Source organism: Lolium perenne, chromosome 4 (genome assembly GCF_019359855.2).
Source record: "Lolium perenne isolate Kyuss_39 chromosome 4, Kyuss_2.0, whole genome shotgun sequence".
NCBI classification, from domain to species: Eukaryota; Viridiplantae; Streptophyta; class Magnoliopsida; order Poales; family Poaceae; genus Lolium; species Lolium perenne.
In genome coordinates, this window is record NC_067247.2 from 250,630,679 (window position 1) to 250,702,767 (window position 72,089).

Sequence of the window (72,089 nt, forward strand, 5' to 3'; positions counted from 1 at the left end):
GTTGGGACTCGCCGTCGGACATACTTCTTAGCCGCGTCGAGCACAATTCGGAGATGATCCGTAACCTCACATACAAGATTGATGAGCTTCAGGAGCTTTTGAGAAGCTTGTCAAGAATTCACCATCACCACCGCCGAAGGAGTAATTCATCATCGGTATTGGCATCCCCTTGGTTTGTTCCAAGCTTGGGGGAGTGCCGCGGTATCACATCATCACTATATTTTACTTTTTACTATCAAGTAGTGTCATATCATGAGTAGGGAAGTTATCATATAAGATGGGTTGCAGTGTGGAAGTATCTCTCCTTAGTTGGTTGTCTATGTATCCCTTGGTGTGAGTTATCGTTATGGAATATTAATGAGAAGCCTTATCATTTACATATTGCACATCTTATTTTAGTTTGCAATCTCTATTATATGATTGATCTTGTTATTAGTATTGGTATCACTTTGGGAGCATTGAATAAATCTATTTGGTTTTGGCAAACTTAGCATTGGTCAATAGCAACAACACTTTGAGGTTTTAGTAGAAAAGAGGAATACATGTAGATATGTTGTTTCATTGTCTTTCTTTCTTGTTAGCTCCTTAGTTTATTATTCTGAAGTTAAAATTGTTTGTGCTTACAAGGAAGATGCATGATTATTTCTATCACATGTATATTTGTTTGTTTCCCTCAACTCTTATGCTTGCTAATTAACCTTGCTAGCCAAAAACCTGTACCGAGAGGGAATGCTTCTCGTGCATCCAAACCTTAACCCAAACCTATGCCATTTGTGTCCACCATAATTACCTATTACATGGTATTTTCTGCCATTTCAAGTAAATACTTCGTGTGCTACCTTTAAACAATTCAAAATTTATCATCTCTTATTTGTGTCAATGTTTTATGGATCATGAGGAAGTATATGGTGTTTTATCTTTCAATCTTGTTGGGCAACTTTCACCAATGGACTAGTGGCTTCATCCACTTATCCAATAATTTTGCAAAAAGAGCTCGCAATGGGGTTCCCAGCCCCGATTAATTACCTTCATGATTTTACAAATAGACACTCCTCCATGGTATGTGATTGTTGGACGGCACCCGAGGATTCGGCTAGCCATGGCTTGAGAAAGCAAAGGAGGGTAGGAGTGTCATCTAAATAAAACTAAAATAAAAAGGCACTCCTTCATGGTATGAGATTGTTGGCAGGCACCCGAGGATTCGGTCAGCCATGGTTTGTGAAAGTAAGGTTGGAAGGAGTGCCACTCAAAATGGAAATGTTTTAATGGGAGCCGCTCTTCGAGAGTTTGTCTGGCAAGGGGGTTAGAGTACCCGCTACCAGTCGTTGACAACAACAAACACTTCTCAAAATATTACTTTTATTCTCTTTATATGATTTCAAAACTGAAAAAGCTCTAGCACATGATTTAATCCCTGCTTCCCTCTGCGAAGGGCCTGTCTTTTACTTTATGTTGAGTCAGTAAACCTATTTCTCTCCATCTCTAGCAAGCATTTGAGTTGTTGTGATCAAACCATTTATATTGTGATCTATTTCATCATGTCTTTTACTCTTCCTTGTTTAGTACAAGTTTTATCTGAATGAATATAGCTTTGAAAGTTATCAATGATTATGAGGAGATTATTATGATTGAGTATGCAAGTTGTGCCATATAAACTTTAATATGAGAGCACTGCTCGATAGATAAGTATAATCTGTTAATTGTTCTCTGACCAAGAACGAAGTTTGCCATTACCAATTATGATTTGTTATGCACCTTTATTTGTGATTACCTTCTACTTGTTTCAAGTTGAATTATATGAGGAAGTTGTTCACTAGAATGTCTTGTGTGAATGAATATGATGCTTCTTGTCCGTATTTTATTTATCGACTCTTCACTCCATAAACATGTGGTCCTGTTTACCGAGTTCAGTTTCGCTTGGAGACAAGCGAAGTCTAAGCTTGGGGGGGTTGATACGTCCATTTTGCATCACTATTTTATATCATAATTTGCTGTTATTCATTGATATATTTCATATTTGGAGATGATACTTATGTTATTTCATCTATTTTGCATGTTTCATGATTATTGGAGGATCGCGCACCGGAGTCAGGATTCTGCTGGAAAAAGCGCCGTCAGAATGCAATATTTCGGAAGATCAACAATTGACGAAATTTATATGAAAAATCCTATTTTTCCAGAAGACGAAGGGAGCCAGAAGGAGGAGCCGAGGAGGGCCACCATGGGCCCACCTCATAGGCCGGCGCGGGCCCTGCCCTGGCCGCGCCGCCCTGTGAGGAGGGGGCCCACAGCCCCCTCTGGCCTCCTCTCCTTCGCGTACATCTTCGTCCCGAAAACCTAAGCTCCAGAGGATAGTCGCGAAGAGTCACAGCCGCCTCTGCGAGGCGGAAAACACCAGAGAGAAAAGAGCTCTCCGGCAGGCTGAGATCCGCCGGGGAAATTCCCTCCCGGAGGGGGAAATCGACGCCATCGTCACCGTCATCGAGCTGGACATCATCTCCATCACCATCACCATCATCTCCATCATCATCACCGCCGTCTCCACCGCTGCACCTCGTCACCGCTGTAACAATTTGGGTTGGATCTTGATTGTTTGATAGGGGAAACTCTCCCGGTATTGATTTCTACTTGTTATTGATGCTATTGAGTGAAACCATTGAACCAAGGTTTATGTTCAGATTGTTATTCATCATCATATCACCTCTGATCATGTTCCATATGATGTCTCATGAGTAGTTCGTTTAGTTCTTGAGGACATGGGTGAAGTCTAAATGTTAGTAGTGAATTATGGTTGAGTAATATTCAATGTTATGATATTTAAGTTGTGCTGTTATTCTTCTAGTGGTGTCATGTGAACGTCGACTACATGATACTTCACCTTTATGGGCCTAGGGGAATACATCTTGTATTCGTTTGCCAATTGCGGGGTTGCCGGAGTGACAGAAACCTAAACCCCCGTTGGTATATCGATGCAGGAGGGATAGCAGGATCTCAGAGTTTAAGGTTGTGGTTAGATTTATCTTAATTACTTTCTTGTAGTTGCGGATGCTTGCAAGGGGTATAATCACAAGTATGTATTAGTCCTAGGAAGGGCGGTGCATTAGCATAGGTTCACCCACACAACACTTATCAAAACAATGAAGATTAATCAGCTGTATGAAGCGAAAGCACTAGACTAAAAATCCCGTGTGTCCTCAAGAACGTTTGGTCATTATAAGTAAACAAACCGGCTTGTCCTTTGTGCTGAAAAGGATTGGGCCACTCGCTGCAATTGTTACTCTCGCATTTTACTTACTCGTACTTTATTCAACTGCTACATCAAAACCCCCTGAATACTGTCCGTGAGCATTTACAGTGATTCCTACATCGAAACTGCTTGTCAACACCTTCTGCTCCTTGTTGGGGTCGACATTCTTACTTATCAAAAATACTACGATACACCCCCTATACTTGTGGGTCATCACAATGATATGTCGAAAACCATTGAGTATTTTCAAAAGCTTCATGCAGAGAGTCCCCAATTCTACTTTGCTATGAAAGTAGATGAGAACAATGCAGTTAGAGCTCTTTTTTGGGTTGATGGAAGGACCCGTGAGGTATACAGGAAGTTCAAAGATTGTGTTTTTTTTGACACGACATTTTGCACGAACAGATATGATATGCCTTTTGCACCAATTGTTGGGATAAATAACCACATGCAAAGCATCATGCTCGGGTGTGCTTTGATCCCAGATGAAAACAAGGAAACCTTCAGGTGGGTATTTGAACAATGGATGGATGCTATGGGTCAAGATCATCCAACATGCATAATGATGGATCAAGACCAAGCAATTGCGGGGGCAATAGATGACGTGTTTCCCGGGATAGTGCACCGTTGTTGCCTGTGGCATGTGCTTCGTATTGCGAAGGACAAACTTGGAACTCTATTCCGTACACGGGAGGGTTTCGAGAAGGAGTTCTTTTATTGTATATATGGATCAGATACAATTGAAGAATTTGAGAATATGTGGCAGATAATGGTGTCGAAGCATTGCTTGGGAGATAATGAACACCTTATTACAATGTGGTGTTGTAGGGATACTTGGGCACCAGCCTACTTCAAGAAGAATTTCTTTCCTTTCACTGGTACAACCGGGAGATCGGAAGGTTTAAACTCTTTTTTCAAGAAGCTTGTGCATCCACATGATTCGGTTTGGCAATTTGTGAAGCAATATGAGTACATTCAGGAAACAAGGCTTGATCGAGAGGACAATGCCGGTTTCCTAGGGGAGGCCACTGAAGCAGCCGTATGGTCCAGGTATGTTACGCTTCGAGAAGATTGAGCTCTCTTATTAATAATAGTGTTTAATTAGAAAGCGTAAATAAGTATTTTTATTTTGTAATGCAGTTACAAGATTGAACAGCAAGCATCCATATTTTATACAAGAGCTGCATTTGCAAAATTCAGGGAATTGATGGAGATGACTACAGCTTATAGCATATACCCGATCGTAGGTGATGGGGTGTTGGGGGGATAACCCCCGGTATGCCAAAGGCATGCCAAACCGGATGGTTTGAGCCATCGAGATACCGGTTTAATATTCTTACCGGAAACAAAGGTAGGAGTTTGGGCTAAGTAAAGCTAAGCCGGCATCCCCAAGGGGGCATGCCGGAACCCGGTAAAGAAGTTACCGGAAAGAAGGGCCTGTCGGCAGGACTGGTCAAAGATTCTCTTCAGAGCAAGAAGACAAGGATGAGCTAAGCAAAGTGGCTTTAATCAGAGCCCTGGCGCCAAAGAGAGGGATGACGCTAAAAGAAGCCGGAGGACATCAGCAGTCCTGATTAAAGAGGACCCCGGCGTCATCTATGATTAAAGTAGCTTTGTAAAGTAGTTTGTCTAGTCAAAGATGCCATTAGGGTTTCTTGCACTGTAAGCCACCCTCTCCCCTATATAAGGAGAGGGGGCAGCCCTCCTTACAGGCACGCACGGAAGTAGCAAGGCACGAGGCACAAACCTGTAACCTGTGTGAATCAATGAAGATAGTGATCTAGAAGCGAGTTCTTCCTTGTGTCTTTCTTCTTCAACCTCTGACCTTGGCCAAGTTCTTGAGGAAACCATCCGGAAGTTCATCCCATCTGATCGCAAACCCTCCCCCGAATCCTCTAGCGTCCATTCGGCCCCAATCTAAGCCATCCTATGGCATCTGTCTGTTCACCACGACGACAGTTGGCGCCCACCGTGGGGATTGAAGTGGCGCTTGAAGGAGTTCACATTCGGGCGGGCGTCCTCGAGATCTCCGGCGAGCGTACGGTGTCCGCGCTCGTGCAGCGCATCTACGCCATGGACTTCATCAACGACAACGCGGGCTGCTTCGCCAACGGCGGCATCTTCCCCAAGAACGGCCGCATCATCGAGTTTGGCAGCCACCGCGTCTACTTCGGCACCGTCCCTGTGCGCCAGCGCCTCTCGCCGGTGCTGGTGGCACCGGACCCGCCAAGATGGCTCTGTGCTGGCCGCGCCGCCGGCAGCGTCGAGGTAATGATGACCGGCGTGGTTGGTGCAGGAAAAGAAGCTGTGGGTGAAGGTGCTGGTCGTGCGGCTTCGACCCGCGCGGCCAAGCCACCGCTGGAGCGCGGCGCAGGCGCAGCGGGAGCATCATCCGCGCCACCGGAAACACCGCTCCAAGCGGCGATGAACGTCCTCGCCACCCCCATCGCGCAGAACATCGACCCGGCAGCGGCTCAGGCGGAGCTGGAGGCGCAGCGCCAGAAGGTGCTCGAGAGCGGCAAGGACATCATCCGGGCGCAGCGCGAGCTGAACCTAACCCTACGTGAGTACAACGCTGCCCATGGCTTTGCTTCCGTTAGCGCGCATGCTGCAAGGATGCCGGAAAACCGGCTAAAAGCTCGCAACCTAGATCAGGATTTGCGCAAAGAAATTCATGCCGGCAAAAGTACCTCTGCATCTGTTAGCATCGTGGAAAAACCTAAGTACAGTAGCCCAGATAAAACTATAAAAGCTACTAAAGCTGCGGTAGAGTTGTGCGAGTCGCTCTCCGGAGATGCTTTGGCAAAATAGCAAGAGCGTGTTAGAGAGCTGCTGGAAACTATTGAGCAACAGAATGCTGAGCAGCTAGCTAAGCTAAACAAGGCCGCGGCCTCAAAATCCGCGCGTTCAACAAAGAATGCCGGAAGCAAGTCCCATGGGCAGGCATCGTCCCCTCATCCGGACAGAAGAAGAGAAAGAGAAATGAACGCGTAGCAGATGACTGTGTACGATCCGGTTCTTGCCGGAAAACAACAAGCCGGGCAACATGATGCCGGTAGAAAAAGCCAAGGGGCAGAACGAGGCTACGCCAGAGGAGGCTATGCCGGAAACAATCATGCCGGTAGATACGAGACCGGGCAAAATTATCGAGCTGCAAGGGCAGCGTATGATGAGGAGGAAATAGATCCCCCGAGGTACCGGCAGGCAAGGGCCGCGGTACCGGACTGTTATGATGAAGCTGATTCTGCAAGACCGGCAGCTTTCCGGAGCCCATTGGGAGAACGCCTGGGAGAGAGATACTTATCGGAACGGGATGCGAGGCACCGTCTGGACAGAGTCTACTTGTCAGAAATAATCGAGGAGGAAGGTCCTCCAGGCCCAAAGTGCTTTGGCCCAAGGATCATGAAAGAAAAACCACCAGTGCGCAACTTTATGTTGCCCCGTGACACAAAAACATACGATGGCACTACAAAGCCGGAAGACTGGCTCGCGGATTACGTGACCGCGGTATACGTCGCAGGCGGTGGAGGAACCGTAGCAGGAGGAGGAAATCGGCGTTGGGCCGTGAGGATCATACCGTCGTTTTTGGTTGGACCGGCAAGAATCTGGCTAAACAACTTGCCGGCAGGAAGCATAAATGGCTGGCTGGATTTTGAGGAGGCTTTTGTGAGCAATTTCAGCAGCACCTATCAAAGGCCAAACAGGCCGCAGCAACTCGCTCTGTGCGTACAGCGCGCGAACGAAACAGACCGGGATTATCTGGCCCGGTGGAACACTACAAGGAACTCCTGTGAAGGAGTAATCGAGGCACAGGCCATTGCTTGGTTTAGCAGTGGGTGCAGAAGAGGTTCACCGTTGTGGCAAAAGCTGCAGCGGAACATGCCGACAACGTTGGCAGAGATGATACGTGTGGCGGATAGCTATGCGTTGGGAGACCCAACGCAGCCGGCAGTGCAACCTGAGCCGGAACAGCTGCGTCACGAACAACACCGGGATAACCGGAATAACAAAAGAAGAGAAGATTTTCCGGATCGAAGGTACGGTCCGCAGCAAGTTGCTGCTGTGCAGGAAAACTCTGAGGCCAGCGGCAGTCAGAGGCAAAGAACCGGATCGCAGCCGTGGGCGGGTCCTAAGAAACAATGGGTGGAAAAGAAACCCTAGGTCCAGAAAAGAAATTGGCAAGAACCCGCAAAGTACACCATGGAAGCTGCCATGGATCAACCTTGCCGGTGGCACACACCAAATCCGGCACACCCGTCAAACCACCTGACGAAGGATTGTACCTGGACCAAGTACTTGATGCAAAAGGGAACGGTAAAAGATGCACAACCACCACAAGACATGCCGCGGCAACAACAGCTACCGCCACCACCGCCACTTACCGGGGCAAACGCCTTACCGGTGCAGCCAAACCGGCAGCAGTACCAGCAAGTTAACTGGGTGGAGCAAAATGATGATCAACCACCTCCATCGGCACCTTTAGGCCGGAATGTTTACGAGGGTCCGCATATGTGCTGTGTTGTCTTTGTCACTGAGCCAACAGACAGGCAAAGTGTACACCGCCGCTCCATGGAGGTCAATGCCGTGATGCCGGCAGTCCCCAAGTACATGCTGTGGTCAGATCAGGAAATTACCTGGTCATTTAAGGATCACCCTAAGATCATGCCGAATCCGGGTGGATACGCTCTTGTTGTGGACCCAATCATGAAGGGGCCGCAAACTCGAGTAAAATTCAGCAAGGTGCTGATAGATAACGGCAGCAGCATAAACATCATGTACAAGCACACCATGCATACGCTGGGCATAACAGAAAACATGCTTCAGCCCACGCGTACGACGTTTCACGGAATCGTTCCGGGCTTGTCCTGTGCCCCGATAGGAAAAGTTCGGGTGGACGTAGCATTTGGAGGACGTGATAATTGCCGGGTTGAAAATGTTGAGTTTGAGGTGGTGGATCTAGACAGTCCTTACCATGCGTTGTTGGGAAGACCAGCATTGGCAGCTTTCATGGCTACCACTCATACGGCTTACCTCAAGATGAAGATGCCAGCACCTCGTGGACCCTTGACTGTGGTGGGGAACTACAAAGTCTCACTGGAAACTGCATCTGCCGGATCAAACCTAGCGGAATCGCTGGTGATCGCGGAGGAAAAGAAAAGGATGCAAACAGCGGTTGCGCTGGCTCAGTCCTCACAGTTGAGCTTAGCGGCAATGAGTGGAAACTTGGGCTCACCGGCATTCAAGCCGACGAATGAAACAAAGGACATTGTGCTGGATCCGGCTTACCCAGAGCGCACCGTTCGCATCGGTGCCGGACTTGATCAAGCATAGGAAAGCGCGCTCGTCAGCTTCCTCCGTGAGAATCGGAATAACTTTGCCTGGTCAACTGATGATTTGGTAGGTGTTCCGAGGGAGCTGGCTGAGCACTCTTTAAACGTCCGGAAGGATGCCAAGCCGGTGCGACAACCCTTGCGCCGGTTCGCTGAAGATAGAAGGAAAATCATAGGAGAGGAGGTAACCAAACTGCTTGTTGCCGGATTCATTGTGGAGGTCACGCACACAGAGTGGCTGGCCAATCCGGTAATGGTCGAAAAGAAGAAAGATGAGAACCTGGAGGCTAAAGCTCCGAAGGTGTGGCGCATGTGCATCGACTACACCAACCTAAACAAGGCTTGCCCAAGAGACCCTTTTCCTTTACCACGGATCGATCAAGTGATTGATTCAACTGCTGGGTGTGAGTTGTTGTCCTTCCTGGATGCGTATTCCGGGTTCCACCAAATTCCCTTGAAAAAAGGAAGATCAAATAAAAACTGCGTTCATTACCCCGCACGGGGCTTATTGCTATGTCACTGTGCCTTTTGGTTTGCGCAACGCTGGTGCAACGTACCAGCGCTGTATGCAAAAATGCTTGTTTGATCAAGTCGGAAAGAATGTGCAAGTCTATGTAGATGACATTGTGATAAAAACTAAGGTAAAGAACACCTTAATCGATGACATCCGGCAAACATTCGATAACCTTAGACGGTTCCGGATGAAACTTAATCCGGCAAAATGCACCTTCGGTGTCCCTGCCGGCAAGCTGCTCGGTTTCCTGGTGTCAAGCCGGGGCATAGAAGTCAATCCGGTAAAAATCCGGGCAATAGAAATAATGACTGTCCCTCGAGAGCTAAAAGATGTGCAGAAGTTTACCGGAAGCTTGGCATCGCTAAGCCGGTTCGTAAGTAGGTTGGGAGAAAAAGCTCTGCCACTCTATGCTCTGATGAAAAAATCCGACAAGTTCGTCTGGACCCCTCAGGCAGACGCAGCGTTTAAAGAACTGAAAGCAATGCTGGCCACAGCACCCATACTGGCTTCACCTCTAGAAAGAGAGCCTATGCTATTATACATAGCGGCAACAAACCGGGTTGTGAGCGTAGTGGTTGTGGTTGAAAGAGAAGAGGAAGGAAAAACCGTCCAGAGGCCGGTATACTACCTGAGCGAGGTGCTCTCCCTCTCAAAACAAAATTACCCTCACTTCCAAAAGATGACTTATGGTGTGTACATGGCCGCCACAAAACTCAAGCACTACTTTGAAGAGCACCCCATGAAAGTGGTGAGTGAAGCACCGATCTCCGATATCATGTGCAACAAGGACGCTAGCGGAAGGATTGCAAAATGGGCAATCCAGATATCACCATATGTACCAGCATACGAAAGAAGGGATGCCATAAAATCACAGGCTTTGGCTAATTTCCTCGTTGACTGGGCGGAGATGCAATACAAACCGCCAGATCAGAGGATAGAATACTGGAAAATGCATTTTGATGGGTCCAAACTCAAAGTGGGCCTAGGTGCTGGTGTGGTGCTTACCTCGCCAAAAGGGGATCACCTCCGGTATGTTTTGCAAGTGCATTTCAGGGCATCGAATAATGTCGCTGAATACGAAGCTTTGATCCATGGGCTTAAGGTCGTAAAAGAAATCGGTGCACACCGGATCATTTGCTATGGAGATTCAGATCTTGTGGTACAGCAGTGTTCCGGGGATTGGGATGCGAAAGATGCCAACATGGCCTCATACCGGTTTCACGTGCAAAAGATTGCCGGATTCTTCGAAGGGTGTGAGTTTCACCATGTGCCACGCGCAGAAAATGAAGCCGCGGATGCCTTATCCAAGCTGGGCTCATCCAGGCAAGAAATTCCTCCCGGAATAGCTCTAGCTCACTTAAGAGCACCATCGATCAAACCAAGCCCGGAATCGGAATCAATTTTTGTACCGGAATCGCATGTAGTACCCATGGATATTGATGAGGGAAACCCGGGGACTGCACCGGTAAACCCGGGGACTGCACCGGTAAACTCGGGGACTGCTCCGGCAAGCTCGGGGACTGTTGTACCCATACCGGAAGAAATGATGCTGGTAGATAGCATGGAGATAGATGCACCGGTGTTTTTGGTTCGAGAGACACCGTCGTGGGTTAAAACTATTAAGGAATTCCTGATCAACGGCACCTTGCCGGATGACGAAAGTGAGTCAAGGAGAATACAAAGAAGGTCCAAAGCATTTACATTCATCAATGGTGAGGTGTACAAGAGAAGCGTTACCGGTGTCCTTCAAAGATGTGTGGAACCGGAAGAAGGGAAAGAAATGCTTGAGGAGATTCACCAAGGAGAATGTGGGCATCATGCTTCATCAAGGGCGCTAGTAGCAAAAGTATTCCGGCATGGGTTTTATTGGCCAACTGCTTTGGAAAACGCTGAGGATTTGGTAAGAAAATGCAACGGGTGCTAGAGGTACGCCAAGCAAAATCATACCCCAGCGTCCGGTTTAAAAACAATACCGTTAACATGGCCGTTTGCCGTTTGGTGCCTCGATATGGTTGGCCCATTCAAAGCTGCAAGGAGCAGCATGACTCACATCTTGGTAATGGTGGATAAATTCACCAAATGGCTAGAAGTGAAACCTATCGCAAAGTGTGATGGGCGCACAGCGGTGAAGTTCTTGAAAGATGTCATTTTGCGGTATGGATACCCGCACAGCATCATCACTGACAATGGAACCAACTTTGCTCAAGGTGAGTTCAAAAGGTTTTGTGAGGACAACAACATCCGGTTGGATTTGTGCTCAGTGGCACACCCACAAGGCAATGGCCAAGTGGAAAGAATGAATGCTTTGGTACTTTCCGGTATCAAACCAAGACTCATTGATGCTGTGGAAAAGTCACCGGGATGTTGGCTCGATGAGCTACCATCCGTACTGTGGAGTATAAGAACAACTCCAAACCGGTCTACCGGATACACTCCGTTCTTCATGGTTTATGGAGCAGAAGCGGTCATACCAACCGACATCATTCATGATTCACCAAGGGTACAACTCTATACTGAGCAAGAGGTCAAAGAGGCCAGAGAAAATGATGTCGACTTGCTAGAAGAAGCAAGAGAGCTAGCTTTGGCAAGAACAGCCATTTACCAGCAAAACCTCAGACGCTATCATAGCCGGAAGGTTAACCCGAGAGTTTTCCGGGAAGGAGATCTCGTGCTACGCCTAGTGCAGCGCACTGAAGGCCGGCATAAGCTTTTGCCACCATGGGAAGGTCCCTTCATTGTAAGCAAGGTGCTTCACAATGATGCATATTACTTGATCGATGCACAGGAGTGGAAGAAAGGAAAGGCGGACAGGTCCGGAGAGGAGAGCAAGCGTCCATGGAACGTAGCTCTGTTGCGTCCTTTCTACTCTTGAAGTTGTGGTGTAAGAAGTTCCTTTTTGTACCTTACATGCTATGAATAAAAGATGCCGGAACCTTGAATGAATCTCGGGGACTACCCCAATAAGGTTGCATGGAACTTGTTTATTTTTTCAGTTTACCGGTTGCTTATTGAACGTTTTTTCTTTCTGGTTTAGTAGTGTGCTAAATCCTACCGGAGTCTTCGACTTTGCTGCTGTCCGTAACCCGGCTTCATGGCAAGCAAGATAAACCGGTAGGAGATAAGCACATGAACTGCGAAGAGGGAGAGCGGGAAAGAACAATCCGGAAAATTTAACTAACCCCGGTTAAACCGGTTTTTTGCAAAATTTCGAAGTTATTTCTAAGTTCAAGAAAATGCTTGTTTGGTGAAAGAACCTTGTGCTCATACGCCAAAGAACGCCCAGAGAAGGCAGGCAGAGCCAAGGCAAAAGAACCAAGTGTGCATCGAATTGGATGCGGAAACAATTTGGAAATGTTTGCAGTGCAGGATAAAAGCAAAACCAAAGGCAAATATGCTAAGGCAAACATAAGATAATTAACACCGGTATAACATACCGGCATAGACTGTTGTGCCACAACCAAAAGCAAATTTAAAGTTTTACATCATAAACCCCGGCATACCGGGGTAGAATTTAACGGGCATTGTTTTGAGACAACCAGGACAAATGAACATATCACAGGCAAACATTTAATAGAAGATCATCAGGCAGCAGGGGCTTCCGGAGGAGCGTCGCCAGCACCAGCGTCGTCCAGAGGCTCCTCCTCGGCTTCATCCTCCTCCTCATCAAGATAATCTTTGACGTCAGGAGGGGGAGGGATGAAGGTGCGCATGTCGGCGTACTCCGCGATGTGGTACGCACGATCCTGCCGCTTAGCGGCGAGAATCGGGTCCAGATCGGTTTCCGCGCCTTCGCGCACTCCGGTAAGGGCATCCAGGTTAAGCTCCGGGTACCAGGAGCAAGCGACGCGGAGGGCAGAGTCTGCTCCAGCGCGGGCAGCAGAGCACTGCCACTCGCGGATCCTCCTGCCGGCGCCCTTGAGACGATCGCTGATGAGGGAGAAAGTATCCGGCACCTCCTCGCCAGGCCACAGAGTCCTGAAGAGCTGGGTAGCTACATCAGGAATGTCAGATAAATTGCGATCTATGGCGCGCATGTGAGACACCCGCGCGTTAAGCGCGACCAGATGGTCATAGGGCGTCCATGGCATGGCAAGATTCGCTTGGCCTTGGGCGGTGCGGCGCTCGTCAACCTTCTTGACAGCGTACTTCTGAGAGTCCGGAAAGAGGCCTGTGCAAAGAAAGAAAAAGGCTAAGGAAAGGAATCCGGAAGAAAATGCAACCGGAATGAAAGACGCAACCGGAATGAAAGATGCAACCGGAAGAAAAAAGGCTCGTATGCAGTAGTCAAAGAATGCAAAAGGAAAGGACTTACGGTAGGCAAGTGTATCAGTTTGCAGGATCAACTGGTTGCACTCCTTATGCTCCTCCTCCAGCCGCGCAGCTTTCTCCTCGGCACCCTTCCGGGCCTTGGCCAGCTCCTCCAGCTCAGCTCGCAATACCACGGTGGCATTGCTGGCATCTTCCAGAGCCTCATCCATCTTGGCCGCTGCATCAGCTTCAGCGGCTTTCAGGGCCTTGGCATGGTCAAGCCCCAGCTGGATGAGCTGGGACTTGAGCTCCTGGTAGCTGGTTTTCTGGGCGCTCAGCTCTTCCTGATGCCGCCGGATGAGCTGGTCCTTCTCCCCTGCAACCCGGAAAAGAAGATGTTAACAAGATTGTGCTGGTAAAGATGAAAAGAAAACCAAGTTAACAGGAGAAAAGAGAAAGTTGTACGTTGGGCGGCAGCGAGCTGCTCCTTGAGAGCCTCGATGGAAGCTTCCGGGATCACTGTTAAGCAAAGATTATAAGTGTTAGAAGGAAAAAAGGTTTCCGGTAAAAAGATGCCGGTGGTACAAAATTACCTTGGCACTTGTCGTGTGCCTCAGCGAGGTCCCGGTGTTCCCATAGGAGCTCCTCAAAGAGGGCCTTCCGAGCGTCAGCCGTGAGCTGTTCAAGAAAAAGAGATAAGTTAAGTTTTGCGCTAAGAACAGAGTTCTTAACCCGAAACTCGGGGACTGGCAGTGCCGGTTTCACGCTAAGTTTTTAAGTTAAAGTTTTGTGCTAAAACCTGCGCTTTCACCACAAAACTCGGGGACTGGCAGTGCCGGTTTCGCGCTAAGTTTTTAAGTTAAAGTTTTGTGCTAAAACCTGCGCTTTCACCACAAAACTCGGGGACTGGGAGGATAGATAAGAGAGAAACCGGCATGAAACTAAAGAAAAAATCCGGAAGCAAGGAAACCGGTAAAAGTTGAAAAGAGTCAGTAAAGCGTACCATCAAATTGTTCGTGGCATCGTACCACGCGCTGTCGAGCTCCTTCACGGCGCTGCGAAGCCGCATGAAGTGCTCCTCGGAGGACCGGTCCCCAACAGGGTCAGGCGCCGGCAGCCTGTCCTTGCCCAAACCGCGGGTCGCCGGAGTCATGTCCGCGGCGTTCCACTTTTGGGCGTAGGGCAGAAGGTGCCCCAGGTCCCGGCCTTTGCGCTGGAAATCAGTAATACGGCCAAGGAGGCCGGTGGCCTTCGTGGCGGTATCCTTGGCGGCCTTGGCGACGTGCAGCACCAGGGGCTGCTGGCCGCCGGAAGGGGCGCTGGAGGCCGTCGCCTTCCCCTTGATGAGCTTGGAGGCCTTGGGCGGCGGCGCAGTCGGAGCAGCCTTGGAGGGCTTGGTGCGAGGAGCATCTGGAGGTGGCATGAGAATGGTTCGTGGAGAAGGGGGAGCGCTAGGCGCGTCACCCAGGTTGGAGCCTTCCGGCGCGGAAGATTCCGGCGCGGAAGTTGTCGTCTTTTCAAGGACGGGAGGAGCCGAAGGCTCCGCCCGCCCGGCAGCTTCTTTTTCCTCTGCGCCGGATGATTGGCTAGAGCTACTAGATGCTTGGCCAGAGCTACTCGCTTCTTGGTGGCTACCGGAAGCTTGGCTAAAGCTACCGGATTCCAGATGGCCACCGGACTCTTGGCGGCTACCGGATTCCTGCTGGTTGCCGGAATCGGTGTCCATCGGATCTGAAGCCGTGGATTCGCCGGGAGATTGTCTACGACGCTTAACGGAAAGGGAAGAAGAAGATGCGGAGGAAGATTCCTCGTCAGACATTGGATGGGTAGGCGAAAAAACAGAAATCCCACACTTGAACCCCGCGTGAAGATCTACGAGTAAGAAGAAAACCAAAGAAAAAGAGGAAATAAGAACACCGTAGACCCAAGATCTGAAAAGCAAGCAGATGGCAAGCGAAGTAAGATTGGAACTAACCTTGAGCGGCGCAGTCGCTGAGGAAGACTTTCGCCGGCGAAGGAGAGGACCTGCGGTCGCCGACGAGCACCGTCGACGGCGAGGCGGAGAAGCTCACGAAGAAGCAAGAATGCAGCGCGCTCGAAGAAGGTGCTGCAGAAGATTCCCGCATGACGAGGTCCGGCGGAAGCACGGCGTAAGTTCGCCGGGCGACGGAGCTCAAGCAAGCAACGGCGGACGGAAAGCGGCGAAGGCGCAGAGGCGAGGAGCACTGTGCGCGAATGTTGGGGAATGCGAGAAGAGGAAGAAGAAGAGGCAGTTGTCCTTATAAAGGAGAGAGGAGGTGGGCCAAAAACCGCTGGGCCGCGGCGGTTCGCCTCGCGGCCCGCGACGGTTCGCACCATGGGCCGCCACGTGGCGAAGAGGTACACGCGAGAAAATGGGAGGCCGCACGGGAGCGCACACAGGATCCCAAGTGGCTAGTGGGATCCGAAGTGGTGCATTTAATGACCGCGCGGGAGTCGAAGCGAAGTGACAACTGACACTGGCGCGACAGTTAACAGTGCGCATGTCACTGACAGGCGCGGGGCCCAAAATATTCTCGACTTCGCCGAGGAAAGAGTAAATGCGAATGATGCCGGAGAAAAGAGATGCCGGAAGAGGCCTTGCAAAGAGAGAAAAGACAAGAAAGGGCAGAGATGCCGGATCCAAGCTCAGGCCGGAGAGATTAAACCGGTATCCTAAAAAGATGAAAACCTGGCATGGTCTGTAGGATAGAATCCTCCAGACTATACCAGCTTCGGGGACTAATGTTGGGGGGATAACCCCCGGTATGCCAAAGGCATGCCAAACCGGATGGTTTGAGCCATCGAGATACCGGTTTAATATTCTTACCGGAAACAAAGGTAGGAGTTTGGGCTAAGTAAAGCTAAGCCGGCATCCCCAAGGGGGCATGCCGGAACCCGGTAAAGAAGTTACCGGAAAGAAGGGCCTGTCGGCAGGACTGGTCAAAGATTCTCTTCAGAGCAAGAAGACAAGGATGAGCTAAGCAAAGTGGCTTTAATCAGAGCCCTGGCGCCAAAGAGAGGGATGACGCTAAAAGAAGCCGAAGGACATCAGCAGTCCTGATTAAAGAGGACCCCGGCGTCATCTATGATTAAAGTAGCTTTGTAAAGTAGTTTGTCTAGTCAAAGATGCCATTAGGGTTTCTTGCACTGTAAGCCACCCTCTCCCCTATATAAGGAGAGGGGGCAGCCCTCCTTACAGGCACGCACGGAAGTAGCAAGGCACGAGGCACAAACCTGTAACCTGTGTGAATCAATGAAGATAGTGATCTAGAAGCGAGTTCTTCCTTGTGTCTTTCTTCTTCAACCTCTGGCCTTGGCCAAGTTCTTGAGGAAACCATCCGGAAGTTCATCCCATCTGATCGCAAACCCTCCCCCGAATCCTCTAGCGTCCATTCGGCCCCAATCTAAGCCATCCTATGGCATCTGTCTGTTCACCACGACGACATGGGGTGCAGTATGAGCTTCACAGGAATGATCCTAGAGCAAAAAAGATTCGGAAAGTTATTTTTGACCCAGAAGAGAATTCTTACATGTGCACATGCAATAGGTTCAATGTGAATGGGATGTTGTGTCATCACATTCTGAAGGTAATGGTGCATACAAATGTGCAAGAAATACCTGAGAAGTACCTGCTCCATACATGGTCTGTGGCTGCTACTTTCTCTGAAGCTAGGTGTGATAGAGAGTTTACTGGTTATGACATAATCCCAGATACAAACACATTGAGGTACAACGCCCTATGCAAGATAATGAATAAGCTCGCAGCAAAAGCATGTTTTGGCTCAGGATCATACAAGATTGTTGAAGGTGGGGTGGAACATTTAACCACTTTGGTAGACAATTTCTGATTGTCTGGTGGACTCATGGAAGGAGAAACAGCTGAGGACCTAGAGGAAGCTAACAACAATTTGCAGAATCCGCCACGGTCTGCCAAAAAGGGTCGTCCGGCAGAGAAGGAAAAGAGGCGGAAGCCTGCGGTTGAGATTCGACAGGAGGAAGCAAAGAAGAATGGAACTAAAAGGAAGAAGTATGCATGCTCGAAGTGTCGGGAGGATGGTCACATCAGGAGGCATTGCCCTTATGATGCACTCGAAAGGAAGGAAAAAAGCTGAACGTGAAGAACGTTTGCGTCGTGAGACATAGCTCGCTTTGTGAAAATCTGCTTGTTATTCCAGATTTATGTTAGAATTTAAACTATTTTATTTGTCCATGGATTGTTGCCCATACTATGATTATGTCCCCAAAAATGTTGAATGTTAATTATACTGGTGTGCGCGAATGGAATGGTTATATAATTCGTATGTATGAAACACGTGAGTGTGGTGCTAGAAGCTTGATTAATTTCAATATGAAACACGTGAGTGTGGTGCTAGAAGCTTGATTAATTTGAAATACGTGAGTGTTTTGACAATTAGAAGCATTGGAACTGGTAGTTTGAAACTACATATGAACGCATCTACTTGATGTTCTCTGGCTAGTGTGTCATCAGTTGTAAACTCTTGTGTTCATATTATTTTTCCTGGAGCATCAAAAAATAGCATGTTATGATTCAACGAGACATGGTTGTTTCGAGAAAAGTCTGATTACAGGTACTTGTATATTGGAAGCACTACTGGGTATAGCGTCAACATTATATAATGCATTCTTATGGGTAGAAATTAGTTTTGTTTGTTTTGTATGTTTCGAGCAGACGACATGTAGTGGCAGAAGATAAATAATGCCTGAAAGCACATAAATGATATGTTGCGAATCAAAAAAATAAGAGTAAATGCCATGAATATTCCTGATCCATTCGACAATTTGTATGACATCATTCAGAGGTTGGCATGAAATTATTACAGTTCGGTGGCATAAGTAGATGATTGTCGTGAAAGACAGATCATAGTCTTAACAAGGAATAAGTGAAAAGAGCAAAAAAACATTCATCGATTGTAAACTTGAAGTGCTTCCATGAAATATCCGACAGGAAGCATTTGGATTTATTTCTTCTTGAGGACCCAAGTAGGATCAACTTTGTTCAAATCCGATTTGAGGATCATGTAGGCTATCACCATGCGAAGGTCAATAATGTCCTGCAATAAAAATTGAACAGTAAATTGATAGGTACGGAGAATGATGTACTGTACTGTTGGCATTAGCAGAATAAAATGAAGGCATCTTGCTTACTGAGTATGAACTAAAGCATGTCAAACAGCCGAAACATGTTTATTCAACACCTTGCAATGTATAAATTTGGGACAAACCTGGTTGAAAGGCTTCATTATCTTGCCGTCCCATTGTTTCATGAATACCATTACAAAGATTCCGCAGTCAAATCTTGTAATGGAAACATTGTAACAAGTGAGTGAGTGCAATGAATGGTGAGAAAATAAAAATTTATTTGGGTGTAAGTCTAGTACAAGGTGGTCTGCTGCCGTAGTTCCTGAGGATTGTTCCAAACGAACTGGCTGAAGTTCGTTTTAGGGAATGTGTTGGCAAAGGATGCAAGTGTGATAAAATTGTTGACCTACGAAGAGGCAAAAAAATGAGTGACCTTATCAAAGAAAATGCGGTGCTGCACAGGAAGCATTTTTAAGATGCAATCATATAAGATAGGAAACCCCATAGATGGTATGTGGTAGCATAGTAGTAATTGTGTAGAAGCATGGTTAGTACGTATTGTACGGTATGAAGCATGGTTCGTATGGATTGTACGGTGTGAAGCAAATTGTAAAAATGACACGATGTAGTACCCATCGTGCGTACCAGGAAATGTGCTCTGTCATAGACTCTTGCTTTCTTCCTAGGAATCATAGAGTCGAGTACATTGACTTGTTTGAGAAGTAGGTTGATGCACAGTAGGACCCAATGTTCATTGTCCACAATAACAAAGTACAGTTGTGAGGAAACCAAAAAGAATGAAGCTCGTTTCAGAAGCTTAATCAAGCTAAAAAATGTTAGAAACGCAAAACATTTTAGGATGACACAAAAGGATTGAGAATGAGCAGAAGGTACCATATCCTTTGATTTGAGTTGATGATCTTTGTGAACTTGTTGAAATTCTTTGAGGCAAGGTTGGGGGTCAAATTTATCCTCGCGGACGCCGAGCTTGGTCTAGAAGAGTGGAGATGGAATCAAATATCATAGGAAGTAAGGAGTAAAAAATAGAAGTACGAAAGGATCAACTTACAGTCAATGACTGTGAGAATGCAAATTTTGTGCACATAGGCTCGCTCGTTGTAGCGATGTTGGTCACCACGTTGAAGTGTCTAATGAAAAGCTCCATGACATTTTTGTCAATTTTACCACGAGATTTGAGAGCTTCGCGGAATTCTTCATATGTGACATGATATTCTCCAAAATCGACAAATGGTGGCCTGATGATGCAGGATGAAAAATATTATTTAAACTAAAAATCCAGACAAATGATATGTAATGTGGATGAAAAAGAGCAAGGGCTGAAATGTCACCTCTCTTCGTTGTCAACGGGCTTCCTTATGCACCTTCGGAGAATATATGTGTCATATGCTTCCTTTGATTTATCAGTATTCTTGAGCTTCTTGAGCTTCTTGTGATTTGCATCATTATTACGGTCTAGGAAAGCTCTCTTTTTCCTGTTTTTCTTGTCTTGAGTTTGGGTGCCAATAGTGCATGCAACTGTGAGTGCAGTTGGTATATTCCGTAGAATAATGCATGTACAAAGGAAGCATTTAGTTAGAGAACAGGAGCAAAGTATTTGAAATGAAGAAGCAAGCATGATTAGAAGCATCTGTTTTGCATTACAACAGCTAGTAGCACATAACTAAGCATGTTGTTTTGGAAAATATCATCTACAAAAATGGAGAGGAATGTATGGTGAAAAGAACCTAGTTTGTTTTTTTACAAAAGTTAACATAATGAACATAAGCATTGGGGTATTTAACATGTGCGGAAGCATTGGTTCATGAAGGAACTTGTAGTTCCAAAAATGGCAATATAGAATATGATGTGTAGAATCATGTATTATATTCTGGAATTTATTTTCTATTGTGACAACAGTGTGTATAGTTTGTAGAAGCTCGATTTTGCACTTATGAAAGGAAGTACATAGTTGGGTGGTTCTGACCTGAAGGTGAATATTGGCCACCTTCATTTGTTAGAGGTTGATTAGAATCTGGGAAGCATGGAGACGAATCATTGCCAGCATCAACAATTGGTGCTTCAGAAGCAACATTTGTGACTGCTTCAGAAGCAACATCAAGTGGTATTCCGGTTGCTGGCTCAGTACCGCTAGTGTTTCCATCGGCAGTAGGATGTGTCTCAACATTTGCAGTACCTAGTAAATAAGAATGGGACACAAATTAGTAAGATGACATGGATGGCATGGTTGCTATGGCCTGGATAGCATAGTAGGTAGCAACCCATACCTGATGTGGTCTTTGATGGTCCTCCGGTGGTAGTCGATCTGTTGGCAACGGCTCCAGGGGTAGCTTGATTGTTGGTTGCAAGATGTTGGGTCCAAGTTTCACCAGCTGGCAAAAGGTCGAAAGAAGGACACTCAATGTCATGGCCGGGGTGACGTGGTGCAGCTGTTTCAGGGATTTCTTGACCTTCTGTACGCGCATGGGTAGAAGCGGATGGTTCCTTCATATGTGATATTTTGGCTGCACTTTTCTCTACCTCAGCTGCAATCCTAGTGGCTTCCTCCCAAAATTGAGGACTTGGTGTTTGATTGGAGCAAAGAGGATCATAATTATCCACATCTTCATTGACTTGTCCAGGATTTTCATCTCTATGTGCTCCGATTATATGAGTGGATGATCTAGTCGGCGACTCCATAGGTGTGGACGCACAAGTCTGCGGAGACCCATGTGCTGGTGTTGTGCTATTGGTGAAAGCTGCATACACTTCAGAAGCGTACTCGGCCATGCGCTTGCCATGAAGTTTTGTGAACCTTGTTGCTATCCTTTCAACATCTTTCAGCCATAATTTAGTGTGCTTCTCATAGATAGTCCTGATGTAATCCGGGAGATCCGGGAGCTCTTGTACAGTGTGGGAGAGATTCTTGATGGGGTTAAGGATTGAAAAAAATGATACGGGGCAGCAGAATTAAGATGCAATGTACCTCTGGGAAATTATTGTTCCGTGTTGTGGGATTATGAGTTGCATCCTATTACATACATATTAAGAATAGAAAAATAGTGGAAACATATATTAGTGCAGAAGAAACAAATATTTATAATGGCTGAAACATGAAAATGTACATTTATCCATACCTGGGAAACATGGTTGGAGTTTGGCACTGGAAGGTGTGGTAAAATGTGTGGTTGTGGTGCTTGATTTTCCAATATAGCATTCACAGTAGCGTATGGGGTGGCGTGGAATGGACGGAACTACAAAATATCGTGTAAACATGATTACATATGGTGCCATGTGATTGGAAAATGCATTATGAGTTGTAATATGGAAAAACTTACTGGGCGTGCACCATATGTATGGGGCATGAGTGTCAACTTGCTTCTGTCGTGCTTCATAACAAACTTGAAGTCAACATCGGAAACATGGGATGCTCTAGGGACGGCGTAGTTAATCCGATGTGTCGACAAAGTTGACACGGGAAAGTGAAAGGATCGTATGCCGCACCTAGAGGGGGGGGGGGGGGTGAATAGGTGCTAACCAATTTTTAGTTCTTTTTCAATTTAGGCTTGACACAAAGGTAAATTCTCTAGATATGCAACTAAGTGAATTTACCTATATGACAAGGCAATCAACTAAGCAAGATATGTCTAAGCAATATAAGAGATAGAATAGGATAGAGGTAACCGAGAGTGGAGCACGCGATGACACGGAGATGATTCCCGTAGTTCCCTTCCTTTTCAAGAAGGTACGTCTACGTTTGGAGGAGTGTGGTTGCTACGAAAGCCAAACCAACAGCCACGAAGGCTTCACTCAAATCTCCGGTGAGCAACGCCACGAAGGCCTAGCCCACTTCCACTAAGGGATTTCCTCGAGGCGGAAACCGGGCCTTTACAAGGTTCTTGGGGCACACATCCACAACTGAATTGGAGGCTCCCAAATCTGTAACAATACAACAATCAACAATAACACTTCAACACAAATCAACTAGAGAACCAAATAGGAACACTAGCATGAGATCCCTCAAACAAGAGAGGGGGAAAAGAGAAACGCTTCGGTGAGGATGTAGATCGGTGTCTTCTCCTTCGAATCTCCAAAGATCAAGAGCTTTGGTTGGGGGAGGAAGGAGATCTTGCAAATCTTGAGTTTCTTGAGGTGGCTCTAATGGAGGTGAGGCTTGGCAGATTTCTTGTGCAATGATTGAGCAAGCAAGGTAGAAGAAGGCGGGTATTTATACCCCCCCAGAAAACGAGCCGTTGCTGCTTCCGGGGGCGGATATTCCGGCCTAAGTAAGGGCCGGATAATCCCCACCAGACTTGTTTTTCTTCAGGTCCTTAGCCAAAAACGAGGGGGCCGGATATTTCCGAAATGTCCGGCCCGGATATTCCGGCCTTGGGACAAAAACCGGGACAATATCCGGGCAAATGTCCGGCCCCTATACTGACTTGTTTTTCTTCGAATCCTTAGCAGAAAACTGGGGGCCGGATATTTCCAAAATATCCGGCCCGGATTATCCGGCCTGATGAACTTTTTGCAGTTTCTATTTGACAGAACTGACCACATCCAACACACATATAAATGTATCTATATGATCCCTGTACCACTTAAACACACATTAGTGTATCATATACATTGACATCAAACACACAAAACATAATGTGAGAGATGTTCTTTCAATCTCCCCCTTTTTGGTGTTTGATGACAATATACGGATTTGCAAGAGAATCACTATAGAGACAAGCATGATGGCAAAACATAGAGGCACTCCCCCTACATGTGTGCATATAAGTAATTTGCATTTGAATACAAATACACAACACATAGGAGCGAGGTGCCTCAACACAAGAGGTATCCAACATGAGCTCTAACAAGAGACATAGACAAATATGAAGTTGAGATAGGATGCGAGAAATCATACCCATGTGTAGATATATAATACGGAGATATAGCATCACCGATAATATAATAGCCTTGATCTCAACAAATAGAAATCCGAAAACCATAACAATGTCTCACACCACATAGCACATAGTTTTACACGGAACACAAGCAAGCCAAATAGTTCAAATAAGAGGGAACACAAGCAATAGAAGAATGATAAACGCATATGCTTGTGCCCAAACCATGCAAATCCCCGAGAGTCCTAATAGAACACTTCTCCCCCTTTGGCATCGAGACGCCAAAAAGGGGACAAGCGTGATGCTACACGTCCCATGGGAATCACTCGGAGGCATCTTCATCATCGGACTGGTATGCCGCTTCCTCATCTTCATCTTCGGTGTCAGGGGCATCCGGAGAGCGGCGAGTGAGGTTGGACCTTTGAAGGCAATCATCAAGGTCACTCCACGGAACCTGTGCAGAATGCCACCTACTGTAACCTGGGTGAGCTGGAGGCTGAGGCGGGGGTCCTTGATCACCACTGAGCTTGTGCAGAATAACCGCCTGAGTATGCTTAATCTCAGAACGCTCTCGGCTGGCCGCATAGTTCTCCTTATGGATCTTAATGTTCATGCAAAGGATGTGACGCTGAAACCAACTAAGCCTGCTCACTTGTTTCCTCATAGCTGGGACGTCGGGATGGCGAGCAGGAGCAAAACCACTAGAACGAGCATCACCCATGAAAGAGTCAGGTGCAGGTACAGCAGAAGAGACTGGCTTAAGCCTGTAAGCCTTCTTGACACTGTGCTTCATCAAAGGGTACCCGCTCAAGTCTTCACCACCCAAAGCCACAGAATTGTTGATGAGAAGCTGGATGTAGGGTGCATAAGGTATGGTGGTCCGGGAGACCATGGCATCATGGATCTCATGGAAGATGAAGTCCATGACATCAAGAGTGTAGTTCCGTTCCTCATTAACATCATGAGCACACTTAAAGCTGAGGTGCATAAGATCCACAAGGGCTCCCCGGAGAGCATCATTGTTACCACCACTTGGACAAATGGTGGCCCTAAAGAACCGGAGCAACTGACTGTAGATGGGAAGCAGCCCCTTGGCAAAACCAACTGTTCCCGCTGAGGTATAGAGATGAAGCAGTGCATTCTTATCTGTCTTCTGTGGTCCATGAAGGCAACGACCCCCTTCTGCAGGAACTCCAAGAATACCAGCAAATCGGCGCAGAGTGGCACTACAGTGAGTGGAGCCAGTCATCCATTCCATAGTGTGGTCCTCATCTTTCTTGATTGCCAAAGTGGCAAAGAATTGCTTCACCAAATCTGGGCTATAGTCACATTGAATCTTCATGATATCAATCAAGCCCATCCTGCCAGCTACCCAGATTGCATCTTCAAAGTGATTGTTGACTGCCAGAATGTCCACATCGATAGCTTGCATGGGTCTCAGATTCTTCATGGGCTCATAGATGTCCCTGTAGATGAACTCCTGCTCCATGCACCAGTATCTCCTGCCCTCTATCTCTTCATCCCTTGGGAGGTCTTCATACCAGTTCTTCATGCGGATAGCGTAATAAGAGATAGGGTCCATGGTCTTGTAGTTTTCCCTCACTTTCTTGTTCTTCCGCCTTGAAGCGACGGACTTGCGAGGTGCATTGGGTGCAAACTCGTCACTTGATCGATCATGCCTAGGGCGTCTCCGACCACCCCGAGAAGCACCACATGTGATAAGCAAAGACGGATAGAAAAGAGAAGGTAATGCTCATAAGTCATGTAAGATACAGTAATATACTCTAGAAACATACTATAAGTCGGTACAAATCTAGACATGATAGATTGAAATAAAACTGCAGCGGCGATGAAGCTCCAGGCCGGATAATCCGGTGTCCCCTGGGGGCGGATAATCCGGCCTGGCCGGATAATCCGGTTAGCGCGGGGGCCGGATATTCCGGCCCAGCGAATCTTGCAGTTCTTCCAATAAAAAGCTTGTCCAAGACCAGATCGGCCTCATAGCATGCAAGAGGAGTATACTACACATGATTTGGAACAACTAGACACCATCTCCACCAAGAAAAAAGCACATACAAATCACAACATCTAGGGTTAGAGATTGTGAATCATGTTAGCTCCTACCCATACTAAATGTTGGGTGCAGCCTTCTCTCAATCTCTCAGCTCATTCTTAGTGGGCACACACATGAGCAAGGAGAACAGGGGAGAAACTTGCTTGAGCAACAAATGCTCTTTCACTATTATATAGCAACATATGCTACATCTTGGCTTACAACTTACTCTCCATATGGGGTGCCTCTCCTTATATAGAGGCTTTAAGTTGGTGCTAAGTAACCGACCTAGACAACTAATGTCTAGTTGGCTTCTACTAGTCAAATCCAACTTGGAGACTGCTAGTCAAAGCCAACTTGAAGACAACTGCACACAACTCATGTGCCCTGTTCTCACACACAGCAACCGCACAACCTATGTGTGCTATTCACACTATAGCATGCACTCAACCTACGTATGCAGGTCACACCATGACAAGATTATATTTAGGCTAACAATCACCCCCCTAATCTTGTCATCTTCTTCCTCGTCTCCAGGATCTCCTTGTTCAAGGCGACCAACGCCGCAACTTCTTCCTGCCACTTCATCTTGAGACGCACACTTGGCTGCTTGATCCGCAAATACCGGCCACACGCACAACGCGCTCCAACGCGCACAACGCCGCAGGCCTTCAACAGATCACCAACGCGCTCAGACGCACGACGTGGACCGGATACATACAAGCTGGGCACACCCGCCACGGGCACACCTAGCCACCCTGGCTACCCACAAAAGCTAAGAAGCTCAAGTCGGCCTATGCCAAACAGATGGCTCTTCGAGCAGAGACCGGCAGCTCCGATTCTGAAGACAAGCCTCGGAGAGGGGATGCGCAAGACAAGTGCCGAAAAAGGCCTTCACCGGACCGCCCCTCGAAGGTCATCGTACACCGCCCGAGGGCAGCTTCGACTTCGCAGCAAGAGGAGACCACCACGAAGACATTCGGACACGCCGGAACGGAGCCGACTAACATGACCTTGCCGCAACCAAACCTTGGTCACCACCATCGTCGTTGCCTCTCAAGTCTCCACCCTGAACTCCCGCCATGGCCACGTACAACCTAGACGCGGAGCAGTGCCGCCAAGGCCCGCTTGTCCTCTCGCCGAGAGACTGCGGCGTCCTTGATCGCGTCCCAGAGCGATGCCGCTTGCAGGTTCACCTCCATCACCATGGCCCAGTTGGTGTAGTCTCCGCGCTTGAGCATCGGGAAGACGAGGCTCGTACCGCCGCCTCCGCCGCTAGTCATCTCGCGGATCACCTCCCGCTGTACCACGACCTCGCCCCCGCCGTGTCGCACCCTGCTCCGTCCCCGACTTGGCGATCGCCGTCGCTCGTTTGCCGGAGGAGGGGTTGCGGACGCACGCCGCTGCTGGAGAGGTGGTGGTGTCTCGGCTTTCGACGATCGCCTGACATCTCCCAACCCGGTGCTCTAGTGCTGGTATGAGGCCGCTGCGCCACGGCCGCCGCAGCCTCCATACCGCTGTGCAGCGCCTCCATGCCGCCGTGCGCACGACGTCACAGCGCGCCGCCTCCACATCCGCCGGGTTCGCCGCAGACTCACCGCTTGCCATGGCCCCGAACCATGAGGCTCTGATACCAATTGTTAGCTCCTACCCATACTAAATGTTGGGTGCAGCCTTCTCTCAATCTCTCAGCTCATTCTTAGTGGGCACACACATGAGCAAGGAGAACAGGGGAGAAACTTGCTTGAGCAACAAATGCTCTTTCACTATTATATAGCAACATATGCTACATCTTGGCTTACAACTTACTCTCCATATGGGGTGCCTCTCCTTATATAGAGGCTTTAAGTTGGTGCTAAGTAACCGACCTAGACAACTAATGTCTAGTTGGCTTCTACTAGTCAAATCCAACTTGGAGACTGCTAGTCAAAGCCAACTTGAAGACAACTGCACACAACTCATGTGCCCTGTTCTCACACACAGCAACCGCACAACCTATGTGTGCTATTCACACTATAGCATGCACTCAACCTACGTATGCAGGTCACACCATGACAAGATTATATTTAGGCTAACAAATCATACCCACATCCATTGTGGAAACCGCTTGGAGGAGAAGGTAGCTAGGGAGGAGAGGCACCCGATCCACCCAAAAACTTCAAGAGGGAGCGGACGGAGCGTCTCCGGCGAGGAGGAGGAGATCCGGCGACCTTGAGGGAGAGAGAGGAGAGAGAGGCGCGTGGGGGCTGGTTCTGAACCGTTTGCCCCCGCGGCCTCGTCCTCAGCCCCTTCAAGACCTGCCCAGGCCGGATAATCCGGCCCTAGTTTAGGGCGGATAATCTGGCCGGGCCGGATTTTCCGGGGTGCCTTGGGGCCGGATTATCCGGTTTTCTGGAAAATTCCAGAACACCGGGAATCCGGCCCATCTTTTGTTGGTTATTTGCATAGACCCATATGCGATGCAATAATGTATCACGCCACATATAAGATGCATATTTACCAATAAGATGGAGCAACCTAGAACATCCGACCGAAAATCCTCAAACTCCAAGTTTTTACCAAACATGACAAATGAGCAAGATGGAAGTGGCTTATAGGAGAGAGTAGGCTTAGGATTAGAAGATACAAACTGTTAATGGTACATGATCACTCAAGTTTGCAAGATATGAGCAAATAAGGCCAAACTAGAGTGATTTCCCATAAGAACATGGAGTTGTCAAATAAAAGGCAATAAGATCCAAATAACTCCAACTCTTCACAAAGAAGAGTGTGGTGGCCTAGGCCACCATATATGAGTGATGTGACATGGCACCGCGAAGATATATCTTGGGCCCAAGTCACTACTCATCATTGAAGCTCACATATCAACATATGATATAAAGAGAATGATTTCTTAATGTTGGCATTATGGGGGGAGGGATAGCTCAATAATTTAAACCGCACTCCCCCTATTTCCATGCCCACATCTAAACCAAATAAAGTTTTGAGACGAAGGTGTGTTTGCAAGATGGTCAAGCTATACTCCTTGAATCAATGATGTTTAGCTCATTCCTCAAATAAGTGAACCTTGCTTCATCAAGAGGCTTCGTGAATATATCGGCAAGTTGATCTTTGGTAGGAACATAGATAAGCTCAATATCACCACGGGCAACATGATCCCTAATGAAATGATTCCGGATCTCAATATGCTTCGTTCTTGAATGTTGCACCGGATTATAGGCAATCTTGATGGCACTTTCATTGTCACATAATAGAGGCACTTTGTCACAAATGACACCGTATTCCTTTAAAGTTTGCCTCAACCATAACAATTGAGTGCATCCACTTGCGGCGGCAACATATTCGGCTTCGGCGGTGGAGAGAGATATACAATTTTGCTTCTTAGAAGACCAACACACCAAGGACCTACCAAGAAATTGGCAAGCCCCGGAGGTTGATTTCCTATCATCCTTGTCTCCCGCCCAATCCGCATCGGTATATCCATTGAGAATAAAGCTTGAGCCTTTGGGGTACCAAATACCATATCTTGGGGTATCAACCAAATATCGAAAGATTCTTTTGAGAGCTATCATGTGGCTCTCCTTAGGAGAAGCTTGATACCTTGCACACACACAAACACTCAACACTATGTCCGGTCTAGATGCGCAAAGGTAAAGCAAGGATCCAATCATGGAGCGATATACCTTTTGATCCACCTCTTTACCGTTGGGATCAAGTGCAAGATGACATTTGGTAACCATAGGAGTGGCAACACCTTTCATCTCGGTCATCTTGAACCTCTTGAGCATGTCTTGGAGATATTTTGCTTGGTTGATGAAGGTTCCTCCTCTCAATTGCTTGATCTCAAAACCAAGGAAGAACTTCATCTCTCCCATCATAGACATCTCAAACCTATCGGTCATAAGCTTTGAGAAATCATCATTGAAAGCTTTGTTAGTAGAGCCAAAGATAATATCATCAACATATAATTGGCAAACGAAAAGCTCCCCATTGACCCTCTTAGTAAAAAGAGTGGGATCGATTAGCCCAACATCAAACCCATGGTCTACCAATAATTCCTTAAGGTGCTCATACCAAGCTCTAGGAGCTTGTTTGAGACCATAAAGAGCTTTATCAAGCTTGTAGACATGGTTAGGGAAGTTGAGATCCTTGAACCCCGGGGGTTGCTTAACATAAACCTCTTCATGCAAAGGACCATTAAGAAATGCACTTTTCACATCCATTTGTTGTAACTTAAAGTTATGATGCGATGCATAAGCAAGAAGGATACGGATGGACTCAAGGCGAGCCACGGGAGCATAGGTTTCTCCAAAGTCAATTCCCTCAACTTGAGAGAACCCTTGAGCCACCAATCTTGCCTTGTTCCTCACAACATTTCCAAACTCATCTTGCTTGTTCTTGAATATCCATTTAGTGCCAATAACATTGCGGCACCCCTTTGGCTTCTCTACTAAGGTCCACACTTTGTATGCGCTTGAAGTTGTTGAGTTCTTCGTGCATAGCTTCCAACCAATCCAAATCTTCAAGGGCTTCAAACACTTTCTTGGGTTCCACTAAGGAGATATAAGCATGATGGTTGCTAAAATTAGCCAATTGCCTTCTTGTGGAAACCTTTGCCCTTATATCACCAAGAACCTTATCATGAGTGTGATCACGAAGCTCAAGGTTCCTTTCTCTTCTTGCTAGACGACGGGCCTCGATCTCCTCCTTGGTTCTTCTAGGCCTTGGAGGTATCACTTGATCAACTTGATCTTTTGGGTCCCCGTCTTGACCTTCAACTTGAGCAACTACAATTTCTTGAGAGTGCTCAACCTCATGTGCTTGATCTTGGACATCATTTGGTGCGGAGCAAATATCCAATGGATACTTGTCGGAGCCATCATGAATTCTTGGTTGATCTTGACCTTGATCTTGTCCTTGATCTTGTTCTTGATCTTGTCCTTGATCTTGCACACAAGAGGGAGAGTTTTGTTCTTGTTCTTGGGTTGGTGCATCATTTGCTTCACTTGATGGGGTTTGTTGATGTTGAGAAGATGAGGGCTCCACCGTGGTAGAGCATAGTCCTTCCCGAGACGCCACACCGTGTCCCTCAATGGGGCGGAAAAATCCCACACCCATTCTTACTATGACATCTTGAGGTATTTCATCACCTGCACAAACATAAACTTGCCCCACTTGGGAGCCATCATTTTCTTCGAAACTCACACTACAAGATTCAATGATAATCCCGGAGGCTATATCAAAGATTCTATAAGTGTGAGACTCGGCACCGTAACCAACAAATATACCCTCCAAAGGTTTAGGAGCAAATTTAGATAAACGAACCCCTTTGATTTTGTAGAAACACTTACACCCGAACACCTTGAAGTATGAGATATTAGGCTTGTTCCCGGTGAGTATTTCATATGGAGTCTTGTTCAAGCCCTTACGGAGATAGAGCCGGTTAGAGGAGTGACAAGCGGTGGAGATGGCTTCGGCCCAAAAGTTATAGCGGGATTTGTACTCCGCCATCATAGACCTTGCCATATCCATAAGAGTCCGGTTCTTCCTCTCCGCAACACCATTTTGTTGAGGGGTGTAAGCAGCGGAATATTGATGTCGAATCCCCTCATCACTAAGAAAATCATTGAGTGTGTAGTTCTTGAACTCGGAGCCGTTGTCACTTCTTATTGCCATAATGAGGAGGTTGTGTTGGCGTTGCACCTCGGTAGCAAAGTCAATGAATATTTGTTGAGTCTCATCTTTCGTCTTGAGAAAGTAGACCCAAGTGTATCTTGAGTAGTCATCAACAATCACCAAGCAATGTTTCTTCGCACCAAGACTTGCATGAGTAACGGGACCAAAGAGATCCACATGAAGGAGCTCCAAGATCCTCTTGGAAGAGATAATGGTCTTGCTTGGATGCGGAGAGTCATGCATTTTGCCTTCAACACAAGCCCTACAAACACGATCTTTGGCAAAAGACACACTTTCCATTAGTCCCACAATATGGTTCCCCTTGTGAAGACTTTGCAAAGTTCTCATGTTGACATGGGCTAGGCGGCGATGCCACAACCAACCCACGTCCGCCTTTCCGAATAGGCACATCGCACTTGTCGTGGTGGTCCCCGAAAAGTCCACCACATACAAGTTGTGTTTGCGATACCCAACGAAAGCGACTTTTAGAGTCTTGCTCCACAAGAGGACCACAATATCATTATCAATAAAGACGGCGAAACCCATCTTGCCAAGGGCGGAAACGGAAAGCAAATTGTAACCAAGGGTTTTGACAAGCATGACATCCACAAGAGTAATGTTGTGTGCAACCACAACCTTGCCAAAACCCAATACCTCGGATGTAGAATTATCGCCAAAGGAGACGGTGATATCATTTATGTTAGGCCTCAACTCCTTGACGAGGTTCTTGCCGCCGGTCATATGACTTGTACATCCACTATCAAGTACCCATTTTGAACCTCCGGCGGCATAGTCCTACATGAGATAAATTCTTGGATTTAGGTACCCATTTCTCAATGGGTCCTCTTTTGTTAGCAACAAGGGTCTTTGGAACCCAAATAGACCAAGCAACATAACCATCATATGGACCAACATATTTAGCATAAACATCACCATAATAATCTTTAAAAAGAACATAGTGAGGGTTATCAATTCCCGCACCATCATCAATAATGGTTTTGCCCTTTTGGGTTTCACCACTAGTAGTGACCTTCTTTTGTGCGGGCTTGGCTTTTGGCTTGTTTGCCTTTTTAGCCTTGGCATTGAAACCAAGTCCCTCCTTCCCATTGTTTGACCATTGCTTACTCAAAAGATCATCCAAGGAAAGTTTACTTTGGGGAGAGGAGGCCTTAGCAAGTTCATCTTTCAACCTAGCATTTTCCTCAATAATATTTGCATGATCACATGAAGGAGTAGAAGTACTAGGTATGTCATATGAAGCATTCCTAATTTGAAGTTGCTCATAAGACTCGGAGAGGAGAGAGTATTCACTCTTCAAGGCTTTGTGAGCCTTGTCTAGTTCATCTAGATCCTTCACAAGTTTCTCATGATCAACACCAAATTTGGCCTTTTCCTTTATAAGCACTTTAGTCTTAGCTCTAGCAAGATCTCTAGCTTTAGTGAGCTTGTTAAGTTTATCTTTAGGTTCTTCAAGATTTTCTAGCCTCTCTTCAAGAGATGCTATAGTTTCTTGACATTCCTCAAGAGCATTTTTAAGAGCATGTATTTCTAGAGAGTCTTCTCTTTCTATTTGGCACTTTTTCTCAAGAGTGTCATTTAGTTGAGCTATACAAACCATGGGACTTGAAACATGCTTCTTAGTGTTACCTTGTAGGTTAAGAATGAAATCATCAAACTCTAGCATTTCTTGTTTCACTTTTAGACTAGCAAGATCAACCCCTAGATCATTTGAAATGTTAGGCGTAGAGGGGTTAGGAGATGATACCTCGGAAGATTTAGCCATGAGGCAACTTTCTTCCTCCACATGAATGACCTCATTGGGAGATTACTTGTCGATGAAGAGTTAGTGGAGAGGGAGGCAAGGGCAACCAATCCATTTGAGGTTGCATCTTCTTCATCATCAACATCATCATCTCCGGAGGTATACTCTTCTTGAGTTGATAGCACAATAGATGTGTCCAAGGTGGACCTTCCCATGAAGCAATGTGCATTCTTGAATTTAGGATTCTCATTGGGTGAATCAAAGAGAGAGGAAGAGGGAATGTTGGTAGTGGCAATGGCGGCCACTTCTCTTGAGCTTTCCTCTTCATCATCACTAGCACTTTCAATCTCATCGGACGAGTATTCTTCTTTAGTGACTAGCACAATCCTTGAGGGCCTTTTGCCCTTCTTGTTCTTGTTATAGAACTTCATGTTGTGGGGCTTTGAATACTTGCCCTTTGAGTCTTTGCTCTTATCCTTGGGAATGAGCCTTCCACCATGAGACTCCCTATTCTCATAGGGACATTCGGCAATGAAATGGCGCTTGTCATTGCAATTGTAGCAAGATCTTGTTCTTGGGCCCGAGCTTGAGGGACCCCTTGAGTTGTTTCTCTTGATGTTGTCTTCTTTGGCCTTGGATGGGTCAATCCAAAAGGTGTTTGCATGGAATGCCATGTGGTCATGGTAGTGGTGTTCCAAGTCTTCCGGATAGGACATGCTCCAAGATGCCCTATAAGATTCTTGAGGAATCACTTCTTCCACGGAGTTGACCATCAAGGCAAGGTTGGATCCTTTTGACATACCAAGAGCACGATTGCGAGAATCATGAGAGTTTTGCTCAAGCACCTTGAGAGCTTGCATCTCGTGCACGGCTTGTTGAGAGGTGAGAGAGGCATAACATTCTCTACCGACGAGAGTCTTGACATCTATAGGCTCAAACGGCATCATGCAATCAATGTACTTTTCTTTGATCCAAGAGTCATTAATGTGAGTGGCACCGGCATTCCGGAAGAAACCGGCAACGGTGAGAAGTCTTCCATACATGTCTTCATGATCTTCATCCGGTAGCCTCATGAAACCTTCGGCTTTATTCCGAAGAGCATTATACTTGTTCCTTCTTGTGCTCTCACTTCCAATGCAACTCGCGGCCAAACCATCCCATGCTTCCTTGGCGGTGGTGAAGTGCCGAACACGAGACAACTCCTTTGTCCCCACACTAGTTTGAATCATGTGCAAGGCGGTGTTGTTGAGTTGACTATCAACCGCTTCTCTTCTAGTCAACTTGTCGGGGTTGTAAGGCTTGAAGCCTTCCACGATGATTCTCCAAAGTTCATTGGAGGCACTGCGAACATGAGAGCTAAACTCAAATTGCCAAGTATCGTAATCATTAACGGAAAACTTAGGTGGGTCGCCCCGGATGTTTATATGAGGATGGGGAACCGGTATATCGGGAGATAGAAAAGGTGGAGGTACTCGATTGTAGCTCTCACTTCCACTAGTTCCCTTGGGAGATGCAATGGGGGGTTTGATAGTGTTTAAGTTATCACCATCCTCGGGTGTGGTAGCGGAGGGTAATACCGAAGTATCACCCTCTACTGCCGCATCCGTGACATTAACCTCTATGGTGGGAGCCACGGGACGGGGAGGAGTCAAAAGCTCGGAAATCATTTTTCTCATGCTTTCCATTTGAGCATCCATGGATGACTTCAACGAATTGATATCATCCATGGTGACCGTCCTAGCCTCCCCTTCCGAAGGTCCATCGTCCGGCATACTCTTAGGCGGTTAAGCCCGAAATAAGAGCCGAGGCTCTGATACCAATTGAAAGGATCGTATGCCGCACCTAGAGGGGGGGGGTGAATAGGTGCTAACCAATTTTTAGTTCTTTTTCAATTTAGGCTTGACACAAAGGTAAATTCTCTAGATATGCAACTAAGTGAATTTACCTATATGACAAGGCAATCAACTAAGCAAGATATGTCTAAGCAATATAAGAGATAGAATAGGATAGAGGTAACCGAGAGTGGAGCACGCGACGACACGGAGATGATTCCCGTAGTTCCCTTCCTTTGCAAGAAGGTACGTCTACGTTTGGAGGAGTGTGGTTGCTACGAAAGCCAAACCAACAGCCACGAAGGCTTCACTCAAATCTCCGGTGAGCAACGCCACGAAGGCCTAGCCCACTTCCACTAAGGGATTTCCTCGAGGCGGAAACCGTGCCTTTACAAGGTTCTTGGGGCACACATCCACAACTGAATTGGAGGCTCCCAAATCTGTAACAATACAACAATCAACAATAACACATCAACACAAATCAACTAGAGAACCAAATAGGAACACTAGCATGAGATCCCTCAAACAAGAGAGGGGGAAAAGAGAAACGCTTCGGTGAGGATGTAGATCGGTGTCATCTCCTTCGAATCTCCAAAGATCAAGAGCTTTGGTTGGGGGAGGAAGGAGATCTTGCAAATCTTGAGTTTCTTGAGGTGGCTCTAATGGAGGTGAGGCTTGGCAGATTTCTTGTGCAATGATTGAGCAAGCAAGCAAGGTAGAAGAAGGGGGGTATTTATACCCCCCGAGAAAACGAGCCGTTGCTGCTTCCGGGGGGCCGGATATTCCGGCCTAAGTAAGGGCCGGATAATCCCCCCCCCCCCCCCCGGATAATCCGGCCTCAGGGACAAAACCTGGACAATGTCCGGCCAAATGTCCGGCCCCATACCAGACTTGTTTTTCTTCAGGTCCTTAGCCAAAAACGAGGGGGCCGGATATTTCCGAAATGTCCGGCCCGGATATTCCGGCCTTGGGACAAAAACCGGGACAATATCCGGGCAAATGTCCGGCCCCTATACTGACTTGTTTTTCTTCGAATCCTTAGCAGAAAACTGGGGGCCGGATATTTCCAAAATATCCGGCCCGGATTATCCGGCCTGATGAACTTTTTACAGTTTCTATTTGACAGAACTGACCACATCCAACACACATATAAATGTATCTATATAATCCCTGTACCACTTAAACACACATTAGTGTATCACATACATTGACATCAAACACACAAAACATAATGTGAGAGATGTTCTTTCAGAAAGTCCAAATGATCCATGTAAACAATCTGCATTTTAATTTGATTGACCAAGGCCGGGATTAGGAAACCAAATCTGAGACAAATTGTATATTGTTATAATGAAAGTACATAGGATAGGTTTTACCGCGATCCATGGTAAGCAACCACCAACCCAAACTGGTTTCATGTTTCCATCCTTTGCTGCCTTCCTCGTCTTGTCTTGGAAAGACTTAATTTCTGACATTGTATGTGTGAATATCTTTTCCGCCCAATCATATTCACAAATGAGTGTAGAGTCACCAAGGCTACCAAGATATTCGAGAGGCAGCATAATGCTGGTTCCAGGAAAGAAATATGTACCAATCACGACCATAAAGAATGTCCTAAACCATGTTTCTGGATCCAATTCTTCATCTTCGAGCATCTTTTCAGCATGGTGTATTGGCGCCCTCCTTCCAGCCGTTTTGTATTCAATTTTGTAGAATTCCCGTTATGGTGATTCTTCATTCTCACCGGTCAGCACCACCGGCCTAGTTCCACGAGGAAGGCCTAGTGTTTGAACCACCATTTCTTTATTGAATACTATGCTTGTTTTATTCTTACTATTTATAAATTCACCTAGCTCGGCATCAATCCTTAAAATAATCCATTCAAGCAAGCCCTTTGGAGCTGAGAATGCGCAAATATCCAGAAGAACACCCCACCGTCGAGCAATAATGAGGTTTCTCCGATGATCTGAAAGCCCAAGCACTATGTCCCTCAACCGAGCCGCTGAAAAACGACTCTTGAGCATACAATCTGGTTCAGGATTCTTGGTCATTCCTGAATTTTTTTTGCTGGAAAAAATGTCAAAAGCATGTTGGCGTGTGAGATTGGTACAACTAAGCTGAAAACAATGTGGAAGCAAACATTTTCATATGGAGACTAGAAGCATCAATTTAGTTTCTATGAAACATACTAAAAACTATGTAGTATCATGCATCTTTGAAGTTTGTAAAATACAACGGTTGCCGTCAATTTGAACCATAAATCTGACACATAATAAAAAAGATGCAAGCAGTACATGGAAACATGTAAAATAGTTCAGAAAAAATGATCGTTGGTAATACAATTCTTACATTGCATGAAGCAGCAATTTGAATCCCAAAAATTACGTAGTAGCAAGATTATATTAGGCCATATATATTTCAGATCATATGTGACTCAAATATATGACAACATGGAAAATCTGCTGGGTACGTTGATCGGACGAGAATTTGGAAGCATTGAAAATATAGAAACAACACTCTGTTTGGAAGAAGCATCTTATAATCACCGTAGAAGCAGTATAGTTTGAAATGTAGAATGTAACAATGATTCCCGCCTATTGTTAAAAACTGTACAAACTCCATCATCGTCAGTGCATAATCCTCTTTACACAATCATGAACAAGCAGTAGGTGAAAACATATAAATTACTATTGTTGCCGCGTAAAAATCAAGAAACTAGCAGATACACAGTATGGTCAGGAATAAATCTCTCACATTACTAAAACAATTCTACCGGAAACAATTGAATCCATGCTTCCATATGATAATCTGCAAGATCTTGAAAAGTTCCAGAATTAAAAAAGGAGAGGCGTAGGTGACATTACCTTCTTCCCAGGTCGCGTAGCTGCTGAAGGGGCCGAATCAGTAACTGCGGTCGGTGGAAGCAGCCTCCAGCGCTGAGCTTCGTCCAAATCTGGGCGCCTCCAACCCCTACTTCGTCCGCCACCAGTCAATGAAGCCGGAAGAAGCCCATGTGTGTCGGAAGGTGAGTGAGAAGTCCAGCGACAGCCGCCGGTGCTCGACCTGGAACCTAGATTGCGATTGCAGGATTTGATCGAGGGGAGGAAAGCTGTGGCCGATGGGGAGCAATTCGACTAGGATGGGAGAGGCACGCGGAGGTGGGGATGAGTTCGCTCGCAAAACACATTTACTGGAGGAGTTAGCCGGTGAGTAACTGCATATTAAGTGCCAACAATTTGGGGATTTTTTCCATCAAAATGGTGATTGCTTGCGTGTAAAAAAACTGAAGCGGAACCGTTCGATTGGAATCCACATCGACGTCCACGGAGACGTCCGACGAAAGAGCACCCATCGGGCTCCGTAGTATAGTATTTACCATATCTCAACGTATGGCTCAGTATTTCTTTGATGGTTCATTTAATGCAATGTCACGTGCGAGTGCAGCGGCAGCATGCTGCGGTGCTGCCAGCCGCCCAGACCCATCATGGCACAACACTGTCAATAGTTCCTAGCTCATGGTTACCTGGTAGCCTCGTGCTCAATAGTGTTTGCTGTGCAAAATCACTGCTAATTACGTTTTGTTTACATTAAGTAGACATAGTTAATACTAGCATTTTTACTTAGTGAGTGGGAATTGTTAATTGCTTCAGGATTACCCTCTGAATCGGCTAATGAAGTTAGCAGTTGCTTCATTACCTGCCTATATGAAGCAGATTGTCTTCGTTTCTTTTTTGCCTACGAGCTAAAATTGGTAAGTAAATAACAAATTGTGTTCATGATCAAAGTTGTGCCTCCATTTATTTTTTGAATTTAGCTGTATCATATGAATGTTGGAGTAGAGCTCACTAACGCACATTGTTGTTTCAAATTAAAAATTGCCTCACGCCATGCAACGTCCTCCTCCTGCCATCGCCGCCCACGGCGAGCCAGCCTACTACCCCTACGGCTTATCCTGACATGAACTCACCATCAACCACGCCATATAGAGATGCTCTTCCGCGCTCGATTGACGTGCATGCGTCGGGAGAGCTGCCGCCGGCCGCTCAGCACTCCGCCTCCGCCTCTTTAAACCGAGTCGCCATCTTCCCAATGAGCAAAGCATCACTCAAACTCCGCTGCTTCCGCTGCCTCTCCAAGCTCCACAAGGTCGCCGACTGTAGAGACCCCATCCGCTGTGCTCGCTGTGGTTCCTTCGGCCACCGCAGCGCCGACTGCCACCCCTCCAGCATACCTCTTGCTCTAGCCCTTCCACCATTCACCACCGTGCCCACTTCCCAACCTCTCCCCACCCCAATGGCTTCTCCATCCGCACCCACCCCCTTCGCCGACGATGGGTCAGTCATCGTCGCAGCTCCCAATGGTGACCTCTGGCTCGGAGCACGCCGCTTCAATCTCACCTTCCGCCCTCCCTACAACATCCACAACCAGCCTGGCCAGCGCGCCAACCCCATCAACTTCTACTCTGAGGGCGAGGACCTCGACGACGACGACTCGGCGCCGCCATCGCAACGGGGCTCCGCCACGCACAACGACCCAATGCCCGACCTCGCCTCCAACGCCGCCAACGGCATCCTGCATGGCACTCCTATCGCCACGCGGGCGCGGGCCGCCTTCTCCCATGCTGCAAGGCTTGGAGGGCCCGTACCAGAGATTTTCGTGCCGCAGCACTTCCTCCACGACGTCAGCAACCTGGCGTACGCCATCATCGATGGCAACGTCAGGCAGGAGCTTCCGTTCGTTCGTGCTGCGCTTGAGCTCAACCCAAGGTGCCCGCCCTTCGTCCTCGCGCCGTCCGCGTTCGGTGCTGCGCTCCTCATCTTCCCATCAAACGCCGACAGGGACCGTGCGATTCGGCTCGGCCCCTTCCCGCTCGAGGGCGCCACGGTCACCGTCGTGCCTCCCGACGCTGCAGAGGATATCTCCACCACCACCTTCGACGTCATCATCGAGCTGCGTGCCAGCAAATATCCACTTCGACTCTGGCACCCTGCCGGCGCCAACTTCGTCTTCGGCTCTATCGGCAAGCTGTGTTGCGTCGACCAGTGCTGCGTCACCGGCCAGGACTTCACTGTCATCCGCGCCTTCGTTCTGCTTGAGCGGGGAAAGATGGTTCCTCCATCGACCATCCTCCGCATGCCCAACGACGACGTCAACATCATCCACTTTGACGTCGACAACGCGTGGCTGCTCGACATGGCTGCCGATGCTCCTCCGCCTCCTCCACCGGCCCCTCGTCCCCAGACTGTCCCATCGGCCGCGTTGGTTGGTACTCAGACTGACCCTGGCCCTGATTCACCTCGAGCCCCTCCCAACTCGCCGCACGCCTCGCCCACCAGGATCCACCCGTCTTCGGCCCAGCCTCCTGCTCCGGCCTTGCCTCGGGCTGCTTCTCATGCTCTCGACATCGATGCCACCCAACTGGCCATCGATGTCACGGACGCAGCTCAGCTCGCTGCTGATGAGCTCATCAGCCACGCCGAGGAGCTCATCTCCTCCATCCAGCAGCTGCAACATGACCCTCCGATCGCCTTCAACGCCTCTGCCTCTGAAACAGGTCATGCTACCTCCTCTCCTCGCCCTCCCACTCAAGTTACCTCGCTAACTGAATCTATCACTCATGCCGAAAACGAATCTGCTTCTACAGACAACTTCCTGCACATTCCCGACCCCTTCCATGTCAGGGAAGCGCACCGCCGTCGTACTCGCGCCCGCCGGGCCACTGAGGCCGCGGCCAAAGTGCGCCGTAGCCAGCGCCTTGCGGCTAAACAGGAAGCCAAGTTCGTCGGCATGTCGAGCGTGCCGTCAAAAAGAATGCCGCCTCTTTTGACCTCTCGGCCGCCTCACCTTCGCTCGCTGCTGCGCTCCAGGACACTGGCCTCATCGATGATCCTGACACTCCCTCCACCAGCGTTGACGCCATCCGAGCGGTTGCTCGCGTGTGTGGCGCCACCGACGACGAGCTGGCCACCCTCTCTGACATGCCGGTGCCAGAACCAGCTCCATGAATCCAGTTCACCAGCTCAAGACCTCGCCGCACCGTAGTCAGCTAGCGGCTTATCTAGTCTCAACCTGTCAAACAATGTTTATCTGCACTTCTTATTCCCTAGATCTAATGTTGTTACGCCAATGCGCTATTACCACTCCTTATCTTGGTGTAACTGATGTTTATCAATGAATCACATCTCCTACTTATTCTGCACTTGGAATGTGCGTGGTTTAGGCCAGAAAAATAAATGTGATGAATTGCTAAGTGAAATCATTAACATCAAACCATATGTCCTGCTACTACAAGAAACCAAACTACATGAAATTCCAAATCACAAGGCAAAAACCTTCCTTCCCAACCACCTGAACAACTTTGCTTACAAACCCTCCGTTGGATCTCACTACAAGAAAAGTTCTGATAGACAACGTCTCAAAATCGTCCGCTAAGGGGTATTTTTCGTCGCCTATGGGCTTAACCCGACGATATGGGTTCTGTTGTGGAAACTGCGTCAGGCAAAGTCCTACGACGATTTTTTCGGTCCGTCGCGCTTGGGCGCCCTTCCGCCACGGAAAATCGGACCGTTGCCCAAGTGTTTCCGGGAGCCCGTTGACTGCTGACGTCATGCAACCGACACGTGCGTACGCCGTTAGGCGGCGATTAACGGCGTTAACCTACCGAAACCCCGTGGTAGATGGTAGGCCCACACGAGGCCTGCCACGTCTTAAGCGGGCGGGCCGGTGACATAGTTTGACCAGGTCAACTATATAGCTGGGCTGGTCCATTAGTTACGTGGGCCGGGCCTAACCTCTAAGGTTGGATCGGTCAAAACTTAAATGGGCCGGCCCATTTAACATGTGGGGTCCACCTTACAAAGAATCGGGCTTCGCCCAAGAAGCAAGTGGGCCGGGCCAAAACACAGGTGGGCCCCACTTTCCTGTTAAAGGGCCGGCCCATTTAGTGTGTGGGGTCCACCATATAGCAAGTGGGCCGGGCCAAAAACACAGGTGGGTCCCACTTTCCAGTTAAAGGGTCGGCCCATTTAGTATGTGGGGTCCACCATATAGCAAGTGGGCCGGCCCAACAAGATAGTGGGCCGGGCCAAAAACACAGGTGGGTCCCACTTTCCCCGTTAAAGGGCCGGCCCATTTGGTGTGTGGGGTCCACCATATAGCAAGTGGGCCGCCCAACAAGATAGTGGGCCGGGCCAAAAGCACAGTGGGTCCCACCTTCCCGTTAAAAGGCCGGCCCATTTAGTATGTGGGGTCCACCATATAGCAAGTGGGCCGGCCCAACAAGATAGTGGGCGGGCCAAAAACACAGTGTGGGTCCCACTTTCCGGCTTAAAAGGCCGGCCCATTTAGTATGTGGGGTCCACCATATAGCAAGTGGGCCGCCCAACAAGATAGTGGGCGGGCCAAAAACACAGTGGGTCCCACCTTCTCGTTAAAGGGCCGGCCCATTTACCATGTGGGACCACCATATAGCAAATAGGTGGCCCAACAAGATAGTGGGCCGGCCCAATAAGCATGTGGATCCCACTATCGTGTAACCGGCCGGCCTACTAAAGAAGTGGGTGGCCCAAAATGAAAGTGGGTCCCACACTACGTAAGTGGGCCGGCCCAATCGTTGTAGTGCCCTACTTGTTTGACTAGTCAACTTGCATTACATTTCATGAGCCTAAAATCGATATCAATGATACACACAATTACATACACAAATAAAACAGTAGGAAAATTACAAGGCAATTAATGTGCCCAAACAAAAAAATTACATAGAATCATTGAGGACTTCTATTAGCATCATCAATAACACGTTGACATTTGGCAATCGCCTTGATTGAATCTTGTGTACTCTTTGTCAACATATCGGCTACAGATCTTAAAGCAGCAATACCATGTCTTTTATAAAGTACAGCCTTGAGATATTTACTTGTTTGATGAAAGCAATGGTCTAGGTTGACGGCTATGAGAAGATGCATCGGAAGAAATATCGAACTTTTTGTGGGCCTCACTTCTAATGAAGATTGCTTCATCACAATCGCATTACGATAATAATGCAAAAAGAGTTAAACGATGAACTATGCAAACATTTATTATGCAATGTAGATATAAGATAATAACAAGTTGCATAAATAAGACAATGTATGGAACTTGTACTAAGCACAAACTTGCATCATAATGTTGCACAGGGTCGCTACAGATCCTTTTTGGCGACTATCTTCTAATGATGACTTGCTTCATTAAAAGCGCATTACGGTAACATTGCAAACATAGTTACAACAATTAACTATTCAAACATGTATTACGCAATGTAGAGATCGATAATGACATGTAGCAGAAATAAGCACAAGATAAGATAAGATGCATGTACTAAGCACATCTTGGCTCATTGCAGGTCCTTCTCTTGCGTGCACTAGTCGTGGTCAACATGCCTGTCATTTTAGGTTCAGCCATCAAGTGAAATGCTAATCCTCCTGCTCCATTGTCCTTAATCTGTGTTTAGATATCACATTTAAGACCAAGTCACCGGTTTCAAATAACAAAAAACTTGAGCCGCCAAATGAATAAGCCAATATTTACCAGATATCGATTAAAACCAACTAGATGTTGCTTTGCATGAGATACGAATTTGAGACATTCAGATTTAGAGTAGGGTAATGCCAAGGTTTTCCACATAAAGTAAACTCGGCATTAAGAATGACCAAATGTCGTGTTCAAATCACCTTCGCAGTTTCTCCAAGACAAGCATATCAAATAGGCAGAAACATAGTAAAGCATGAATGGCATTGCTATGGCAGGTTCCAAGTGTTAATCTCTTGCATAAGGAACAATGCATATAGGTTATAGATAATAACGGAATTAAACGCCAAAATTACCAACCAAGAACTCAGATTCCAACCTTCCCTAGCGTCCCCATTGTTAATGTTGGATGTTCTAATAAGTGGTTTGCATGATCAATCCCTAGGAAAAATAACATTGAAAAGTCGGTCTACGATAATACAAAGACCGGACATGCACGCAGCAATAACTATATAAGCTAAAGACGAGGTATAAGAGCAAGCAGATTGGAAATGCACATAGCATGATTATAAAAGCGGTGTGAGAATAGCAGACACGAGAAAACAGCTAGCAGCTAGCGGTGAGCTAATGACGTGGTATAAGAACAAGCAGATTGGAAATGCCCATAGCATGACTATAAAAGCGGTGCGACAATAGCATGCAGTACAAAAACAGTAGGCGACAAATGAATGGGTATAAGGCTATAAATATGTGGATGCACACAGTGTCGATAGAATGAACAGGATGGTAGCGACCGGATAATGCTTTTGTACCTTGTACAATATTTAAACAAACTTCATGCGAAGCAACACATCAAGAAAGTTAAAGGCATATGAGATCTGCAAATAACTACACAAAACATGGCTAAAGAAACACCGCGATCTAACGGGCCAGATACTAACCAAGCTGCGGCGGGGTGGACGGGGCGGCAACTTGCATTCCAACGGCGGCGAACGCGGAGACGATGAATCGACCTGTTTCAAGAGAAGCGGGCGTTAGTGAAGCGTATCTGGTTGGTCGGCAAGGGATTCGGTGAAGTTGATACAGCCGCTGCGCCGAGGTAGTCGGTGGCGAGGTCGGCGGTGAAGCAGCATCCGTCGGTGGCGAGGTCGGCGGTGAAGCAGATCCGTCGGTGGCGAGGTCGGCGGTGAAGCGGATCCGTCGGTGACGAGGGCGGCGGGGAGCGGATCAGGTGGGTGGACAGCCAACACGATCAAGGCTACGCCGTGGAGGAGTATGCCGGTGGCGGCAGATCTAGTACTTGTAGAGAGTCGAGCTTTGGCGTGTGAGAGTATTTTTGAGCTAATGGGGCGAATGGTTGGTGGGTGGGTGTGGGCTGTGGGGAGGGTTCGGGATCTAGGCAAGATATTTCATTGTTACCGAATGAGCCCTCCATGGTCGGTGGGTTGTAGCTTCCGGACCAGGGTTAAAAGGGTAAAACTGGTCACGGGATTTTCGAATGGATGCGGCGGGATGATTTGGCGCGCGGCCGAAATTTTCAGTTTCAAGCTACGAGCGAACGACAAAAATAATGTTCTTCCCAGGGAGCTCTCATTTCTTCCTCTTCTCTTTCTCTCTCGAGTCTCTCCCACTCCCCGGCTCCTCTCCCCCTTCTCTCCGGCGGCCTCGCCGGCCGGAGACGAGGCCGACTTCTCTCTCGTATATTGTACACCCTCCGAACTAAATTAATTGATTCAACTTTCCTTAGACATGTATGTATCTAGAGTAAAAACATGTGTGGATACATCCATATTTAGATAAGCAAAGTTGAGTACGATAATTTGGATCCTAGCTAGTGATAGTTGTTGTAAGCTAATATCAAGTTTTTCCCCTTAGCAAAATGGAGCAATGGAGTCGGGGATCTCATCATCGGCTTCGTATCTGGCCTATGGTGAATCTGGCGGATCTTGCCGGCCAAACCCCGATCCGGTGCCATCAATGTGATGGCGCTAACGGTGAGGCTTGCTTTGGTCAGTGCTTCAGATCTGGTCAATGGGGAAGTCAAGCTGCTAAAGTTCACAAGCTCGGGGCATACGACGGCGTCATCCGTCTTGCCCGTGCACATCTTGGCCTTTCAGCGGCCCTTCTCAGAGCCAATATGCCGTTGTTGAGGCCCTTCTTCTCCTTCGTCTGGCGACTACCGGCGACACCGTCCCAAGTGGTGCGTCCCCGGCGACGGAGTTGCTGGAAAGGATGCGGAGCAGAGATACGATGTGCGGTCGAGAAGGACTCGATTGATTTTCTTCTATATGTTTTGGGGTCCTTTTTGTAAAGTTGCGGGTTCTATTAGTTATTGTCTAGTACTTTTGGTCCTCTATGTAATTTTTTGGACTAGTTTCCATTGGCACTGATAAACTTGAATTTTGACAAGTTCACAGGAAAAAAATTCCTTTGCACATATGGCCTATCATGTATAAACATTCTTGAGATTTAAACTATATGTAATGTGCCATGCATTAACCCTAAACCATATATATGTAACTAACCCTAGCTGATCAAACCCAACTTAATTAAAACAAATAACCCTAAACTATACGCATGCACTTTATGCGCATAGGCGCGGTGCCTCTAATAATGTGTGTGCGCACTCGATCGATGATCCCTAAACCTTATACAACCACGAAACCCTAATCCCTAATCCCTAAACCCTAAACACCCTCAACACTAAACCCTATACCCTAAATCCTAACCCTAACCCTAAACCCTAATTAAACCCTATATATAGGCCAACGACACTTAATTGTGCATCAAGCAGGCCGGGGTGCCTCGCGGTCCTCTAATTAAATTAAATGTGCCATGCATTAACCCTAAACCATATATATGTAACTAACCATAGCTAATCAACCCTACTTAATGAAAACACATAACCCTAAAGTATACTAGCTATAACCCGATCTAATAAAAACATGCTCTATATATAGCAGCTAGCTAGCAAACCTTAGATTAACACCAATTAATATATACATGGCCTATATCGATCATGTTGTATAACATATCCATGAGATTAATTAATTAATTATATAATTATCGTGATAAATTAATTAACTCTAATTTTGACAAGTTCTCTCGAATGAAAACACATTTGATTAAGTTGCCTCATAATATATATATAATTAGTGTGCATGCATGGCCTACCATGCATTCGTGCATATATTTTAATGTATATTTGAACATATTCTTGGGGATTTCAATCTCTCTCTCTCGACCATCTATATATCGTTGGTGGCCAAAAAACACACATATATATGCATGCAATTTATGCGTAAAGGCGCGGGTGCCTCTAATAATGTGTGTGCGCACTCGATCGATGATCCCTAAACCTTAAACAACCCTAAAACCTTAAATCTCTAATCCCTAATCCCTAAACCTAAACACCCTAAACACTAAACCCTAAACCCTAGACCCTAAACCCTAACCCTAACCCTAACCCTAACCCTAAACCCTAGCTAACCCTAAACCCTAATTAAACCCTATGTATAGGCCAACGACACTTTAATTGTGCATCGAGCAGCCGGGGTGCATCGCGGTCCTCTAATTAAATTAAATGTGCCATGCATTAACCCTAAACCATATATATGTAACTAACCCTAGCTAATCAACCCTACTTAATTAAAACACATAACCCTAAACTATACTAGCTAGCTATAACCCGATCTAATAAAAACATGCTCTATATATAGCAGCTAGCTAGCAAACCGTAGATTAACACCAATTAAAATATACATGGCCTATATCGATCATGTTGTATAACATATCCACGAGATTCATTAATTAATTATATAATTATCGTGATAAATTAATTAACTTGAATTTTGACAAGTTCTCTCGAATGAAAACACATTTGATTAAGTTGCCTCATAATATATATATAATTAGTGTGCATGCATAGCCTACAATGCATTCGTGCATATATTTTAATGTATATTTGAACATATTCTTGGGGATTTCAATCTCTCTCTCGATCATCTATATATCGTTGGTGGCCCAAAAAACACACATATATACGCATGCACTTTATGCGTAAAGGCGCGGGTGCCTCGATCTAATAATGTGTGTGCGCACTCGATCGATGATCCCTAAACCTTAAACAACCCTAAAACCCTAAATCCCTAATCCCTAATCCCTAAACCCTAAACACCCTAAACACTAAACCCTAGACCCTAGACCCTAAACCCTAACCCTAACCCTAACCATCTGCCCTAGCTAACCCTAAACCCTAATTAAACCCTATGTATAGGCCAACGACACTTAATTGTACGTGCATCGAGCAGGCCAGGGGGTGCCTCGCGGTCCTCTAATTAAATTAATTAAATGCGCCATGCATTAACCCTAAACCATATATATGTAAATAACCCTAGCTAATCAACCCTACTTAATTAAAACACATAACCCTAAACTATACTAGATATAACCCGATCTAATAAAAACATGCTCTATATATAGCGACTAGCTAGCAAACCGTAGATTAACGCCAATTAAAATATACATGGCCTATATCGATCATGTTGTATAACATATCCCTGAGATTCATTAATTAATTATATAATTATCATGATAAATTAATTAACTTGAATTTTGACAAGTTCTCTCGAATGAAAACACATTTGATTAAGTTGCCTCATAATATATATATATATATAATTAGTGTGCATGCATGGCCTACAATGCATTCGTGCATATATTTTAATGTATATTTGAACATATATATTCTTGGGGATTTCAATCTCGATCTCTCTCTCTCGATCATCTATATATCGTTGGTGGCCCAAAAAACACACATATATACGCATGCACTTTATGCGTAAAGACGCAGCGCGGTGCCTCTAATAATGTGTGTGCGCACTCGATCGATGATCCCTAAACCTTAAACAACCCCTAAAACCTTAAATCCCTAATCCCTAATAATCCCTAATCCCTAAACCCTAAACACCCTAAACACTAAACCCTAAACCCTAACCCTAACCCTAACCCTAACCCTAACCCTAACCCTAACCCTAAACCCTAGCTAACCCTAAACCCTAAACCCTAGACCCTAAACCCTAGACCCTAAACCCTAACCCTAACCCTAACCCTAACCCTAAACCCTAGCTAACCCTAAAACCCTAATTAAACCCTATGTATAGGCCAACGCCACTTAATTGTACGTGCATCGAGCAGGCCAGGGGGTGCCTCGCGGTCCTCTAATTAAATTAAATGTGCCATGCATTAACCCTAAACCATATATATGTAACTAACCCTAGCTAGCTAATCAACCCTACTTAATTAAAACACATAACCCTAAACTATACTAGCTAGCTATAACCCGATCTAATAAAAACATGCTCTATATGTAGCAGCTAGCTAGCAAACCGTAGATTAACACCAATTAAAATATACATGGCCTATATCAATCATGTTGTATAACATATCCCTGAGATTCATTAATTAATTATATAATTATCGTGATAAATTAATTAACTTGAATTTTGACAAGTTCTCTCGAATGAAAACACATTTGATTAAGTTGCCTCATAATATATATATATATATAATTAGTGTGCATGCATGGCCTACAATGCATTCGTGCATATATTTTAATGTATATTTGAACATATTCTTGGGGATTTCAATCTCTCTCTCGATCATCTATATATCGTTGGTGGCCCAAAAACACACACATATATACGCATGCACTTTATGCGTAAAGGCGCGGGTGCCTCGATCTAATAATGTGTGTGCGCACTCGATCGATGATCCCTAAACCTTAAACAACCCTAAAACCCTAAATCCCTAATCCCTAATCCCTAAACCCTAAACACCCTAAACACTAAACCCTAGACCCTAGACCCTAAACCCTAACCCTAACCCTAACCCTAACCATCTGCCCTAGCTAACCCTAAACCCTAATTAAACCCTATGTATAGGCCAACGACACTTAATTAATTAAATTAATTAAATGCGCCATGCATTAACCCTAAACCATATATATGTAACTAACCCTAGCTAATCAACCCTACTTAATTAAAACACATAACCCTAAACTATACTAGATATAACCCGATCTAATAAAAACATGCTCTATATATAGCAGCTAGCTAGCTAGCAAACCGTAGATTAACACCAATTAAAATATACATGGCCTATATCGATCATGTTGTATAACATATCCCTGACATTCATTAATTAATTATATAATTATCGTGATAAATTAATTAACTTGAATTTTGACAAGTTCTCTCGAATGAAAACACATTTGATTAAGTTGCCTCATAATATATATATATAATTAGTGTGCATGCATGGCCTACAATGCATTCGTGCATATATTTTAATGTATATTTGAACATATATATTCTTGGGGATTTCAATCTCGATCTCTCTCTCTCGATCATCTATATATCGTTGGTGGCCCAAAAAACACACATATATACGCATGCACTTTATGCGTAAAGGCGCGCGCGGGTGCCTCTAATAATGTGTGTGCGCACTCGATCGATGATCCCTAAACCTTAAACAACCCCAAAAACCTTAAATCCCTAAACCCTAAACACCCTAAACACTAAACCCTAAACCCTAAACCCTAACCCTAACCCTAACCCTAAACCCTAGCTAACCCTAAACCCTAAACCCTAGACCCTAAACCCTAGACCCTAAACCCTAACCCTAATTAACCCTAAACCCTAGCTAACCCCTAAAACCCTAATTAAACCCTATGTATAGGCCAACGACACTTAATTGTACGTGCATCGAGCAGGCCAGGGGGTGCCTCGCGGTCCTCTAATTAAATTAAATGTGCCATGCATTAACCCTAAACCATATATATGTAACTAACCCTAGCTAGCTAATCAACCCTACTGAATTAAAACACATAACCCTAAACTATACTAGCTAGCTATAACCCGATCTAATAAAAACATGCTCTATATGTAGCAGCTAGCTAGCAAACCGTAGATTAACACCAATTAAAATATACATGGCCTATATCGATCATGTTGTATAACATATCCCTGAGATTCATTAATTAATTATATAATTATCGTGATAAATTAATTAACTTGAATTTTGACAAGTTCTCTCGAATGAAAACACATTTGATTAAGTTGCCTCATAATATATATATAATTAGTGTGCATGCATGGCCTACAATGCATTCGTGCATATATTTTAATGTATATTTGAACATATATATTCTTGGGGATTTCAGTCTCGATCTCTCTCTCTCTCTCGATCATCTATATATCGTTGGTGGCCCAAAAAACACACATATATACGCATGCACTTTATGCGTAAAGGCGCGGGTGCCTCTAATAATGTGTGTGCGCACTCGATCGATGATCCCTAAACCTTAAACTTAACAACCCCTAAAACCTTAAATCCCTAATCCCTAATAATCCCTAATCCCTAAACCCTAAACACCCTAAACACTAAACCCTAAACCCTAGACCCTAAACCCTAACCCTAACCCTAACCCTAACCCTAAACCCTAGCTAACCCTAAACCCTAAACCCTAGACCCTAAACCACCCTAGACCCTAAACCCTAACCTAACCCTAACCCTAACCCTAACCCTAAACCCTAGCTAACCCTAAACCCTAATTAAACCCTATGTATAGGCCAACGACACTTAATTGTGCATCGAGCAGGCCAGGGGGTGCCTCGCGGTCCTCTAATTAAATTAAATGTGCCATGCATTTAACCGTAAACCATATATATGTAATAACTAACCCTAGCTAATCAACCCTACTTAATTAAAACACATAACCCTAAACTGTACTAGCTAGCTATAACCCGATCTAATAAAAACATGCTCGATCTATATATAGCAGCTAGCTAGCAAATTAAACGGTAGATTAACACCAATTAATATATACGACATGGCCTATATCGATCATATGTTGTATAACATCTCCCTGAGATTCATTAATTAATTATATAATTATCGATGATAAATTAATTAACTTGAATTTTGACAAGTTCTCTCGAATGAAAACACATTTGATTAAGTTTCCTCATAATATATATATATAATTAGTGTGCGCACTCGATCGATGATCCCTAAACCTTAAACAACCCTAAAACTCCCCTAAACCCTAAACACCCTAAACACTAAACCCTAGACCCTAAACACCCTAAACACTAAACCCTAAACCCTAGACCCTAAACACCGTAAACACTAAACCCTAAACCCTAAACCCTAAACCCTAAACACCCTAAACACTAATTAAACCCTAAACCCTAGACCCTAAACACCCTAAACTAAACCCTAGACCCTAGCTAAACACCCTAAACACTAAACCCTAAACCCTAAACCCTAGCTAACCCTAAACCCTAATTAAACCCTATATATAGGCCAACGACACTTAATTGTGCATCAAGCAGGCCAGGGGTGCCTAGCTCGCGGTCCTCTAGTTAAATTAAATGTGCCATGCATTAACCCTAAACCATATATATAACTAACCCCTAGCTAATCAAACCCTAGTTCATTAAAACACATAACCCTAAACTATACTAGCTAGCTATAACCCGATCTAATAAAAACATGCTCGATCTATATATAGCAGCTAGCTAGCAAATTAAACGGTAGATTAACACCAATTAATATATACGACATGGCCTATATCGATCATATGTTGTATAACATCTCCCTGAGATTCATTAATTAATTATATAATTATCGATGATAAATTAATTAACTTGAATTTTGACAAGTTCTCTCGAATGAAAACACATTTGATTAAGTTTCCTCATAATATATATATATATAATTAGTGTGCATGCATGGCCTACCATGCATGCATTCGTGCATATATTTTAATATATATTTGATCGAACATATTCTTGGGGATTTCAATCTCTCTCTCTCTCGATCATCTATATATCGTTGTTGGCCAAAAAAACACACACATATACACATGCACTTTATGCGCAAAGGCGCGTGTGCCTCTAATAATGTGTGTGCGCACTCGATCGATGATCCATAAACCTTAAACCCTAATTAAATAAACCCTAATCCCTAATCCCTAAACCCCTAAACACCATAAACATTAAACCCTAGACCCTAAACCCTAACCTCCTAACCCTAAACCCTAAACCCTAATTAAACCCTATATATAGGCCAATGACACTTAATTGTGCATCAAGCAGGCCAGGGTGCCTTAGCTCATGATCCTCTAATTAAATTAAATGTGCCATGCATATATATATGTGTTTAATTTGGGGATTTCAATCGCTCTCTCGTATGTAGATCTCTCTCTACCTCTCTCTCTCTGTCTCTCTCTCTCTCTCGTTAATTGGTGGCCAACAACACACACATGCACTTTGTGCGCAAAGGCATGCGCCTCTAATAATGTGTGCATGATCGATCAATCTAGTTTTGATTAATCATAGCACACAAATAAAGAAGTTGTATTTGAATCCACACAACCTAATCTAAAACACATAACCCCTAACATGGCCTAATTAATTAACCCCTTCTCTCTACCTAATTAGTGGAAATTGCACAAAATCAAAAGGGGTCCCTCACTAATTGTGCATATCTGCTAGATTGTGATAAACTTTTGCCCCATATATATTTGGTGGATGGGTGCATCTTGGCATGTAAAACAATTAGTGTTTGCAAATGGCGTTGTCAAAATTTATGTACAAATGATTTCTTTCCATCCAAAGTGCATAAAATGGGAGTTTTAATGAAGAAAGTACAAAAAAAAAAGCTCATCATGCTTCCACACCCGATTTCCACACGAAGTAGAGCATATTTAAAGGATAATTCCAGAGTTTTACTATTTTTCAAGCAACTTTGCTAATTTTCCCCCACTCACATGACTTTATGTCGATTTAACGAAAATATGGCGAATTTAAACTACATGGGCGGGATAGTTTGAATTGTGCGCGCGGCAAAGGGAACCGCCTATTCCTCAACCTTGTGCACGGCAAATTACACACGCAACTCCATTAAACGCCACCTACCGACCTTAATTATCACCCGGCGGCCCGGCCGCATGACCCCCACCCACCCCTACACAACTTATCCGTCCGTGCGAAGAGCTTCCCCTCCCCGTCCCGTCCGTGCGAAGAAGAAGCTTCCCCTCCCGTCGTTCTTCTCGAGACGCACCGGCGGTCAAGTTGATCCACGGTAGGGCTGCTATCTCTAGCTCAATCATGTATCGAGCAAGACGGCCTAACGATTTATATTTTCTTGATGCTGCTAAAAAAATTCGTCAGTATGCTCGAACTAATTGGCACTTTATAGTTTTCCGCTCGATTTGTCATCGATCAATTTGTTCATTTGCGTGGGCATATAGAGTCGGTTCTGCACTCGATCCGTTAATTTATTTGAAATGCCATGGCGAGTTTTGTACACGATCTGTTTGCTAAAATGTCGATGGGCATTTTTTGTTTTGTACTCGACATGATTGCTGAAATGCATAATCATGTAGTATAGTTTTGTACTCGATGGATATACATTTCCTACTTTGCCTTAAATTAATCACCAACCACCGTATCTCATAATTAAACGGATGGACAGAACTTGGATACTGCATGGACACTTATGTCCCCCTTCATATATAAATGGTGTTCAACCCTTTATGGGGTTTATTAGAGCTCATGAAGGTCACAACCTGGAAGTGTATTGCCCGTGTGCACATGTATGAATGGTGAGAAGAGGCCTCACCCTGTAGTGGCAGATCATTTACACATTTTTGGGATGGACCGCACATATGTTAGGCGGGTTTAGCATGGTGAACCATATAATGATCCTTTAGCGGGAGAAGCAGATCTTGCTCACACTTTGTATGTGTCTTGGCATATGTAGTTAATTATTTATATTGATGCTGCCGCTATTTCAATCAATAGTTTGCATTCTTGTGCAAGGTTACGTACTCAAATTTAACTTGTTGCAGATGGATGGACGGGAAGGAGAGAAAAAGCGCTTGCTTCGGGAAATGGGTTTCAGCTACGGGACATGTCTTGTGCGAGATGAGAAGGTAAATATGTAAAACGGCATTTGTTCAGGTTACATCCCTTAGATGTTTGTCTAATCGGTTGATGTACTAATTGCGAAGCATAGAGTTGAAGAGGTCTCTCGGTTTGATGGGAGATTTGAAGATGAATCTCAGTTTGATGCACTGTGGATGGTACTAATGACGAGCCTTTCATAGACGAAGGTCCTGCACCCGAGATTATCCAGCCTACGAAGGAGGCCGTGGACCGAGTACACGACTTTGCGTTGAAGTGGATGCACGCCGGAGATCATCGGGGCGTCCGGGTAGTCTCAAGACCACCCAGCCCGATGCACTGTGGATGGTGCGATGACGAGCCTCTCATAGACGAAGGTCCTGCACCTGAGATTATCCAGCCTACGAAGGAGGCCGTGGACCGAGTACACAGCTTTGCGTTGAAGAGGATGCACACCGGAGATCATCGGGGCGTCCCGGTAGTCTCGGGACCACCCAGCCCGATGCAAAATGTTGAGCTACTTTATGATTCGTACTCTTATGTTACGGTGCTGTAGTATGTTATGATTTGTACGCCTTTGGCGCTAGATTAAGCATTCGGTGGATGATCGCGTTGCAAAATTCGACACCCACACAATCAGTTCATCGTATGAGTAGTAGCACAATTACTTCTACAGCGATTCCTGCCGGCGCATTAGTTGGTAGCATGAAACACTTTCGGGTACTCCCTCGATTCATATTAATTGACTCAATTCTGTCTAGATATGGATGTATCTAGATGCATTTGTTAACTAGACTAACAAACTTGAGTCGATTAATATGAATCCGTGTAAACCGCCCTTGATCCTCGAGCAGCTAGTTTATTGACTCTGGACTCCAAGCCTCTCGCGGCAAGCCATCGACGAAGCTTTGACCAGATCTTGGCCCGCAATTTTTGTGTGTGGCGAATAGCAAAGCTTTGACCAGTTCCTCTCGGGATGCAAAGCACGCCGGTGAGCTTGCACGGTTGCCATGAGCACTTTCCGGCGGAACTTCCTCTTCGGCGCCCTCAAGCCGGCTGCTGCGAGACAGCACGCGGTGCCTCGAGGTGGACGGAATTCTCGGATCTCGGGCGGGGGTCCGCATCGTCCGGAACGATCTCCGGCGGGTTAACGAGGACATGCATGGCGGCCGGGGATTTGTTTTTTTTTTGGTTTGAGCTTGGGATTTGGGGTTTTTCGGATAGGGGAGGAGGAACCGAGGAAGAGGAAGGAACAGCCGCGTGCTTGGCGCGTGGCGGTGTGCTTGAATTTCGAATTTTTGTGAAATGTTTCATTTCCCCGCTACAATTCGGGGGTTTCTTGACGTGCCAATGCGTCCCGCCGGGCAGCTTCAAGTGAATTTGGGGTGCCACGCTATGGGCCCTAGTTTCAGTGAGACATGTAATGACTATAGTCACATCAGTAAGTTCAGTGTGTAATAAAATATGTTACCCCTCCCCTTTATGTAGCACCCCTTCTCTCCCGATCGAGTGCCGATTGCCGACGGATGCAAGCCGCTAGCTCGATCCCCTCCTTTCGCCTCCACCGTCCAGGCATCCAGCTTGGAGGGCAAGCTGCATCTAGACCAAGCGGATTAGGTAGGACTAGTAATGTTCTTTCCTTTCTCGAGATCGGTTCTTTTTCCTCTCCTCGATATCTTGCGCATCTCTTTCCTATTACGGGCGAAGGGGTGTCTTTACGGTCACCCTCGAGCTGGGAGTGATTGATGGGGGTGGGGGCGGGGGCTACCTTTGCTTGGATTGGGGTGTTCTTCCTTTATTTGTCAACATTTGCAACCTTTGTAGTTTCTGCTGATCCTCACTGTATCTTTTGTCAGCTTGTACAGGAAAGGTAAGACCTCGGCGGTGGGGGCAATGGAGCGTAAGGCCACCACGCATGTGGGCAGTTGGCTGAGCCTGAGCTGCGTCCCCAGCCCGCGAAGCGGTACTCCGTTTGCTTATCCACTTTTACCTTTTAAGTGTCTCTCTGCATCCTCAATCTGTTCTGTTACGGAATATGCTTAAAGTAGCACATGTCTTCGGTGTTTGTGCGTAAAGCCTCTGTGACACCATGCTCTATATTCTCTGTATCAGGTTGGTACCTCCGGGTTCCGTGCGAGGCTATGGGGAACGAGAATAGCGCCCCACCTGCTGCAGGAGCATGGCCCGATCTGCGGCACAAGAAGCGAAATGCCACTTTGCCGAGCTGGGCAGGGACCGCCCGAGGGTAATTTTTTTTAACCAACTTACCATGATGTAGTACGAATACGATACTCCCTCGGATCCAAATTAATTGACTCAACTATACTGTAGATACGGATGTATCTAGATGTGTTTTAGCTCTAGATACTACTGCCTCCATCCCAAAGCTTTGGGCTTATATTATTTTTAGAAAGTCAAACTATACCATGTTTGACTAAGCTTTTACCAAAAATCAGTAACATGCAAAATACAAAATTAATATCATTAAATAGATAATAAAATATATTTTCCTACGGTATCTACACAGTATTATATTTGTTGATAGAATGTTCTAAAATTTTGGTCAAACTTTGCTTGTTTTGATTTCTCAAAAATAAATAAGGCTTAAGCTTTTGGATGGTGGTAGTACATTCATATCTAGACAAAGCTGAGTTAACTAGTTTTTTGTCTGTCCATAGCTAGTGTTCACGCTGCAAAAGGCTAAGAGCATCCACTATATGCATCAGTCTATCTCATACAGTAATTCAATATCAACTGCTGAGGTCTGCCTTTTGTTTTGCTATTCATATGCAGATCGAAACTTTAGGGCCTTTACTCAAAAGGAAGATCAAAGCTGCGGTGATCAGGCTGCCGGTATGTTGATGCCGCCCCATCTTCTAAATGCCTCTACAAGCACAAGGCCACGCGCCGGTGGTGGTGATCTTTTAATGAATATGGTATATTTTCTTAATCCACAAAACATGCCTTGATTTTTCTCTGTTTATTGTCGGTTTTTTCTATGCTTGGCAAAAGTTTACAACAACAACAACAACAACCAAGCCTTTCAGTCCCAAACAAGTTGGGGTAGGCTAGAGTTGAAACCCATAAGATCTCGAAGCCAAAAGTTTAGAAACACCAAATTCGTTTGCTTACAATCATCATACAGTAATGTTCATCTACTCCAGTTCCACTAACCCAACAAAAAATGATGTTAATTACGATTTTTAGATTAAAAGAGCACCATTAGGCGCTGTTAATTACGACTTTGAGATTAAAATGTCATTTGCAATTGTTAATTACAATTTTGAGACAAATGGTTAGTTTAACCTCGATCTCTTCTACTCTCCATTTATCCCAACCGAACAAAAATTTAACCATTCCATTCCTACGAAATGGAACCATTCCATTCCATTCCACGCTGTTTGAACCGAACACACCCTTGCATTGTTGTGAACTGTTGTCCATACACGGCCATACCCTTCCACTTACATCCAGCACTATATGCATCGATCTGTCTCGAGTCATTCAATATCACTGCTGAGATCTGTTCCCATTCTTATGCAGGCTGAAACTGCTGCGCCTTTACTCAAGTGGATGCAAAATGAGGCTAATGAGGCTGATGTGAGGACGATGGTGCCGGCACCATCTTCCGAAAACCTCTACAAGCACGAGGCCATGGGCAGTGGGTGGTGACCTTTTAATGAATCTGGTATATTTTCTTAATCCACATACATGATTTCATTATTATCTGTTTAATTACTTGTTGGCTTTGTCTAATGCTTACCAAAAGTTCAGAAACACAGCGTTTGCTTACAATCATCATACACTAATTTTTCACTTTTGATCTGTCTCATCCAAGTATATAAGCTCGTTGATTTCCATTGGCTTCTTTTGTAATCATTTGCATTGTTGTCGTTGTTCTCTATGCACAACCCTATTCTTCCACTTACACCCGCACTATTTGCATCAGTCTATCTCATAGATTTATTAAATATCAATGATGAGTTCTGTTGCTATTCATATGCAGGATGAAACTTCGTGCCTCTACTCAAATGGATAAAAAATGATCTGATGAGGCTGCTTTGTAAAGACGATGGTGCCGCCACCATCTTCGAAAACCTCCTCAAGCACAAGGCCACGGGCCATTGGGTGGTACCCTTTTCAAGAAGCGGTATATTTTCTTAATCCTCATACATGATTTGATTTTTGTCTGTTTATTGCGGCTTTGTCTAATGCTTACCAATAGTTCGAAACACACACACCTATTCTTACACTTACATCCAGCACTATATGCATCGTTGTCTCATAGATTCATTTTATATATCACCGCTGATGTCTGTTGCTCTTCAATTTTCATATGCGGTGAAACTGCTAACCCTTCATTGGTCAAAAGGATTGCAAGCTGCTTCTTGATGAGGCATCTGCAGAGGCTGCCACCAAGTTCTTGTCAGCCCCACCTTCGGATGCTTATATAAGCTCAAGTCCAAGGACCAGCCGGGCCGTAACCATCCAAGGGTTCGGGTATATTTTCTTAAGCCACATATACATGCCATGATTTATATACGATATTATCACCGGCTCTGTCTAATGCTTTTGGAATTCGGAAACACCAAATTAGCATGCTTATATTCATCATACACTAATTTTCCTTTGTTCAAAGTTGTAACATAGTGTTATGCACTCGCTTGTCAACATTTGCATTGCTCTGAACTATGCACTTTACATAACCTAATTCTTCCACTTACATTCAGCGCTACGCACCAGTAGTACCTCCCATGTTTCCTTCACCATCCCGATGCCGAGCTTGCGGGAATATGGCGGGCCCATGTACATACCCCGCATATAACACCTCCTATGGCTCTAGCTACCTGTCTAGTAGCTCCTTCACGAGTTACGGGTATGTATTCTCGGTGGTTTAGCATGAATTGGCATATAGTAAAGTCTTGTTTTTAGTCTTCTGCTTCTTACATTTGTATCAATTTTCACATGCGGTGTACCTTGTGAACTTCGTCCAATGATTAACCGAGATGTGTCCGCATGAAGGGTCTTTCACTATGCATGGCAATGGCAAATTGATGAACACCTACACGGTCTATGAGGTGTATGTCTACAAGACGCAGGCCATCACATATTTGTATGGACATGATTGGAGAAAGTTAGCTTTTGACAACGGTGCGAAGAAGGGCGACGAGTGAGGATCGAAACTCAAACGGGCAGATATACGTAGCTGCTTACGAGTTGGAGACACTTCCAAATATATAATATGTAACTTTTTTCTACTCATATCTTTTGATAACTGTTACGGCTTGTTCTAAACCATTCCCTCTGTTCTAGCTTGCTGGGTTTAACATGATCAAAGCTGCAGATCCCCGATGGAACATGAGCGGATGTCACAAAGGGTAACCACACCGGCACCGGCACCGCTTCCCACTCTCTGCATCGACACCGGTTCTGTACCGGCTCCGTTCTTGCATCTACCCAGCGGTCCCCTACATCGGCATTGGTTCTGTAGAGGCCCCATATACTACACACCGCTCAAAGAGGCCTCACGCATCGATCGGTTCCTCTAGTTGCACCGTTCGATCGCACCTGCCATGAGTCTCTGCCTTCCAAGACCGGTTCCTCTAGAGGCACCGCGATCGCACCTGCCCAGGTCTCCTACATCAGCACCGGCTCGTGTACCAGCCTGTGCTCCTGCACCGCCTGTACCCGGATCACCGAGGTCTCGGCTCATTGCCGTGGCCACCCGTGTGGTGACCAGGACGCATCCCGAAGGCTATGTTCGTGAGTATATGATAGCATAACTGCTCTTATCTTGATGTCTTCTCTGCTCAAAGTCTCACATGGTTCGGTGCATTGGTGCCATTGACTAATTTTTGGTGGTATCTCTTGCTTTGAATCAGAAATTGCCTAAAAGTATCTCCAAGGATCTCAATGCTGGCCGAAGGGGCAAGATATCCCTCGTCATGGAGAGTGAAGGTCTCACCGTGGAGGGACGGTACTCCGTCGGTCCACAGAGATGGCCGCTTGGCTGTTACTTCCAGGTGGAAAAAGTTCATTGACGGTGCCAAACTTCGCATTGGATCAAAGTTGAAGGTCAAGATCTTTCGATGCCACTGTGACATGCTGGTCATAAAGTTCGCGGTTGTCTAGTTCTGTTGCCCCATGAGCCCTTAGCAAATGCATTTGTAGTTATACTTATATAAGGTTATCTTATCCGAACTGCTAATTAATTGTATGGGTGGTAAAACTCTCGGCAAGCTTTTGCTCTTAGCAAGTATGTATGTATGATCAACTATTATGATAACTAATGTTTGTGTTCATCTTAATTTGCATTTCCGTTTTAGAAAAAACTTAATTTCTATTTTGGCTGACTGTTAGAGAACTATCGATTGAACCCACAACATGATTCAAATAGATTCATTACACCGAGCCACATGTCTTGACCTTGCTATACACTACTTCCATTAATCGATGCAAGAAGGCTTACTGAGCTGCTCGAACCATGGTAGATTCGAATCCACCTTATCTATCTAGAAATACAACCTTTGCAGAAAGAGGATTTGCGGTATGGGGAGGCTGACATTGGGGACCCATGAGCCACAGCGTCGTCAACGTTTTAAAGGTGGCGGGAGATCGAAAGAAAAAATAAGCCAAAAATCAGTTGGTAAACAAATTCAAGAAAAGAAACATTTACCTTTACGAGAGGATGACATGCGGGACCCATGAGGCAAGAAAGCATCCTCAACTATTTCAAGGCGGCGGGGGATCAAAAGAAAAAAGGAAATAGCCGAGAAATTAATTAGGGTCAAAAATAAATCCATCAAAGGAAACTTTTATTGTTCATAGAGGATGACATGTGGGACCGACTTGCCGGCTGCGTCGTCATCGTTTCAAAGGGGGCAGGGGATCAAAAGAAAAAGGCAAATAGCCAGAAATTAGGGGAAAAAAATAAATCCAACAAAGGAAACTTTTATTGTTCATAGAGGATGACATGCGGGACCCATGAGCCAGCAGCTTCCTCAACGTTTCAAAGTCGGTATGAGATTGAAAGAAAAAGGCAAGTGACATAATATCAGGAGCCAAAAATAATCCAAGAAAAGAAACTTTATTGTACATAGAGGATGACATGCGGGTCCCATTTTGTAGCAAATGGTCTCAACGCTTCCAAGGCGGGACAGGACCGAAAGAAAAATGAAGTAGCGAGAAATCGGGGTGTGAAAAAAATCCAAGAAAAGAAAGATTTCAATTGGGCTGTATCTCGGACATCTGGGCCTTCGAACTATCCTGCTGGGCCTTTTGACTCGTACAATTTCAGCCCACTCCAAAACAGGAAAGGTCGGATTTTTCTCAAAAAAGAAAACAGGAAAGTCCTATGCTTCGCAAAAACAAAAAACAAGGAGATTCAACATATAAGTTTGTTTATGTAGATATAAAGATTTAATTTATCCGTCTGCAATAGCTCAGAGCGAAATACAACGTTTATTGTCTGCAAAATAAAATATCACATGTTTCTTGTACGGGGAGGCTGACATCGGGGACCCATGAGCCACGGCGTCGTCAACGTTTCAAAGGCGGTAGGGGACCGAAAATAAAAAAAGCCAAAAATACGTTGGTAAAAAAATACAAGAAAAGAAAACATTTATCGTTCTGAGAGGATGACATGCGGGACCCATGAGGCAGCAGCATCCTCAACGTTTCAAAGTCGGCATGAGATCGAAAGAAAAAGCCAAGTGACATAATATCAGGAGCCAAAAATAATCCAAGAAAAGAAACTTTGTTGGACATACAGGATGTCATGCGGGTCCCATTTTGTCGCAGCCGGTCTCAACGTTTCCAAGGCGGCACAGGACCAAAAGAAAAATGAGGCAAGCAGCATTCTCAACAATTCCAAGGCGGCGGGGATCAAAAGAAAAAAGGAAATAGCCGTAAATTTATTAGGGGTCAAAAATAAATCCACCAAAGGAAACTTTTATTGTTCATAGAGGATGACATGTGGGACCGACTCCGCCAACAGCGTCCTCATCGTTTCAAAGGGGGCAGGGGATCAAAAGAAAAAGGCAAATAGCCAGAAATTAGGGTCAAAAATAACTTCAAGAAAGGAAACTTTTATTGTTCGTAGAGGATGACATGCGGGACCCATGAGCGACTTACTCAACGTTTCAAAGGTGGCATGAGATCGAAAGAAAAAAGCAAGTGACCAAATATCAGGAGCCAAAAATAATCCAAGATTTATTGTACATAGAGGATGACATGTGGGTCCCATTTTGCAGCAGCGGTCTCAATGTTTGTAATGCGGCTTGACATCAAAAAAAAAGAAAGTAGCTAGTAATTAGGGGGTGAAAAAAAATCCAAGAAAAGAAAGTTGATGGACATAGAGGATGACATGCGGGTCCCTTGAGCCAACAGCTTACTCAACGTTTCAAAGGGGGCAGGGGATCAAAATAAAAAGCCAAGCCAAAAATAAGAGGGTGAAAAAAAAAAACAAAAAAGGAAACTTTTATAGCACATAGAGGATTACATGCGGGTCCCATGAGCCGTGAGGTTCCTCAACGTTTCAAACGTGGCATGAGATCGAAAGAAAAAGGCAAGTGACCAAATATGAGGTGCCAAAAAAAACTCCAAGAAAAGAAAGTTGATTGCTCATAGAGGATGACACGCGGGTCCCATTTAGCTGCAGCGGTCTCACTGTTTGAGAGGCGGCAGGGGATCAAAAGAAAAAGGCAAGTGACCAAATATCAGGAGCCAAAAATAATTCAAGAAAAGAAAGTTTTATAGTCCATAGAGGATGACATGCGGGTCCCATTTAGCAGCAGCGGTATCACCGTTTGAGAGGCGGCAGGGGATCGAAAGAAAAAGGCAAGTGACCAAATATGAGGTGCCAAAAAAAAATCCAAGAAAAGAAAGTTTTATAGTACATAGAGGATGACATGCGGGTCCCATTTAGCGAGCGGTATCACCGTTTGAGAGGCGGCGAGGATCGAAAGAAAAAGGCAAGTGACCAAATATGAGGTGCCAAAAAAAAATCCAAGAAAAGAAAGTTTTATAGTACATAGAGGATGACATGCGGGTCCCATTTAGCAGCAGCGGTATCACCGTTTGAGAGGCGGCAGGGGATCGAAAAAAAAGGCAAGTGACCAAATATGAGGTGCCAAAAAAAACTCCAAGAAAAGAAAGTTGATTGCACATAGAGGATGACTTGCGGGTCCCATTTAGCAGCAGCGGTCTCAACATTTCCAAGGCGGCAAGGGATCAAAAGAAAAAGGAAGTAGCCAGAAATCAGGGGGTCAAAAAAAATCCAAGAATAGAAAGAATTTTGGTTCATAGAGGATGACATGCGGGACCCATGATCCTGCATCGTAAACGGCTCGATTGGAGAACGTTGAACGAGATGGCGCGATCGAGAAAAAAAACAATGCCAGAGAGGCTGCCATCTGGGCCCTACATCCCTCGGCGGTGCGGATTTGCGTTGACTCGGCCGGCGAACCCGAGATTTCGAGATGCACCACGTCCCGGGCCACCATACGCGATGTTTTGGCCGCTTTCGTCGGGCTAGGTGGCCTCAAAAACGAGAAAAAAAAGTTTTGACATGCACCACGGAGGGACCCAAAATCGTCGGCCATGGTACACCAGCAACCACGGCGCGACTTCAACTTCGTCGGCCATGGCAACTTTTCTTGTAGTGTCTGCTGGTGGGATTCTAAATGCTGCATCAAATAACTGCTTCACCATCAAATCCACTACCCACCACCAGTTTGCACTAACCACCATCATAACCTCCACATCCAACAATCAGGAAATTATGGTTACTAACGTTTACGCTCGCACGGACCACGATCAAAAACTACTTTTTCTCCAAGAAATTCAAACCATCCAACCTCCATCCAACACTCCTTGGATCCTTCTAGGCGACTTCAACCTTATGCGGAACTCAACTGATAAAAACAACCCCTCTTTTAGGCAAGACGAAGCCGATGCTTTCAATGATGCCATCCATAACCTAGCCCTCATAGAACTACCTTTAACCGATCGCCTCTACACTTGGTCTAGTAATCGCACAGAACCAACACTCCAAAGGATAGATAGGGTCTTTATCAACATCTGTTGGAATCAAATCTTCCCAAACTCCACGCTCTCATCGTTAACACGCTTCACATCCGATCACATTCCACTACTCATCACCATCTCTACGCATATTCCACGTCCCGCCCTTTTTCGTTTTGAATCCAGCTGGGCCCAAATCCCTCAGTGCGGCCCAATTATCGCCAATGCATGGGCTTCGGCCCAATATCATTCAAACGCTGCTTCCCGCCTGGCGAGAAAATTGAAAAGAACAAGGCATGATCTTAAAACTTGGAGACGATCTTTCTCCTCCCAAAAAATTAGAGAATCCAACACAAAATGCATCATTGCCTTCACTGACCACTTAGAAGAAACCAGAAACCTATCCCTCCTAGAATTTAACCTTAGAAAGCTTCTAGTCAAGATTCTCCAACGCCTCATAAAAGAAAGGGTAGCCTTTTGGCGGCAGAGGAGCAAGATCAAATTCGCCATCGAAGCAGATGAAAACACTAAATATTTTCATGCTCTCGCCTCAACTAAATACAGGAAAAATAAAATACATACCCTTCAACACGATGGCTCTGACTACTCTTCTCACCACCATAAAATGAATATTCTCACTGCATATTTTAAGCAACTTGGCCAACCTTTCATACCAAACTGGAGCTTCAGTCTACAACACCTATACCCACAACCACTCTCCAACCTTTCCTCCCTAGCCCTACCTTTCTCACAGGAAGAAATCACAAACTCCTTTTTCCAGATGAACTCTTTTGCTAGCCCTGGACCTGACGGTTTTGGCCCAAGCTTCTACAAAAAATACTGGCAATCTATTAAATCGGATGTCTTCCAGCTCTTCACTCATTTCCACAACCAGACTGCTGACCTGTCCAGTATAAACCGAGCCCTTATTGTCTTATTACCAAAAAATGAGGCTGCCAACACACCTGATGCTTTTAGACCAATATCCCTTCAGAACTGCCCCATGAAAGCTATAGCCAAAGTGCTCACAAACCGACTACAACCTCTCATCCCAACAATTATACACGTTGATCAAACTGGTTTTGTTCGAGGACGATCCATAGCAGAAAATTTTAACTATGCAGCCGACCTCCTCAATTGTTGCCACAAGAGGAAAGCACCCACCATGCTCATCAAATTGGATTTCAGAAAAGCCTTCGATTCAGTGTCCTGGGCTGCTCTACTCTCTCTTCTAATCCATAGAGGCTTTCCACCCATATTCTGCTCCTGGATTCAAACTATCCTGCTCTCAGGCGGATCTGCAATTCTTCTCAATGGAGTTCCTGGCCCCTGGATTCAATGTAACAAAGGCCTTAGACAGGGAGACCCAATCTCCCCCTACCTTTTCATTATCTTCTCAGATATCCTCCAACAGCTCATCCTACAAGCATTCACACAAAATGACATGGTACACCCTATCAGAGATGACCTACCACATGCAACTATCCAATATGCTGATGACACACTCATACTAGCAAGAGCTTCCACACAAGCTGCACAAAAACTTAAATCTATCCTACAGCTTTTCCAAGAAGCAACTGACCTTCACATAAATTTTCAGAAAACCACCCTAATCACTCTAAACACCCAGCCATCTGAGGAGCAACACATTGCCAATGCCCTTGACACTACAATCAGCTCCTTCCCTCAAACGTACCTTGGATTGCCTCTATCACCTTCTAAACTCCCCCCTTCAGCATTTCAGCCACTGATTGATAGAGTGGACAAATACTTAGCAGGCTGGTGTGCCGCTCTCTTATCCAAAGGAGGAAGACTAACACTGCTGTCTGCTGTTTTGGACAGTCTCCCAACCCATTTCATGGCTTCTTTGCTCATCCCTCTCCTCATCATTGAAAAAATTGACAAACGAAGAAGAGCTTTCTTCTGGGCAGGGGAGGATTCTGTTTCTGGTTCTCAATGTCTAGTTGCTTGGTCTAGAGCTTGTCTTCCCAAAAAATGGCTGGTATAGGCATCAAAAATCAACATTTGCAAAATGTTTGTCTACTTCTGAAGTTTTGTTTCAGAACTCTGCAAAAGGAAAACACTCCATGGAGAATATGGATTTCCCAATTGTCACCCTATCCACTGACCCTTGGATCTAATAGCTCCTCCTTTGGTAGGATCATCCACAAAAATCTAGACACTCTCAGAGCCATCACACAATGCCAAGTTAACAGTGGACAAAACACCTTTTTTTGGCTTGATAGATGGCTACTTCCCGAACCCCTAGCCACCACATACCCAGCCATATTCTCCCACCACTTAAACCCCAATGCTTTTGTCTGTGAAATCTTGGAACAAGGCCTAGGCTAAGGGCTCAGGAATAGGCTAACCACTGTGGCTGCTGAAGAGCTAGCTACTCTCTCACTTTTGTTGCAGGGTATTCATTTAACCCAACACAATGATCGACGCTCCATGCTAGACGGCTCCTCCTTCTCAACCAAAGCAGCTTACAATTTGTTGCATGATCACCAAGCTGATGACATAACCGCCTGCATCTGGGCTTCCTGGGTCCCAAACAAGGTCAAGATCTTCGGATGGCTTTTCCACCTCGACAAACTAAATACAAGATCAAATCTACACCGCAAGACAATCATCGACTCTCCTTCATGCCCAAGATGTCCCAACACAGTTGAAGACCGTCAACACCTCTTCTTCGACTGTCCTGCCGCACGAATCATCTGGCAGAGGGCACAACTACAACACCTCTTGCTTCGCTACCCCAACTCTTGGAATTTACAGTCGCAGTCTCACCTCCCAGCCTCGGTCTGGCCAGACATTTTTCTCTCTACACTATGGCGCATCTGGGACGTCAGGAACTCACTAATATTCAGAGATGTAATAGTTTCCCCCTCCTCAGCTCTCTCTAATGTAATTGATGACCTATCTATTTGGTTGCATAGGTTCAAAAACCCTACGCACCAACAACATGTCTTGGTCTGGCGTGACCACCTCTCAGCTTGTAATTCTCAGGACTAAAACGTCCTTTTTTCAATGAAATTCAGGTGGGGACTCTCTCCCCCCCGGTGACAATTTCAAAAAAAAATTGCTCATCCACACTGCAATCTTTTTAGAACGTTATGCAGTGCAAATTTAAAGAGAACCATTTGTATTTTCTTTGTGGAATTTTTCCATGAACCTACTGTTTATTTTATTTCTATCAAATTTAATTTGTTTAAATTTGGGATACTCATTGACTGGCCAAGAAAATTATTGTTTTTTTCTTGATAGGATTTACATGATTTGGTTTGTGAACTGAAATTTGTACTCCGTAAATAGAAAGTGGAGATGTAGTGCACACTGCACAGGGAGGTACTTCATTGTGACCTGCCAAGAACGAGGTTACCATTGAGTGAGTAAATGGTGGCCTGACACATGAAGAGCATGTGCCACGCATAGTTATCATTGCGGTTACTCACCTACCTGCTGCAGAGCCACTGTACTGCATACAAAACCTTTTGGTATTTCTCATTTTCCAGCATAATGTATTCAATGAAACTTACTTTGGCACAGGTCTCCATACCAAAACGAGTGGCTCACAAAACACCACATGGCAGGATCACTGATGCTCGGGTGCAAGAAATCTCTATCCCTACTATCCGAGATAGTTCTGGAAATTTCATTGCAGAAAATAACTCTAAACTGCACTTCGTCTAAGATGTGCTTTCGGCAGAAGGCCAGCCACTAAAGCAAGGATTCAAGGCATGGCCAACGCTACACCGTGGACAGCTGTTCCAGCTGCCATGTGTAACATCCCAAAAATTTAAAACAAAATAAATGAATTTCCCTAGTTCCAAATTTTGGAACCAACAATTTTTTTTATTAAATTAAGTGCGATACATAGTGATCTTGCTTAATTCTTGAGCTATTGCCATGATTGCTTGTTAAAGTAGTTTGAAATAATCTTAAACCCACCCCTCTTTTCACCATCGTAATTAAAATAAAATAAAAGGAAATTAAATAAGAAAAAGGCATATGTGCCTATGGCTATTTTTATAAATCTTTACCCTAAGCTTTTCTACTTTGCTTAGAGGTTTGGAAAACCTTCATACACCTTACCTAGTACTTATCAAACCAAATCCAAGTTGAATCCAAAGAAAATAAAAAGAAACTAAAAATGCCATAGAGGCATATGAGAGAAAAATGCAAATTTATGAATTTGGGAATCTTGACCCTAAGACTTGTTGTGAATGGTGGGATCACTCCTATATACCATTTCAACACTCAACAACACAAATTGGGTCAAGCCAAATCAAATTAAAACTCAAATGCAACATATGCATAGAGGCATATGTGACACATAGCCATAATACCCAATTCTTGTTCTATGCCCTTAAACCTTGACCAAATGGTGTGCAACCATCTCTAAACCTAATATAACACTAAATTGACCCTAACCCATGCCTAAGTAAAGCAAAGGGAACAATTTGCAAGAATAATGAAATTTGACATATCACCTCTTATGTGTTATGGCCAATTTTGCAAATCTTTAAACTAGACCTTTTGGAATAGGTTCAATGGTTTGGAAACGTTTCTAAACTAATAAGAATTACATTAGAGTCAAGAAAGGTCAAATCAAATGGAGAGAAATCAAATAGTGAGAAAATCCCAATTTCACTCACATACACATAAGGCCAATTTTGCAAATCATCACCAAAGGCCACCATTGCTTGATCTATTGCTTAGAGAATACTTATATATGATAAATAAACACAAATGCATCAAATAAACCAGAATCAAATCCAAGAAAATCTCAAAACCAACATACATATGATAATGGTCCAAATTGAGTTTTATAAAATGTTCCTCACTTTACCCCTCTGGTTTGGACTTTTCTTAAACTAAACTTGGTCAACTATTGCCATTTCATCCAAGACCTTGTAAAGGTGAACAACTTTCATGTTGACCACACATGCTAACTTTGACCAGGTTGACCAGAATGGATTTGACAAGATGTGACTTTGAAACAAAGTGAAGATGACCCCAATTTTGAAAACTTGCAAATCAACACCAAAATGAACACCACCACCACCATTCCATCACATTAATTATATAATTGAGCTCCACCAAAAATAATTGCAAAATTCCAACATTTTCTTCATGCGGCCATTTCATCAAACACATTGTGTGCACAATTCTGGAAAGTTGATACATCCTTTTAACCTCTGGATTTTTGCCTAAACCCCTTTCTATCTTTGATCATTGTTGCTCCTGTACCTCCTCTGCATCAAGCCCTGCCGTTGGCACTGAGTAAAGTGGAGCTATGATCACCATTTCATCCATGTCATGTACCATGCCGGCCACACTCACTCACTTTCTCTCTGGCCCCTTTCTCACACGCTCACCTTGTCCTGGAGAGGCTCCTGCACTTGTTGATCATGACCATGCACGGTTGGAGCACGAGCAAGCCCGCCATTGGCCAGAACACGCGCGCCCAGTACCACGCCACGGCATGCCAGCGCACGCGGTGAGCGCGCCCAGACAATGTCCTGGACGCGCCAGAGCGAACGCTGTGCCGTCGCCTCAGTCCTTCCCTGCAGCCCTCCCTCTGCAACAAGCTTCGCCATCATCTCCTCTACCTCCTAGACATCCTCACTAGCCCGCGGAGGAATCGTCGCCATCTCCATGATCCAAGAACTACCGCGCCCGTACTGCAAGCACTCGAGCGTCGCAAGCACGCTCTCGTCCTCCCTCTGCTGTCCCTTCACGCGCGTTAGCTCCGCCTAGCCGTCGCCTACACGACGCGCATCCTAGCTTGCCCCTTCGCGCCCTTGCCGTTGTCGACCTCCACGGACAACCACCGCACCCAAGCGCAACTATAAATAGAGGCACTCCCTTGATGATTTCTCCACACCAGTCGCCTCCCCTCCTCCTCCTTGATCTCCTCGAACCCTTCCCTCGTCCCAATTCAGCCGGAATAGCTCCAATTTCATCGCCGACCACCGCCACAGTAGCTCCTCGCCGTCGTCAAATTAGACCACCTCAAGCTCCGCCACCGGTACCAGTCGATTCCTCGTCATCAACAACGTCGTCTAGCAACCGCGCCGCCCCTCGCCGGAGCTCTGTCACACCGCCGACCCCCTACCTCGCCGGAGCAGCAAGTTTTTCTCCCCCGTCGACGACGACGACTGCCAACCGTGCGATCACTTTCTAATCCAACGGCCGACGTTGCCAGGTACCGTTTCGGTGAATTAAACTCACTGACGTGTGGGACCGTCTGTCAGCTGACCCGAATAGTGACTGGGCTAGTTTCTCTGTTTAAACCAATTCGGCCCACTAGTTTCCCGCGCGGCCCAACAATTTAAACTTTGTATTAATTCGTTTCAGCAATTATTCAATTCTGGTCTGTGCTATAAATTGAATAGTTTTAAATCTACAAATCCAAATCTTGTGATTCAAAATGTTCTGGAAAGCTTATGAATTTATCTAGCCAACCCCACTGGATTCAAAAACATATCTTGTGTAGAATTTGAATAGAAAAATTAACAAAACAGAGACTTTTCAGTATTCAAATAAATATAGAAAATCAACCAAATTGAATTTTGAAGTAAATCCAATTGCAATAATTCACATTTCACCAACTCTATTTTACTATGTAAAAATATGATATGGGTTCTGTACATGATCATGGGCTAGAAGCAAAATATTGGCTATGTAGTCAATACTAGTCCATTTAAACTATATCAAAATTTTAGGAATTTAAATCTATGAGGTGTAGCACCTCATTTAAATCATTTTCTCAAGTGATATGAAGTAATGTGATGAACTTAACTACCTAGGCTCATACTTGCTCACTTGTAGAATTTAAATCAAAATAGTATTTAATTTTGCAATGGTTATTTAAATCAGATGAGATGATGAATCTCATTTAAATTATTTTTCTCAAATGATAAGGATGAAGTGTTGACCTTGGTCAACATGTGATCATCCCTGGTTATTTGAGAAGATTAAATCTTAAGAAGATTCAATGAGAGGAAATTATTCTCCAAAGAACTACATAGAAACCCTAATTCTAATTTTCAATGAGAGGAAATTATTTCTCCTAATATTCAATAAGGAAACCCTAGCATAATTTGTGAATAAATGTTTAGTAGTGATGCTAGATCATTTGTGTGAGCCAATAAGGCTAATTAAGACTACTTAAGTGTTGATTGGTGATTGTATCCTCGTATTCGTTTATAGACGCTAGTACCGGAGACTATCAAGAGGAAGAGGTCTTCTACCAAGAGGAAGAGCCAGAAAACTTTGATCACATCACCAATCAAGGCAAGCTATTACCAATGCAAGCTAGACTAATGCAAACTACTTTGGTTGCAAGTTTATATTCTTGCAAAGTGCAAAGCTCTACCAGAGCAAGGCACCATTACATTTTACCTTATGATCCTATCCCAAGTTTTACTTTACAAGCTTTATTGAATTTTATTTACCAAAGTTACTTTTTGATTTATGCTTCACTTGGTTGAGTTATAGAGTAGTACAAGAATATCATACTTAGATTAGCAAGCTCCAAGATACTTAGCACCCCTCATAACTAGTTGCTAGTGCTCAATATTAAAAGTGACTACTCTAGTTGGGAACTTGTGAATTGATATGACTTTGAAAACCTTGGAATGATGAGTCATTCTATTGAAAGATTTTGAAGGTGAATATGACTGGTGAATGACTTGGTGAATTTTACCAAAACTGATGGTTGGGTTCGGATGCGATACCATTCCAATTCTACAAGTACCCCCACAATACCTGAATCTGGGTAAGGCTTAGCTGGAAACTTATGTATTTTAGTATGGGTTCCCTCTGAACAAGCGTCATAGGGGTTATGCCGAGGCGGCCTCCATTGAATGTGAAATGACGTGACATGAGGTGAATGTACTACC

General features: G+C 45.3%; 1 protein-coding gene and 1 long non-coding RNA gene across 5 annotated transcripts; both read right to left on the bottom strand.

Moving 5' to 3' along the window:
* Positions 1-18,151: 18,151 nt before the first annotated feature.
* On the bottom strand, positions 18,152-25,411 carry LOC127332295 (uncharacterized). 4 transcript variants are annotated; one of them, XM_051358561.2, is made up of 11 exons: positions 21,796-25,411; positions 21,595-21,711; positions 21,444-21,488; positions 20,746-21,360; positions 20,445-20,654; positions 19,810-19,996; positions 19,530-19,716; positions 19,106-19,453; positions 18,760-18,866; positions 18,604-18,676; positions 18,152-18,432 (listed from the first exon to the last, which is right to left on the bottom strand). In XM_051358561.2, exons 4-11 carry the CDS (start codon positions 21,245-21,247, stop codon positions 18,340-18,342), a joined length of 1,707 nt encoding a protein of 568 aa, XP_051214521.1. In that variant the 5' UTR covers positions 21,248-21,360; positions 21,444-21,488; positions 21,595-21,711; positions 21,796-25,411; the 3' UTR covers positions 18,152-18,339. The 4 variants fall into 4 exon arrangements, with proteins under 4 accessions (XP_051214521.1, XP_051214522.1, XP_071675234.1 ...); XM_051358562.2 differs by having other exon boundaries at positions 19,355-19,453; positions 20,746-21,488; XM_071819133.1 differs by having other exon boundaries at positions 20,746-21,488.
* A 10,489-nt stretch (positions 25,412-35,900) lies between these two features.
* Positions 35,901-37,935, bottom strand: LOC139830629 (uncharacterized). Its single transcript, XR_011743502.1, has 2 exons — positions 37,540-37,935; positions 35,901-36,742 (listed from the first exon to the last, which is right to left on the bottom strand). It is a non-coding gene; the product is annotated as an uncharacterized lncRNA (long non-coding RNA).
* Positions 37,936-72,089: the final 34,154 nt, after the last annotated feature.

Excerpts from the sequence above, each read along its gene's own strand:
- LOC127332295 (XM_051358561.2), bottom strand. The coding sequence starts at position 21,247 with ATGGCCGAGTACGCTTCTGAAGTGTATGCAGCTTTCACCAATAGCACA. Across the intron at positions 20,655-20,745 it reads ACCATCAAAGACCACATCAG|GTACTGCAAATGTTGAGACA; the intron begins GTATGGGTTGCT and ends CTTATTTACTAG. Across the intron at positions 18,867-19,105 it reads ATGACAGAGCACATTTCCTG|GTCAACAATTTTATCACACT; the intron begins GTACGCACGATG and ends GCCTCTTCGTAG.